Below are 55,444 nucleotides of genomic sequence, written 5' to 3'. Positions count from 1 at the left end.
GAGAGTTTGGTAGGCACGGTTAATATCACCAAGAGGCTGTTGAGACAAAAGATTGGTGCGGACAGCAGCATATAGTGAACTATCAAGCCCAATAAGAAACTGGTGAAAAATTTCTTCGTCACGGTCACGCGCTAGCTTTGCACCCAAACCACAGTCACATTTATGGCATTCACAAGCAGGTAATGGCTTCAAACGAGCCAGCTCATCATAGTATCCCATGAGTTTGGAATAGTATTCGTCCACCGTCATCGAAGTCGTCTGCTTGCACTCCGATATAGCGGTTTTAAGTTGCTGAATTCGTGGCCCGTTAGCCACGCAGAACCTTCGTTCCATATACAATCACAAGTCACGTGCGTTCTCATGCAGTGGAATAGTCCCTGCTATCTTCGTGTCCATGCTCCTTAAAATCCAGGAGATTATCATTGAGTGAACGGTATCCCAATCTAGGACTGCCATCACGTTAGTTGGTTTAGTAATGGTTCCGTCAATGAAACCATATTTACGTCGCGCTCGCAACGAAAGTGTCATGGCTCGAGCCCATGCCACATAATTATCGCCGGTAAAGGTAACGTGAGTGATCATATTTCCTGGTTGATCACCCGATCCCAAGTAAAAAGGTGAGGTAACATTCACAATCCATTCACTCTTAGTCAGTTCTTTCTTCTCGTCGCCCATGGTGTTACTGGACCTATCGCACGTCACGCGGGTGAGGCGAAGGCACGTTGTTCAGGCCACGAAAAATATTATAGTGCCGCCGGAAAAGCTGTCGGCTCTGATACCATGCTAAGGTGAGCCCGAGAGAGATAGATCGAAGAGAGAGACAACAGTTTAGGTTTAGAATATGTGTTTCCTTAATCTGAAATGAGAGAATATACAACCCTAATATACATATGCACAGTGAGTGATAAGTGGGCTTAATAATATATTAAGCTATTTACACATGTGGGCCTAAACATATTACACAGTTTCTATAATCATAGTATACGTGGTCCAACAAAATCTCATTTGCGTAGAGTTGATCTAAATGTATTTTCAAGAGGTTTTGGGAGTTAAGCATAAAGTTGAGCCCCAAGTTTTAGTATCTTTCACCAATTGGGGACTCAAGTTTTTTTTATTCACCAATTGGGTACTCTGATCGATTTTCACCACAATTAAACCATAACCACCCCTAATCAACTCTCTCCCCCGGTCCTCCCCTCACCCCTTTCTCTTGGTTTTGGTGAAAAACTTGAGTCTCTAATTGGTAAAAAAAAAAAAACTTGAGTCTCTAATTGGTGAAAAACACCAAACTTGGGGCTCAACGTGCTGCTTAACTCTAGGTTTTGGGGTCAAAAGTTTTGTTTTGGATTCATTCACAGATGCTCCTTAGTGAGCAGCAATCATTACCTGGGTTCCAAGTTGCATCTGTGATAGGTAGTTCTTCTGTTTCGAAAGCTTGCCAATCGAAGGGTTTGAAATGATGGGATTTAGCTTTTTTTTATACAGCAACAAAATTTTTGGGGGAGCTAAGATATGATAGGACTCAGTTAATAAATAAGCTTGCCAAGTCGTATTAGTTTCGGCTATTTTAGAAAAAAATTCATTAATATTGGTTGAAAATTTAGTGTTAAAGTGTCCATTCCCCCCGTTGGAGGTGTTGAGGATCCAACACGGTTACTTGAGGTACCATGAAGAATCAGGTGACATAAGAAATAAGTAGAGTATAAAATAGTTTTCAATTGGATGCACAAGATCCAACACGGGTACTTGAGGTTCAATGAAGAGTCAAGCTAACATACGAAATAATCGTTTTTAGATGCTGGCTGAAGGACTGTTAAAAAAGTTCATGTTGAAAAGTGCAATTTAAACTGAGCAATATGGATCTTTGCTCTGATAATGTTTTAACAAGTTGTATTTTGGATTTTATAGGCTTGCTTTGAGGGGAACCCATTTAAGACTATTCCAGGTCCTTTTAAGCTTTTCTGGCGATGCATGCGCTCAAAACCTGGGTAGGTTTCTCTTGATAACTTCCCGCACTAGACAGTTTTTTCATGTTCTTTAAGGGATCTCCCCGTCACAAAAATTTCAAGCAAATTGAGTTGGTCTCATGATGTTTTTTGATATTACGCAGGGAGGAGCCAAAAGAACCTTTCTACTACTTGCAACTCGATCCACCAACGCAAGAAGTACAGCTTGAGTGAAGCCCTCAGTCAATACTCAATTGCTTAGACAAAAAGGGGTCTTAGGCTGGACTTTCCTTATATATTTGGATTTAGAGTTTTAAGGGTTACGCTTACGAGCATACAAATATGCATAATAATTAGTGCTCCCTTGTTATAAATGAAGAAAGATCAGTTCATATTATTTCCTTTTTCTTTGTTACCCCATGATCTTTTTGTTCTTTGGGTGATATTGCTAATATGGATTGATTCTACTCTTTTGAAATATAAACTCGTAGATGGCTAATATGTTTGCCGCTTACCAATTAGTAACATTTATCAAATCGATAAGAATGCCCTGATTACATGTTCAGCATGGCTGCGTGGGGTTAATCTGGACCACCAACTTTAACCATTTGTAGTGAATATTGTTCGTTTGTTGCAAGTTCAATGCTTTGTATGTATAAAAGGTAAAGCTAAAGTTAGCCATCTTTGACTCGAATCGGTAATAAGATCCAAACCTAACACGACGTTACGAGAGAAATCTAAATGCAGCCTGTGCAGAATTTGAACAATTTACTTTGCTTCTGTGAAAGAGTTTCGACTCTTCAAGTCTGCGCTGTGTCTTAGTTGGTCTAAGGAAACACGCAGTAGGTAAAAAGAAATTGTATAGAGACAGATTTGCTACACCTTGCAAGAAAGGATCATCTTGAACTCTACACAAAGTTGCTCCTAGAGCAGCAGCCTTTGAGATCTTAGATTTGAGTTCACACTTTTCGTACTGATTAGGTTCAATCAAGAAGATATTTTCCCCCTTGATCTCTTCTTTCAGTGTTGAACGTAAAATGAATTCAACCAAGTTATCACATTTCGTAATTATATCAAGCTTTACGTAGCTTTGGATATGTTTTAAAGTCTTGCCAAAGATCGACCAGAAACCAAATCCAAATCTTTGGTTCTAAATGGTCAGCCTTAGGTTGGGCTTCTCGATACAGACTAAGCAAAGTATGAAACAAAAATGCATGAAACACCAAGCTAGAACAGTAATCATATATATAATCTTTAATGACCGAACTTTGCTAAATAATAACATCCACATGTTTCAAGTTTAAACATAATGAAGATTACCACTATAATTTTCTTTGTATAATAATATCGTCGACGTCAAAAAGAATAGGTGGTTAATGCAGTCAATCATAACCTCTCAACATTTTGGCAATCTTATGCAACAAGTACGTTGAGTGAACATCAGCGTTATCAGAAGTTCTGGAGAGTGGAGAGGTCCATTCCTGGTAGTTGTGAAGGCTGCCTGTGAAATCCGTGAATAAGCCATCCACTCCTATCTTGTTTATCCAGTAATCATATTCAATGTATGGATCTTGATGGAAGTCGAAGTGCAAAAATTGGTTCTCATTTCTGTAGGTATAAGGATGCACCTGGATTCACAATAACATGATCAGGTCATTATCATCTTCTGGATTAAGCAACACTAGTGAATGTTAAGTTTCAAAACAAAATTAATACAGTATGAATCTCATGGAGGAACAAAATACTATTTTAACAAAAGAAGCGGCTAATTGAAGTCTAAACGGCGTGTGTGGGAGGTGGTAACAATAACAATGGCAAAAATGAAATCTCACCGTAAATTCCTAATAGAATACACTACCATTTTAGTAGATATATTTAACGCTTATTCTCTGTCAAAAAAAAAAGGAAGAAAGAAAAATGCTCCAGTGCTCGCATTACACAATCCCAGCAATCAACCCAATTTTCTTTGTTGAGGGGGAGTGAATTACTGGCATATTTTTTCATGCTTTCTATCTAGCTCTTGGACTAATATCTCCACCAACTTTCCACTTAATTCTTAGCGACTTAGCCTAATCTAGAAGCTTTACAGATAATCAAACATTAATATATCCAGATTAGACAATGTACAGGCACCTGCAAGTCACGAGCATGCGCTCTGGCAACTAGATCTGAAGGCGCTTGCATATAGTTGTTCACCACTGGAACCAGTGTATCTTTCCATGGTCCAATACCAACAACATATTGTTTGATGTAGTCTAAATAAGAATCTGAAGTGATTTCGGCGTAAGTCTGCAGAATATCTTCACATTAGAATCAATACAAGAATATGAACAGAAAATATCGGAATGTTATTTGTGTAAGGTGTTTCTGAAAGTGAGAGAGCAGTAGCATACGTGCTACAGGCAGAGTAGTAGACTAGTAGTAATATAGAGGATAATCATGTATGGGATTAACCTGGTTAGTATCCTGAGTTAGCACAGTCACGTCATCAATCAAGAAGATTTTCGGCAGATCAGTCTGATTTGATACATGCACAAGTGAAGTTGGAGCAAATGATTGGATAAAACAAGGTTGTTTTAACCAGTCTTTTGACATGTATGAACCTTTGTAACCGTACTTTTTCAGTGTCCTTATAAAAATGTCCTCATACCTTTTGCCACCAGGCCACTTCACCTGCAGAGCACAATCATAAAAGAGGAAGATTAGGCTGGCCCAAGTTTGTACAAAAAGAATTTGAGCAAAAGCATTCAAATTTGACATTTCTGGAATTTACACAATTTGCTTTATGGCAAATAAGTTAAGGCTTCATGTCAGCAAAGATCTATGTTACCAATGATGAAGATCTTGTCTACTAACTGTTTGCAAAATGTCTTAACATGTGATAAATGATGATATGTCAAACCCATGGATGCAGGGAGAAAGCAAAACAGATCTACAATACTCATGTCAGACTCGATTGTTTAAAGATAAATTTCCACGATTTTGGTCCATGAATTTAAGGGTCATGTGTCCATACCTATGCCAGAATGTTGAGTACTCGACACAGGTACTTAGATAGAAAAGAAAGAAAGTAATATGAGCATGATTAACAGTCTCCTGGCACTAAGTTGAAGTGTTTTAAAATGCTATAGTTGGAATATGGCCTTACAAGTGTGCAGTCCGAGATATTACTTTTATGTTCAAAACTACAAGTCCAACCATGCCCTTTAAAATGGATCTTGAAATAAGACAAGACCCTGCAGAAACTGGGGACCTTTTAGTGTTGGAAATTTTCTGCCATGAAGATTCATGTGATATTAGGTTACTTCGGCAGTTGAAACATCTAAAGGTGCTCGACATGGGTGGTAAGTTTTTCCTGATGATCGTGTTACATTTGGAGTTCGAGTATTCGTGACTCCAAAGTGTGTCGGCATGTTCAAATCACGGTCATGACAGTAGAGAATGAAAATTACAACTAACAGAGATTATACAAATAGATTTACTTACATGTTTGTTGATAAACACGGGGGATTTTAACTCTGGATATATCCCAACAATTCTTGGAGCATCAAGAGCAATGGAGATGTACTCGTCAAAAGTAATAATAGGGAATTTTCCTGCAATGCAAAAGCAGATAGTGAAGAGTGAAAGAGTATATTAGAGACAAGCCAAAGAAGTGCAACTGCATTTCAAAATCAGAAATCATACTTACCATTATATTGTTGATCCCTGAATGGAAATCTTTGCTTTGTCCTCAAGGTTTGAAGTTCCTTCCATGTGAAATCAACTATACAATACACATAGTTATAGATTGCTTTAGCAAGATCTACAACCATTGCTGTCCTTTTCAGCATATCAGGAGTAAAATAAAAGGTGGAGATGTCATACCAGTGAAAAATCCAGTGATGTTGGCTCCTTCAACCTCGTAAGTTCTTTTGCGATCAGCAAACTCCTTGTGGTCCGCAATATCAGTAGTATCATCGAGATTGACATCATGATGACAAATAAGGACACCATCCTTAGTGGCTATAATGTCTGATTCTATGAAATCTGCACCTTCTTCAATAGCTCTCTGCCAAGGAGAACTTTCTTTAACAACATGATGAAGCTAAAATCCAAAATTATTGAACCAGAACAGAAACGTAATAACTCTTCAAATTCATACAGGATTTTTTAAGGATTGGAATGATTTGACATAAAAAAAACAGATAAGTTCTCCTATCAACTGAAGGAGAAACTACAAATTCATCTCTGGGATATGCAAAGATATGGTTTTCAGTGACACCAGAAAATAATGACTAAGAATGCTTAAAGCAGATTCATTAGCACAGATACACAAAGTAATACAGTACAGTATATGAGCCAACCAACATCAGCATAAAAGCATATGATATGAAAGTCTCATTGAAACAGAAATTCCTGAAAACACACACCAGGTATGCAGGAGCAGTTTCTTCTGGAAATTCTCCATTGGCACCTCGATGTGCAAGGTTATATGGACGTGAAGTTTGCAAGGGCTGCTTTCTACCTTTAATTTCTTTGCTTGGGAGCTGATATATTGGTCGAGCACTACAGCTTACAAAGAGTAGGAGAAGAGTAAAAGCGACAACGCCTGTGAATGAGGTAATTAGTGTTTCAGATCCGCCACACTAACATGGATACATTAGCCAACACAATAAAATCGTTTCCATTTACAGAAAGCAGAAGAACAACAGAAATTACCAGTTCAAGTCGTATTTTCGTAATTAACATGCTACTGATTTGCACTCGTATAAGTTATATATATATACATATATATTCGAATATACTTTAATATTCTTAAATGTATACAATCACACCAACTCCATCTAATATTCAATCATATAGTAGTTAAAAAAGGGGTGGATGGACTGTTTTTAATGCTTTTCTTTCATCTGGTTAGTACCACTAGAGAAACGCTTATTTTCTTGTAGATCCCAAAAACACTCATTAGTTTCTTCAAAAATACAATATTACAAAATTGCCGTTTGGGATTATGCAACAATTTACCTTATTATATACTCCCTCCGTTTCATTTTAATCTATACACTTTTCACGCATGCCAATGTAAAACTTTGAGGACATATATCTTTAGTTTTGTATTTGTAAAAATTATAAAAAGTACATATTAATAAAATACATACTGATACGAATCTAACAAGATCCCACATGACTATGTTTTTATTCACGTATAAATCACAAACGAGGGTCAAAGTGCAATTTGTGAATTGTGTAAAATGTCAAAGTGTGTAGATTAATATGAAACGGAGAGAGTAATAGGGAAGAACCTTTTACCATTCGAGAAGTAGAAACTATCCTATATTATATATCATATATCATATACTTCCTCCGTTTCTAAATAAGTGCAACACTTCTTGTTTTCACGTTTGCCAATGCATTATTTTAACCATTAATATCTTCAATTATCAATAAGTAAAAATTATAAAAAGTTGATATTAAAAAAATTCCCATTGAGACGAATCTAACAAGATCCCACATGACTATGTTTTTCCTAAAATATAGATCACCAAAGCTAATTAAAGTTTAAATTGTGAATAGTAAACACTATGCAAATGTTGCACTTATTTAGAAACAGAGGAAGTATTACATATCATATATATTATATATATCATACATATCGTATATTATTTATATATATATTATTATATCATATATATTATATATATTATACATATTTATATGAGATATATTATAATCCATATATATTATATATAGTATACCCTCATGTAGTAGAAACTATCCTATATCATATATCATGTGAGAATGCATTAGGTGAGAAATGAGAAAAGTTGATGCACTAATATAAAATTTTTGTGATTCCAAACCTTAATGTGACTTTTATGAGGAAGTTTGTGACCTTAAATCATTCTCATTTCTCAGGTAAGACCACGCCATAAATATATATATATATATATACTTCCTCTGTTTTTTTAGCCCTCTTTTTTTTTCCTCTCTACCTCTCTCCTACCCAAATTTTGGAGTGTAGTTGATGGAAAAAAAAGTGTTGCAAGTAAAACAAACGGAGGAGTATATATATTTCTTAATTAAAAAGCACATCCCTACTTTTTTCACGTCACTAATCTAATAAAATTGCTCTCTTAAAAAGTTCAAATTTTTCATACAGATTGCCAAATTAACCACTAAAAGGAAAAGCAAAAATTTTCATAGCAACCATTCTCAGCCACTAATCCTTAATATGACAAAATGAATCACAATGCTATTCAATAAAATAAAAAGGAATAAATAACATAGAGTACTCCTTTCTAATCTCCAATGTCCAGATTAAAGCTGATGACTTTTATTCAATATAAACATATAAATTGCAGAAGAAATCGAAATTCAACAAAGTTTCATATAAGCATTCAGTAAATTGGAGAAACAAAGATCGAAAAACAGTATTGAATAGAAACATAATGCACAGAAATCTACAAAATCAATTAAAGATGTGGGTGTTCGCAAAAATATACTTACAGAGCGAAGTCATCTTCTTCACCTGTGTCTCTCTCTCTCTTAAAATTAGAATTAGGAGTTTTTGGCTGGATTGTTTGGTATAAACAAATACTTCTACTTCATATAAGTAGAGAAAGTTTGAGGAATTTGAGTCAGATTATAAGACCATAACTATTCACTACTTAAAAAGATAATAATGTAAACTTTAGAAGTCAACTGATGATCAGACTTAACCTCGAGCATCATTAAATCATATCTCAGAATATTCTTCATCTACACTGCTAAAAAGTAAAAAATATTTATCTTATCATGTTTTTGAAAGAAATTATTAACCCCGCCTTATTATGTTAGGTTATGGACCCAGCCCCCATGACCCGACCGTCCAAATTTCCATTTTTTTATATTTTAACTCGTCAAGCAAAAAAATGACTCGTTTATTTTTTAAAAAATTGGTAAAAATAATTCTTCTGGCCTGAATGTTTGAGGTAGGAATTAAATCCTAGACGGCTAGACCTTGCTGGAGAAGCTGGGAAAAGCTCACCAATTGAGTCAACCTCAATTCCTAAAATGACTCATTTATTGACCCACTTATCTATATACATAAATTTCTTAACCCACGTCTTATATACAGATATCAAATCTAAATAAATAAAATCGAACAATTAAAGAATAAATCTTATATTCATGAAAATATTCTAATTATTTCAAAACCAACTAATAATATTGACAGTAGAATAGTAGTTAAACGGGTTGTCGTGATGGATTTGGGTTATATTAAATTGTTCAATTCTAACCCATCCCGTTTAATAAATGTGTCAAGTCGGCCAGTCGGGTTAACTTGCTTACTTAAACGGGTTGAAAAACTTAACCCAAACCCGTTATGTTCGTATTGTGTTCGCATCGGGCTATTGGGTTTTTTCTTCTTCTCGGTAAAACTTTTAAAGTGTTGAGAAACAGTGGAATGAACAATTCCACTATTTACATATGTGTGAAGTCCACTGTTCACATATGTGTGAACTGTGAAGTCCATATTTCCTGCGTGCATTCAATGCATGTCAGGTAATTTTCTTCCGTGTTGAAAACTTTACAATTGTGCATAGTAGAAACTTTGCTTATAAATACATCGATGTAAGAAATCAGTTTTACACATCAATGCAATACAATACTCTCTGATATATTTGCATAACTTCTCTCTCTATTTCTCACAACACGTTATCAGCACGAGTGTTCTACCGGAAATTTTTTTTAAGGTATCTTTAAAATTTTTACATCCATTTTGTTTTTAAGTTTAAATTTTTTTTCTCCAAGCCCAACCCTTTTACTACCCGAACATGGACCAACAAAGTAACGGGATTAACATTGTTTTACACAATGTCTCTGTCTCGGGTATTTATTTTTGGATAGAGCGAAACAATGTGCCATTCACTACCAACCCAGCGAGGGGAACTGTAATACAGCCCCGACCCAGTAACCGTAACAACGGTACAAATACTCATACCAGAGAAAACCCACAAACCCCTGTTCCCAACACCAATAATAACCCTCCTATACAACCAGCTGAAAATCAACCTCCGCCCAGTAATAAAAGAGATAGAGATGAACAGGAAGAAACTAGTAGTAAACGTCACCATACTACTAACGCAGAAAACAAATAATTTTAACGCCACTTCATGGAGGGCAAGGACATTTTATTTACGTTATTTTATTTTATCTGCTCTTAAACCGCCTATATGGACAGGTTAATTTTTTTTATTGCCACCTATATGGACGGCCTAGTGAATGATAGCATTATTATGTCTTATATGTGCAATAATGTCGTATGTATGCAGGGAACAAGCATTCAGAACATTATTATATATTATTGTCTCTAATCTTCTACTTTTTTTGCATTTATAGTTACATATATTATATTACCAATTTACTAGCATGCTCTAATATATATTTGTCAATATTAGAATTTTATTGCGTTGTATATTTTTTAACTGTATATGAACTGCACAGTTAGGGATAACCCTCTATAAAAGCGGATTACCATCCCCATTTTCACCACATATCCCTTATCTTCTTCCGATTTTTTTTCTCTAAACCCACAAATTTTTTTCCTTCTTCCTCAACCTTCCGGCCACCATGTTTAACGCCGACGACAACCGTCCTCCACCCTCATCTTCCTCTTTTGAAGAGGATTTTAGGAAAATAAAACTCTACTTATTTCTTATAGCCGGTTTCTTTTTCCTCCTCATGGCATTAATGATATATCTCCTAATACATAAATAGGAGACAAAAAAAAAAATTTCCCCCGGAAGAATGGCGAAAAATGCACATGAATATCAATTTTTTTTTTTTAAGTGCATTTTAGGAAGTTTTTTTTTATTCACTTGTTGTATTTTGTTTCTATTTTTGGTATTTTCTTGTTTTTTTTTGCTTAGCTTCATTATTGTTGTACGCTATTTTTAGTTTTTTTTGTTTGTATTATTTATCTATAATAATAATGATATAAATCAGGGGGAGATAATATATATATGTGATTTATCATCATTACTAATTTCAAATATTTACCTATTTGTAGTCAAAAGAATGGGAGATCTAGTGAAAAGACAATTTAACATACTAGATCTATCTGGGCAAAAGTTTTTAGAATGGACGGTGGACGCCCAAATGAATTTAAAGGCCCAAGGACTGGAACATACAATTAAAGATGTGACAACCCAACAAGGGGATGCAACTACAACAGCCGCATCAGTTAAAATTGCGACTGTACAAGAAAAGGCAAAAGCCTTAGTCCTCCTAAGACATCATTTACATGAAAGTTTAAAAAGTGAATATCTACTTGTGGATGATCCAAAAGAACTATGGGATAGCCTAAATGAAAGATATGGGCATCACAAAAATGTGCTTCTCCCAAAGGCACATTATGACTGGACCAATCTGAGGTTCCAGGATTTTAAAACGGTCAGTGATTACAATTCAACATTGTTTAGAATTGTATCATTGTTAAGATATTGTGATCATCCCATCACAGAAGAGCAAATGATAAACAAAACGCTCTCCACTTTCCACGCCTCTAATATCATATTGGCAGAACAATACAGGTTCAGAGCTTTCAAAAAGTACTCTGAGCTAATCTCAGTACTACTTGTGGCTGAACAAAATAATGATCTTTTGCTGAAAAATCATAATCTTAGACCTACGGGGTCTTCAGCCACTCATGAGATAAATGCAATAGAAAGCTCTAATCCACCAGAAGCAAATGCTATACATAGTGGTGGACGCGGTAATTACAACGGTCGTGGGAGAGGACGTGGTAATTACCGTGGCCGAGGGCGTGGACGTGGAAGAGGCCGATTTTCCCCAAGAAATAATAATTTTAAACATTCTGATAAAAATTGGGGACAATCATCTGGAAATCAGAGGCAGACGTCCTATAAAGGAAATGATACTTGCCATAGATGTGGCATGACTGGGCACTGGGGCCGCACATGTCGTACTGCCAAACATTTGGTAGATCTATATCAAGCTTCAATAAAAAACAAAGGAAAAAATGCTGAAGCAAACTTTGTTAATGAAGCCACTACATCCATGCCCAGCCTTGATGTTTCAGATTTTTTTTGGATGATGCTGAAGTTGAAAATAAGTTTGTTTAGATCACAATCGATTAATGTGCTTAGTTTATTTAACTGCTTCAATATCCACTTTCATGTATTTGTTCCTTATTATTAATAAAAATACGTATTTTTCTTATACTAATCATCGTATTTATTATTTATGAAGATATGAATTCATCAGAAGTTGGAACTAAAGAACAATGTCTCCTGGACAGTGGGACAACACACACCATATTGAAAAATAAAGAGTATTTTTCAAAACTTACAATATTCCAAGCAAATGTTAGTACAATTTCTGGGACAGCCAAGCTAATTGAAGGCTCTGGAAAAGCTTGCATTATATTTCCAAATGGGACAAAATTGATAATTAATGACGCATTATATTCGAGTAAATCTCGAAGGAACCTCATAAGTTTCAAAGATGTACGTCAGAATGGTTACCATTTGGAAACAATGACGGTGAACAAAGAGGAATTCATATGCCTAACGGCAGAGAAAAACGGCAAGAAATACATCTATGAAAAATTGCCAGCAATTTCCTCGGGACTATATCGCATAGATATACGTCCGATTGAAATTAATATGATATCTAACCAGAAGTTAGATAATAGAAAATCATTTACTCTATGGCATGACCGATTAGGCCATCCTGGCACAGGAATGATGCATAGAATCATTGAAAACTCAAATGGACACTCTATAAAGAATGTCAAAATTCCTCGGTCAAATGAATTAACATGCTCTGCATGCTCACTTGGCAAATTGATAATCAGACCATCTATAAATAAGATTGCCACTGAATCTCCAATGTTTTTAGAAAGAATTCAAGGAGATATTTGTGGGCCTATTCATCCTGCATGTGGACCATTTCGTTATTTCATGGTATTAATTGATGCCTCTACTCGATGGTCACATGTGAGCCTTCTGTCAAGCAGAAATGTTGCATTTGCAAAACTTTTGGCTCAAATAATTCGATTAAGAACTCAATTCCCAGATCATACAATAAAGAAAATAAGATTAGACAATGCTGGGGAATTTACATCCCAAACATTTAATGACTATTGCATGTCTATTGGGATTATTGTTGAGCACCCTGTACCTCATGTACATACACAAAATGGTCTTGCTGAATCATTAATCAAAAGACTACAATTAATTGCAAGACCATTAATAATGAGGTCAAAATTGCCATCTACTACTTGGGGTCATGCTATATTACATGCGGCAACATTGATAAGATTAAGGCCGACAGCCTATCACAAATTCTCACCATTACAATTAGTATCTGGTCGAGAACCGAATATCTCACATTTGAGAATTTTTGGGTGCGCTGTACATGTACCTATTGCTCCGCCCCAACGTACTAAAATGGGTCCACAAAGAAGGATGGGAATATATGTTGGATTTGAATCTCCATCAATTATCAAATATTTAGAGCCAACAACTGGTGATCTATTTACGGCTCGATTTGCCGACTGTCATTTTAATGAGTCGGTATTCCCATCCTTAGGGGGAGAGAAAGTGGACCCACAAAATATAAAATCGGAAATTACATGGAACGCATCGCAAATGTCGTTTCTGGACCCGAGAACAAATTCATGTGAACAAGAAGTCAAGAAAATTGTTCATCTGCAAAGTATTGCAAACCAATTGCCAGATGCATTCACAGATTCTAAGAAAGTGACAAAGTCACATGTACCTGCTGCGAATGCTCCGGAACGGATTGAAATTCCTAATGACAATAAGGCAATTGAAAATGAGTCAATAGCACGTCGAAAACGTGGCAGACCACCCGGTTCTAAAGATTTAAAACCGAGAAAAATGAAAAGGCAAGGGGAGACAACGAACGAAATTAATATAAATCTCCCAACAGAGCATGATGAAAACAAAAATGAAGAGAAACGTGTTCCAGAAGAAAAGGAACATGAAAGCGTAGACAACAATGAAACTTCAATTAATTATGTTTCTACAAAGAGACAATGGAATCGAAAAGATGTTGTCTTGAATGAAATTTTTGCTTACTCGATAGCGGTTGAAATGACATACGATGAAAATGATGTAGAGCCAAATACAGTTGATGAATGTCGCCGTAGAAAAGATTGGCCAAAATGGAAAGAGGCAATTCAAGCAGAATTGAGATCACTTGAAAAACGTGAAGTATTCGGTCAAATAACCCAAATACCAAAAGGTGTAAAACCAGTTGGGTACAAATGGGTATTCGTGAGAAAACAAATGAGAAAAATGAGGTTACTAGATATAAGGCAAGATTAGTAGCCCAAGGCTTCTCGCAAATGCCAGGGATTGATTATGATGAGACATATTCTCCAGTAGTCGATGCAACTACACTAAGATTTCTGGTAAGTTTATCAGTTTCGAAAGGATTGCAAATGAGATTGATGGATGTAGTGACCGCATATTTGTATGGCTCACTTGACACAGATATTTATATGAAAGTTCCTGAAGGACTAAAACTACCAGAAAATTGCATGCCCAAAGAGATGTTCTCAATAAAATTGAGAAAATCACTCTATGGGTTAAAACAATCTGGAAGAATGTGGTATAATCGTCTTAGTGAATACCTATTGAAAGAAGGATTCAAAAATAATCAAATCAGTCCCTGTGTTTTCATTAAGCGATCTAAATCAGGATTCGCGATCATTGCTGTATATGTCGATGATTTGAACATTATCGGAACTCCTAGAGAACTTGAAGCACTGCAAAATACTTGATGAAAGAATTTGAGATGAAAGATCTCGGGAAGACAAAATTTTGCCTTGGCCTGCAAATGGAACATCTAAGAAATGGGATTTTTGTCCATCAATCAAACTATACAGAAAAAATCCTGAAACGTTTTTTCATGGACAAAGCCCACCCAATAAGTTCTCCAATGGTAGTGCGTTCCCTGAATGAGAAAGATGATCCATTCAGACCACGAGAAGAAAACGAGGAGATTCTTGGTCCTGAAGTACCATATCTAAGGGCCTGTTCTCCCCAGCTTATTTTCAGTTCAGTTCAGTTCAGTTCAGTTCAGTTCAGCTCTAATAAGTTCAGTTCAGTTCAGTTCAGCTCCAATAAGTTCAGTTCAGTTCAGTTCAGCTCCAATAAGTTCAGTTCAGTTCAGTTCAGTTCAGATCAGTTCAGTTCAATTCAGTTCAGTTCAGTTCAGCTCTATTCTTTTATAACCATTTTGTTAAATATTATTATTATTATGTTGGTATAATTTATTTTACTAATTACTATTATTATTATTATCATTATTATTATTTAAATATATATCATTACTATTAAGTATTATTATTTTTATGATTATTATTATTATTATTATTATTATTATTATTGTTGTTGTTGTTTCTATATATTTTTTTTATTATAGCTTTATTAATTATTATTACTATTATTATTAGGAGGAACATGGTTTAGGTCAAAGCACAAATAAACCCACTTTTTTTAGCCCATAAACCAATCAAATCGCGTCAAGACGGTTTATGATGTAATTTTCGCGGTCCAACCCAATCATTATTTTTATTACTAAATATTTTTAAATTATTAAATCTAATTATTAAAATAGTAATATTAATTTACTTCTTAGATATTATTGTTATTATATATCATCGTCAAGTATTAATATATTAATACAAATAATATAATTAATTATTATTAATTATCATTATTGTCATTAATTATTATTATTATTAATTTATGATTATTAATATTATTATTTATAACTATCATTTAAAGATATTCAAAATACTACTATTATTATTATTATTCATTATTATTACTTATCATTATAATTATTGTTTAATATTAATATTATTATTGTTAAAATATTATTTATATATTTATTACATTCAATTTATTTCAATGTAATATAATTCAATTCAATTTAATTCAATTCAATTCAGTTCAGTTCAGTTCAGTTCAGTTCAGTTCAATTCAGTTCAGCTCTGATAAGTTCAGTTCAGTTCAGCTCCGATAAGTTCAGTTCAGTTCAGTTCAGCTTTGATAAGTTCAGTTCAGTTCAGTTCAGCTGTTTTATGCCGAAGAGAACAGGCCCTAAGTGCAATTGGTGCTTTAATGTACTTGGCTAACAATACTCGACCTGACATAGCTTTTTCAGTAAACTTGTTAGCTAGATACAGCAATGCACCAACCAAGAGACATTGGAATGGAGTCAGACACTTATTACGTTATCTTCGAGGAACACAAGATCTCGGATTATTCTATCAGTCAAGACCCAATGCGTCACTCATTGGATATGCAGATGCTGGCTACCTCTCAGACCCACAAAAGGCTAAGTCTCAATCCGGATATGTATTCACTTATGGAGGTACTGCAATATCTTGGAAATCCACGAAGCAGACTTTGACGGCCACATCATCAAATCATGCAGAATTAATTGCTCTTTATGAAGCTGGAAGGGAATGTGTATGGCTAAGGTCAATGATCAAGAATATCCAAGAAGAATGTGGGATGGAAACAATAACAACAAATCCAACTATCATCTACGAAGACAACACTGCATGCATCACCCAAGTAAGCGAAGGGTACATCAAAGGAGACAGAACTAAACATTTGTCACCAAAGCTCTTCTTCACTCATGACCTCCAAAAGGAAGGGACGATCAACATCCGACAAATCCAATCATGTGAGAATCTTGCAGATTTATTCACCAAATCCCTTCCGGCGAAGAAATTTGAAGAATTAGTCCGAAAAATTGGAATGCGTCATCTTCATGATATATGCTAGATTCAGGGGGACTATTATATGGAATGCACTCTTTTTCCCTTCGATCAGGTTTTTTATCCCACTGGGTTTTTCCTGACAAGGTTTTTAATGAGGCAGTTGATTTTAAGCATATAAGGATACATAATAGTTGTACTCTTTCCCTGGTTATGGATTTTTCCCACGGGATTTTTCCTAACAAAGATTCTTAATGAGACAACGTCTATTATGACTTATAAGTGGACATTCAAGGGGGAGTGTTGAGAAACAATGGAATGAACAATTCCACTGTTTACATATGTGTGAAGTCCACTGTTCACATGCATATGTGTGAAGTCCATATTTCCTGCGTGCATTCAATGCATGTCAAGTAATTTTCTTCCGTGTTGAAAACTTTACAATTGTGCACAGTAGAAAACTTTGCTTATAAATACATCGATGTAAGAAATCAGTTTACACATCAATGCAATACAATACTCTCTGATATATTTGCATAACTTCTCTCTCTATTTCTCACAACATAAAGGTTTTTTTTATCATTTTTTAGCTTAATGGTGGCCCTAAGGATATTTTTTTTATGCAAATCAGCATATGGGTAGACTCGTGTTGTTAGCAACAGTAGTGCCGAGCCAAATCTTCTTCATGTAAAATCTGTTTGATTTAGATCGGGAAAATTGTAGGATTTTATGTATCCAGAACTGTTCTAATACCACGTATTATTTTCATGTAACTTTTTGTAGTAATTATGAGATTGGATTTTTTAATTGATCTCGTGCAATGCACTAGTTTTTTTTTAGTGGAAAAGCATAGGATTTTATAATTAATCTCGTGCAATGCACTAGTTTCATAGTGACTTAATCTTTAATTTTTGAAATATTTGGTATTATATATGATGGAGACTGGAGATAATAAATCAAATAATTACGAACATATGTTAATATAAAGTGAAAGTATTGGGTCAGACCGTCTGACGAATTGTTTACCGTCAGACGGGCTGAGCCCAATACATCTTCTCTCTCGCAACAACACCACTCTCGTCTCTCTGCTTCACTTTCCTCACTCGCTTCTTGCCTTCTTCTTCTTCACACAAGTGGTCTGCAACATCTATCCAAATGTAATTGTAGGTGTTTTCCGGGACCTTTTTTTTGAGAAATTGCGAATGGACTGTCGAAATATTAAAGTAAGAGATACAGTGGAAGGTATAGAGGAAGATAATATTTTGGAGAGAATGAATAATTTTCTCATTGATAGTTTACGCATATATATACATGCTATGGAGGTTTACAAATGTTAGCTATACTTTAGGAAAAGATAAAAATACAATGCGTGAGTACAGGTTGCTATGATAAGAAAACTGCAATGAAGGCTTACCTGATCAAGAGTTGCTCGTTCTGATCGCATAGACATACCCAACACCCTTTGATCTGAATATAAGCCAATAATCAGACAAGAGTGAGATACGGTCCAATGTAGGACGTAAATAAAATGCTAACAGAAGGAACAGAGATGGAGAGAAATCAGCAATCCCGCAGGTTAGTGTTTTGTTTTTCAGTTGGACTTTGTTTTGTTTCAGTTGGACTTTGTTTTGTTTCAGTTGGACTTTCTTTTCTTTCAGTTGGACTTTCTTTTCTTTCAGTTAGACTTTCTTTTCTTTCAGTTAGACTTTCTTTTCTTTCAGTTGGACCAACTGAAAAAATAAGGGCCAACTGAAAGAAATAATGGACTAACTGAAAAAATGAAGACTACCTGAAGAAAAATGTAGACTACCTGAAAAAGAATAAAGACCAACTGAAACCCAAGTAAGTCTAACTGAAGCACAAAAACCCACTGAAAAACAAAGAAGACTAACTGAAAACAAAATAAGACTACCTGAAAAAAAATTGGAACCACCTGAAAAAAAATGAAGACTACCTGAAAAAAAATTGGAACCACCTGAAAGTCGTCCGACCAAGATTATGGTCGGACGAGTCCGACACAATACATTCTCTAATATAAAAACTACCTCCGTCCTTTTAATGTACACATTTTCTTTGCTATTTCTTTTTAATACACTTACTTTATTTATATGAGGTAAATATCCAATCAATATTCCTCATTTTTGTCCCTCATGTGGTCCTTCACCAAATAAATTAACCCATCTAAAACCTTCCATTTACCCCATTTTTCCCTTTTCTATATTTTTATTTACTTTTTGTACTTCTTACTCCCGCACAAAATTGTTGTCATCTCTTTCCTACTTTTCCACTTTTCCTTGGTTATACCCAAAACAAACCGTGTTGATTAAATACGAATGGATGTAGTATATAATAGGAGTATGGATTATGCATACTAAGGCTATGTTCAGTTCACCTTATTTTTGCTTATTTTAAATGTAATCAGATCGGATCAAATCATATTAGAAAAAATAAGTTCAGATCACATCAGATAAGTTCAGATCAAAAAATTTCAGGTGAACTTAACATAGCCTAAGGGCGTTTGAAAGAGGAAAACTAATCATAGGAGAAATCATGTCAAGATTTTGAGTAAATTAGTTAAGGGGATATTTGGTTGGGGGTCTCAATAAAGGATAAGGGACAAAGCATTAATAATTTCCTTGTATGTTATTTGTTTCACCACTTTAATAGAATATTTTACCAATTTTTTCTATTAGCTAACCCCAAAATCCTCTAATTTGATTACCCCACCCCCCAAGGGTCTTGGAAATCCTTACCCCCTTTATGACCCACCTGCCCATCCAACCACCACCACTTGCCTACCCAGCATCCAAAGTAAAAACCACCATACCACCACCCTTCCCACCCTGCCGCCTCTATCACCCCTTCCTCGATTCCATTTCTTTTATCCTATGGCAACCAAACGACCTCTAAGAGGAAACACGTCAAGATTCTAAACATAAACTATCATTATAATTTTAGTGAATGCAACAACCAATGAATTTAAAGGTAGAATGGTAAAACACCTAAATTGTAAATATCTAACATTATATGACTTTTTAACTATTCACATACTCTCTCTTAATGTCGTTTTTTTTCCTACATAAGAAAAAATATAATCACGTGAGAACTTTTAGATTTTATCTCTATATATTTTATAAAATATAAATATTATTACAATTTTTATCTATTAATATATCATATATAAATTATTAAAAATATTCATTGACATATGTGAAAAGAAAGTAAAAGAAAACTCATCAAGTACTTTGAAACAAAAGAAAATTGATGAAGTAATATTTTCTCGGAAAGCTTATTTAGAAGTCATTCCAAAACCGCACAAGTACAGTGCCAAGTCAAGCCCATAAGTCACGACATGGAAAAGGAAAAGATAAAGAAGTAGAACTAGTTGCGTTGCGTTGCGTTGCGTTAAAAGTTGAACCCATGACTGAGGTTATTGACTTGATCGAAGCATCTACTAGCAACTAGCAAGTCAATGAATTTGTGATAAGGCACAAATTTATTGACTGTGATATTGTAAAGGTAAACAGAGCAGAGGTAGAACCAGCTCATGAGCTTGCTAGAGCAGCAAGACAAGGTAACTAGGGAGTTAGTCTAGTCGTGATGTTTGTTCTTGTCGTCAAAAATAAAAAAAACTGGCACGGCCCATATTGTACGCACATATTTATTTTCCTGCTATGCCTTCAATTTTCCATATAACAAGAATGTGGCTTGAATTTATTAAAAATGGGTCATTTCTACCCCTTTAGAGTTTCCGCATGGGTTACTAAAATCAATTCCACTCTACTAAACGCAACTTTCAAAGCTCTTATATCCATATTCTCTCGAAAAAACTTCTCTCTAATTTGTTTTCTCCTCATGTTCCATACTTATAGATACATGCATATCAACTTAGCAAGAGATTAATTGACAAAAATTGAATTTGATCTTCAATGGACAATGATTTTGACCCACATGAACTTGAATAGGACGTACGTCACTCGTCTTTTTCAGAAATATATCAATTAAATCGTTGGTACTATTCTGTGCAATATACAAAAAAATTAAATACTGTTATGTCCAATTTGTATGGAACGGTATACAATGTTTTGTGTAAATTGCAACAAATAGCTCTTGACTTCTTATAGTGATATCAAGTGTTTAAATCAAATGTAAGTATACGCTGTTAATTCAACAACTGCATTCCCACAAATTTTTGCATCTGTCAAACCAAACGAAGTCATTTTATTTTCTTGTTCCATGAACATAGAGGATCATATATTGAGTAATATTTCCGAAGTCCACACTTTAGAGGAAATCTATTTATATGGCTAGACCTACTACATAGAAAGGCTACTGTTCTTAAACCTTGACCAACCTACTTTCTTTCACAATATATTGAGAGGAAGAGGGAGAAAAGAGGGGTACTTCAGGTTTTTTTGAAGGGTTATGTTTCATAAAATGAGATTGTATTTACCAACCATGTTATAATTATGTAAGCTCGTATAAAAAAATACTTTCTATGTTGCTTATTTAATAATTTTAACTTTTACACTATTCATGTTAACTATCTTTGTGCATCTTTATCACTAACATATATCATTGGATCAGTTTGGTGTATGTTTTTATAATATCAACTTTCTATAATTTTCTTTAGTGACATATTAGAAATAGTGAAAGTATTGGGTCAGACCGTCTGACCCAATAGCTTCCGTCGGACGGGCTTAGCCATCAAAAACGCGCGGGCTTTCTTTTTTTTTCATATTTGTTTTGTTGATCAGCAGTTTTGTTTATTTTTAGAAAAAACATATAACGGTTATTAGGTCATTATCTTTTTTCGATTTTGAAACAGTTTTTTGGATTTCTACTTGATTCTCGCTAGTTTTAAAACTGATTCTTCTTCATTTCAAAGAAACCGATATATTATTTACTGATTATTTCTAGAATTTTTCTGCTTCTCTGCTTCTCTGCTGTTGAAACTTAGCGTGTTTTTTTGTTCGTAATTCATTACGTTTGCATCGCAAATATGGTGAAGAGGATTAGAGATGATGATTCTAGGTATAATTTCGTTTGTTTTTGCTGCAAATTTTTTTTTGTTTTCAAAATTTGAGCGTTTTTGTTGTTGTAATTGTAATGTAGCCCGAAGTCGAAGAAGGTGAAGAGTCTCGCATCTTCAGGAAATTTTTTGGCACTGTCTACTGCTGGGAAGAAGAAAGAGAAAGATGGTGATTATGATCCAAGGTAGATTTCAAGTTCTTAGAGTAGTTTAGATATTTTTTTTTCTATTTTTGAATGTTTTCAGTTTATCAGAGTATTTATTTCATGTTTTTAGGGTTTGTGTTTCAGTTTTTGTTGTTTTATACACATGTTTTCAGTTGTTGTTGTTTTCAGTTGATATTTATATTCTTTCAGTTGATTATAGTATTCTTTCAGTTGCTACTTGTATTCTTTTAGTTGATGTTGTTTTCAGTTGATATTTATATTCCTTCAGTTGATTCTTGTATTGTTTCAGTTGATTCTAGTATTGTTTTAGTTGCTTCTTATATTCTTTCAGTTGATTTTGTTTAGTTTCATTTAGACATTTCTACCTTTCTTTTGTTGTTTTTTATTTGTTTTTCTTTACTTTTTTTTAAAAAATAAAGATGTAACTGAAAAATGAAGTAGTGTAACTGAAAAATGAAGTAGTGTAACTTAAAAATGAAGTAGTGTAACTGAAACAATGTAAATTTTAACTGAATATTTTTAGTCTAGTTGGAAAACAATGAAATAAAGAGTCATTATACTAAATGAAGTAGTAAGAAGACCAACTGAAAAATAAAGAAGTCTAGCTGACAACTAAATAAGTCTAACTGAAAACTAAATAAGTCTATCTGAAGCACTATATAGACTAGCTGACAAACGGAGAAGTCTATCTGAAAAACAAACAAGTCTATCTGAAGCACTATATAGACTAGCTGAAAAACGAACAAGTCTATCTGAAGCAGTTTATATACTAGCTGAAAAACGAACAAGTCTATTTGAAGCACTTTATATACTAGCTGAAAAACGAACAAGTCTATCTGAAGCACTATATTGACTAGCTGAAAAACAAACATGTTTAACTGAAGCACTATATAGACTAGCTGATAAAAGAAAAGTCTAACTGAAGCAATGTAAATTTTCAATGAAAATTTTAAGTGTAATTGGAATAGAATGAAATGAAAGAATAATTATACTAAATGAAATAATAAGGACTAGCTGATAAACAAACAAGTTTAAGTGAAGCACAATAAAGAAGTTACTTTGAATGACTGTAGAGACTAGCGGAGAAACAAACAAGTCTAACTGAAGCACTATATAGACTATCTGAAAAACAAACAAGTCTAACTGAAGCACTATATAGACTAGCTGAAAAATAAACAAGTCTAACTGAAGCACTATATAGACTATCTGAAAAATAAACAAGTCTAACTGAAGCACTATGTAGACTAGCTGAAAAATAAACAAGGCTACTTGAAGCACAACAAATACTAGCTGAAAAATAAAGAAGTTACTTTGAAGGACTGTAAAGACTAACTGAAAAATAAACTAGTCTAACTGAAGCACAATTTATATAAGCTGAAATGCAAACAAGTCTAACTGAAGCACTATATAGACTACCTGAAACACAAAGAAGTCTAACTGAAGCACTATATAGACTACCTTAAAAATAATCAAGGCTATTGTTTCAGTTGATGGTGGTCTGCTTTTAGTTGATGTTGGTATTCTTTCAGTTGAACTTTGTATTCTTTCAGTTGATCTTTGTATTTTTTCAGTTGATGCTATTTTTTTTTTCCAGTTAGTTTTATTGTTTGATTAAACTTTCTTTCTTTCAGATGTGATAAATCCTTGTCTAAGAAGAAAGGCAAATCTGATTTATCACCAATCAAGTTTTCATTTTCAAGATCTAATCCCGATCAACAGAAAGACACATTTGATAGATCGTATGTTTTTTTCATTATTCTCCTTTTATATTATATGATTGTGTTTTTTTTTTATGTTTTAAAGTTATTTTTGTTCACTTTTGTTAGGAATTTCACTGAGCAAGAAATAAAGTCAATTAGTCTACAAGTATTGTCAGACTATTCTCATTTAAATGAAGTGGTTAGTAATTTGAGTGATGAGCAAAAAAGAGACATTAGGGATATTGGGTTTGGGAGTCTCTTAGATATTAGGATAAAGAAGTTTTGTCCTAATCTGAATTTGGAGGTGTTGTTGAATTACAATGCATCTGGAATGATGTTTTCAACAAAGAATGGTAAACTGATTTTTAATAAGTTTATCATTAGTGATGTTTTGGGGTTACCTGTGTCAGATAAACCAGTAGAGGTTATAGATGATGACGCCTTTAGGAGGAAAGGTAGTCAGATAGAGGCTGGAAGTGCCAGGAAGGATTGGCATAGGTTTCTTGGTATTTCTGATCCCAAGAAGGTATATATTGGTAGAAAAAATTGGGATGATTAGTTTAAGAAATATCAATCCGGGGATGATTTCAAGAAGTTATTTGTTATCTTTTCGTTGTCCAAGCTTCTATGTCCTATAGCTGATTTAGGGCCTGTGCTGAAATGTGCCAAGAGTTTAGAAGATGCATCTACAATTTCAAGTTATGACTGGTGTGGATATATATTGAGAAGTCTTTGTGCTGCTGTTTTGGACTGTCATCAGTCTATTATGATGAAGAAGAATGAGCTTGGACAGAAGAAAGTATCATTCAAGCTTCGGGGATGCGTTAGCGCTTTGACTCTTGCTGTTATTCACAACTTCAAGTGTCGTAATCTGGATTATTCAAATGTCAGTAAGCCATTTATCAGTTATTGGCAGGAAGAGAAGGATTTGAGTGATGTTGTGAAGCAGTTTGAGATCAACATGGATTTTATTCTGCCGGTGAAGCGTGAAAAACAGAAGGTTGAGTTTAAAACTCCCAGTGTTAGTGTTGCTAGTAGGAAGTCTGGTTCTCCTATAATTAAGGTGGTTGAGGGTCCATCACCTTCAACTAGGCAGCTTATCATGGATCTTCCTCATAGTTTGATGACTGATGAGGAAATAGATGCTCTTGATGTTCCTGTGAGTTTCATTTATCTTATGTTTTTATTTTTTTTACTCTTGAACTCTAAGTGAAGACTGTTAACCTCTAACTGAAATAATGTCAGTTCTAGCTGAAGAGCAAATAAGTCTAACTGAAAAGTAAAGAAGTGTAACTTAGAAATAAAGAAGTCTAACTGAAACCATGTAACTGAAGAGTAAATAAGTCTAACTGAAAATTATATTAGTCTAACTGAAAACTAAATAAGTCTAACTTAGAAGTAAATAAGTCTAGCAGAAAACTAAATAAGTCTAACTGAAAATTAAAGAAGTCTAACTGAAGAGTACATAAGTGTAACTCAAAACTAAAAAAGTCTAGCTAACTGAAGAGTACATAAGTCTAACTGAAGAGTACATAAGTTTAACTGAAAACTAAATAAGTCTAACTGAAAACTAAATAAGTCTATCTGGAAACTAAATTAGTGTAACTGAAAACTAAATAAGTTTATTTATATTTCATTTAAGTTTTCATTTGATAGTTTGATTCTTTCAGATGGTCCTTATATTTTTGTTTATGTTGTTTCTGTGATCATCATATTGATTTGTTTGTTTATTTTATTTTGCTCTTTTAATTGAAGGAATATGTGAAGAACATGCACAAGTTGAAGAGGAATGCGCTTGCATTCTGTCAAGTGAATTTGGAGATTGCCCAGAATATTCGGGAGGAAGGCGAGAAGCTGTCTCAAGACAGTATTTCTCTGGATGATAGTGAAGTATTTAACCCAGATTTTCTGAGTCAAATTGACGACATATGCAAGCGTCATTTGGAAGCGAAAGACAGTGCAAACAAAGTTGATCCTACAATTTCACTATTGGTGAAGCGGCCTGTTGAATTGGAGTTTGGAAGAAATGAAAATGTTCCTGATTTGGATTCTGGTGTTCATGGAGTTGATTTGAAAGAAGGAAGTAAGTTCCTTTCATTATATTATTTTCATGTTGTAGTTTTGTAATCTGGTTGGAATAAAAATTTTAGACTCTAACTGAAAGAAATGTTTAACTGAAGAAGTGAAATAGCTAACTTTGAGACTCTAACTGAAAGAATAAAAAGACCAACTGAAAACTTTGACAGTCTAACTGAAATAATATGAACACCAGCTGAAAATGAGATGAATACTAAATGAATTTTTTCAATTCACTTAAGTTTTCATTTGATTGCTGGATTTTTTCAGTTTATTTTTTTTTTCATCTGTTGGAAACATTGTTTCAGTTTATGTGTATTTAGTTGTTTTTTTATGTTTTGAATGAAGATGATGAAAAAGAAGGAGAGGAGGATGAGAAGAAGAGGAATGCTGATGATGATCAGCATAAAGATGATGATGATGATGATGATGATGGTGATGATAAGGATCACCAGAATTATAATGAGACAAAGGATGATGATGCTGATGATAATGGTGATCCTGGTCTTCAAGGAGATGAAGACAAAGGAGAGATAAGGATGCTGGTCTTCATGGAGATGAAGACAAAGGAGGAGATAATGGTGATCCTGGTCTTCAAGGAGATGAAGACAAAGTAGGAGATAAGGATGCTGGTCTTCATGGAGATGGAGAGGAAGGTGGAAGTAAGTTCTTCTTATTGTATTGTTTCAGTTTGCTTAAATGAAAAAGTTAAATAGCTAACTGAAAGAATAAAAAGACCAACTGAAAAGTCTGATATTCTAACTGAAATAATATTAATACTAGCTGAATATCATATAAATACCAAATGAAACTTTTGGTATTTGTTTTTATTTAATCTGGTGGAAAAATAGTTTTAGTTTGTCAATGAATTTATTCATTTCTGATTTTGTGTTTTTCAGTTATTGTGTATTTATTTATTTTTTTTATTGTTTTTGTTTTTGAATGAAGATAATGAGAAAGAACCAAAGGAAGATGATAATAAGAAGACTGGCAATGCTGATGATGATTGTGGTCTTCAAGGAGATAAAGAGGAAGGAGGAAATAAAGAGTTGGATGCTGGGGTTCATGCAGAAGGAGAGAAAGGAGGAAGTAAGTTTCTTTCATTTTATACCTAATTGAAAGAATTCAAAGACCAACTGAAAAATGTGATGCTCTAAAGGAAATAATATCTTATAAATAGCAACTGAAATACTGTTTTAGTTTGTAACAATATGAAAACGAACTGAAAAATAAATAGGAAGTAAGCACTATAAAGATTACCTGAACAATAACTGATGAAGTATTATAAAGTGTAGCTGAAAATGATTGTAATAGTATCAAATAAAAGAATAATTATACTAAATGAAATAAATTAAGGACAACTGAAAAGAAAATAAGTCTAACTGAAAACTAAATAAGTCTAACTGAAAAGTATATAACTGAAAACTAAATTAGTCTAACTGAATCAGTCTAACTGAAGAGCAAATAAGTCTAACTGAAAGCAAATACGTCTAACTGAAGAGTTAATAAGTCTATTGAAAACTAAATAAGTCTAACTGAAAACTAAATTAGTCTAACTGAAGAGTAAATAAGTCTAACTGAAGAGAAAATAAGTCTAACTGAAGTGTAAATAAGTCTAACTGAAGAGTTAATAAGTCTAACTGAAAACTAAATTACTCTAACTGAACACTTAATAAGTCTAACTAAATCAGTGTAACTGAAGAGTAAATAAGTCTAACGGAAGAGTAAATAAGTCTAACTGAAGTATTATAAAGACTAGCTGAAAAAATAAACAAGTCTAACTGAAGGACTATAAAGACTACCTGAACAATAAACAAGTCAAACTGAAAGAATATTCAGACCAACTGAAAATTTTGATACTCTAACTGAAATAGTATTAATACCAACTGAATATCATATAAATATCAAATGGTACTTTTTATATTTATTTTTTATTGTTTTTTGTTTTTGAATTAAGATGTTGAGAAAGAACAACCAAAGGAAGCTGATAGGAAGAGGAGGAATGCTGATGATGATCAAGTTAAAGGGCTAAGGATAAGGATAAGTGTAAAATTCTACACACGTCCCTACTCGCACCGCTGCTGGTATTGATATTGTTGATCTTCGTACTCCAACTCCTCCTCCTCCTGTTGTTGAAGCTGTTGAGAATGTATATAGCAGAAAGTCTTGGAGAGTTGATTCTTCTGCTAAAAGGAAAAACATTGCTGATTTCGATGGCCCTTCATTCCAACTATTAACTCCTATCCTGTTGTTGAGGATCTTGCAGACAGTGCAGAGAGTGGTGAGGGTGTTGGAAGTTCAATTCAATCATCACTCCAGTAAATGTAAAATATCCTCGAGTAAGTATAGTTTTAGTTTCTGTTTTAATTTGTTTATTTTTCTGTTTCAGTTAGTGTATGTTTCTTGTCATTTAGTATATCTTTTATTTCAGTTAGTGTATGTTTGTTGTCAGTTAGTATTAGTTTATGTTTGAGTTAGTGTAAGTTTCATGTCAGTTAGTGTTTGTTTCTTGTCAGTTAGTATTATTTTATGTTTCAGTTAGTGTATCTTTCTTGTCAGTTAGTAATAGTTTATTTTTCATTTGGTTTATGTTTCTTGTCAGTTAGTATCTGTTTCTATTTTCAGTTAGTGTATGTTTATCTTTCAGTTAGTATATCTGTCATTTTTTTTGATATTTTAATTGAATGCAGGGTGATGGCTCTTATTCTGATCAATCATCATACAAATCCTACAAACCTCAGAAACAATCAAAGTCAGAAATCCCTTCAACACCTGAATTATTGAAGGGGTGGGACTATGACCCTACTTCAGAGAAAGTTGGGAAAGTTGTGAGAGTTAAGGAACCAGGTGATGATTATGACGATGAAGGTTTGGAGGACCTGATTGATAGGATTGTTGATCATGGAGTTGATTCATTTCTGACAAGGCTAAAAAAGAAGAGGATGAGAAGGAAGCTGGTGTTGTTTCATCTTCTACCCCTGGATTGCATGCTGTTCCTGTCAACAACCATGGCATAATATTGTGTCGAAGTTTGCAGCATTATAATAGATATTTGAGTGATCTGTCTCCTGACCAGAGGTTGCTGGTTGATTATCTATTTTACAATGAGTATGAAGATGTTGCATATATGTCATTGGATACAGATTCTGAGGAAGTGAAGATGAAAAATGACATTATGCAAAGTGAACTAACAAGTGATCTCATTGTGGATTTTGATAATCCTCATAGCAACTATGCGGTTCAGTTGTACAAATTCGACTTAATTAGCATGCCTCGTCAAGGTTGGCTGACAAGTGGAGTTATTGACGGATGCGCCTTCATGTTCAATAGGCAAGAAGAGGAATCACCTTCTGCAACAAGGAGATTCTGGTTTAATATTATGCCTTTTGTAAGTGTTGTTATTGCTTAGTTTTATATGTTTGTTTTCATTTGGTCATAGTATTTTGTCAGTTGGTCATCTTCTGTTTTCAGTTTGTCATGTTATGTTTTTCAGTTGGTCATATTATGTTTTCAGTCTAATAAAAAGTAAATAAGTGTAACTGACAACTAAATAAGTCTAACTGAAAACTTAATAAGTCTAGCTGAATAATAAATAAGTGTAACTGAAAAATAAAGAAGTCTAACTGAAAACTAAATGAGTCTAACTGAAAAGTAAATTACTCTAACTGAGAAGTAAATAAGTCTAACTGAAAACTTAATGAGTCTAACTGAAAACTTAATGAGTCTAACTGAAAACTTAATGAGTCTAACTGAAAACTAAATAAGTCTAACTGAAAACTAAATGAGTCTAACTGAAAAGTAAATTAGTCTAACTGAGAAGTAAATAAGTCTAACTGAAAACTTAATGAGTCTCACTGAGAACTTAATGAGTCTAACTGAAAACTTAATGAGTCTAACTGAAAACTTAATGAGTCTAACTGAAAACTAAATAAGTCTAACTGAAAAGTAAATAAATCTAACTGACATTTTAAAAAGTCTAACTGAAAACTAAATTTATTTTTTCAGTTGGTTATCTTCTGTGTTTCAGTTTGTCATAATATCTATTTTCTTTTGTTGTAGAACTATATCAATTGGTTGTGTGCTGAGAAGGTAAAAAAGGTTCAGTTTGAGAGTGAGATTGCTGAAAATGAGATTATTTTGAAGAAGCTGGAGGGCACTAGTCAGTATGATCAGAAGTTGAAGGAATGGAAGAAAACAAGAAAAAGCTTATTACAAAAGATGATGATTTATTCAACAAGAAATGTAAGGAAGCTATTTCTTCATGGGTGAAATCATTTCCAGGGAATGATATTCGAGAAGCTGAACTGGTTAGTTGTATTATTGTTAACCATTTTTTTTTTGTTTTGATTTCACTTAGTATTATTTTATGTTTTATTTAGTGTTTGTTTGTTTCAGTTAGTGTATTTTCTCTTTCAGTTAGTGTATGTTACTTGTCAGTTAGTCCTAGTTTATGTTTTCAGTTAGTGTATGTTTTTAGTTCAGCTAGTGTTTTTAGTATTTCATTTTGTTTTTTGTTCTCTGTCAGGTAGACTTATTGCTTTTGCATCTTATGTTTATCTTCCAGATTTTTGTTCCTGTTCACAAGGATGATCATTATACTGTCTTGGTGCTGAACAAGAAAGCAAAAAGGATTGAAAATATTGACAATCGTACAGACATGAAGGACATTGATAGATATAAGCATGAGGAATTTAACGGTCTTACATACTTTGTACGTACCTTTTTATGAGCATTTGTATTTTTTTTTTTGTTCCATTTTATTACTTGTTTTTTAATTGTTGTTTACTTTTTGATCTTCAAATGCAGTGTCGTGCTTTTGATTCTTTTATGCAAGAGACTATGAGATGTCGTGATTTTGATCGTCTCCACCATTGGCAAACATCAACTCTTTACTTCCCTTGGAGAAGCAAGGACAACAATTTTGATTGTGGTGTCTATGCAATCAAAACCATGGAGCTGTATGACGGTCAAAATACTAACCATGGTGCACTTGTTGACCTGAAAAGGGTATGATTACTTTATTGTTTTTAGGGAGTATTTTGCTTGTTACATTTCTGTTTTTGAAAGTTTTTTAATAGAAAAAGGTATGATAGCCAGTTAGTGAAGGACTTGAAAGACTAGCTGAAAAACAAAGATGTCTAACTGAAGCACTATAAAGACTAGCTGAGAAATAATGAAGTCTAACTGAAGCACTGTAAAGACTAGCTTAGAAATAAACAAGTCTAACTGAAACACAATAAATACTAGCTGAAAAACAATCAAGTCTAACTGAAACACAATCATTACTAGCTGAAAGCATTATAAGGACTACCTGAAAAACAATGAAGCACTATAAAGACTAGTTGATGTTGTTGTTTATTTTCAGTTAGTTTTATTTTGTAATTGTTACATTTTTGAAACTTTTTTAATAGTTTTGATTTTTTTATTTTTTAGGCAGCCACCAAAAACCTTGAGCGGTGTAGGCTTGCTCTTCGTCTTGTGGACCATCCTTTAAACAAACTGAGAGAGAAAGTGAAGCATGACTGTTATGTTTGGTCTGCAAAGAAACCTGAACTGATGGCAAGACAGAAGATAAGGAAGGATAAAGAGGCTGTTCTAGATAAATTAGCATTTAATCGATCAAAGAAGACGAATAGAAAAGAAGCACACATTTTACGGCGAAGGAGGGATCATGAGGCGAAAGTAGAAGATGTGTTGAATAATAATTTTGGAGACAAAGTGAAAATAGAGCAACTGTTGAAATTTCATTATTCTTAGGTGCCAAACTTTTTTTTATTATTATTATAATGTACAGTAGAAATAGCACACCATTAAATTTTGCAATGTACAGTAGAAATAGCACAGAACTCATTTTACATTTTATATCTGTGTTCTTTAATGAATTGTACATTTACACTTACTTTGAATGGAATACATTTGTGTAAATGAAGTTGTTTGAAAATTAATTGGAAAAATACAATCACCAACTGAAAAATGAAAAATCTAACTCATAATAATAAGTGTATGACATATATTTGTAAATATAAATTTTAAGTCTAACTGAAACACTGTAAATAGTAGCTGAAAAACAAACAAGTCTAACTGAAGAGTTAATAAGTCTAACTGAAAAATAAACAAGTCTAACTGAAGCTCTATAAACACTAGCTGAAAAATAAAGAAGTCTAGCTGAAGCACAATTAATACTAGCTGAAAAATAAATAAGTCTGACTGAAGGAAAATTAACACTAGCTGAAAATACACAAGTCTAACTGAAGCGTAATTAATAGAAGCTGAAAATCAAATAAGTCTAACTGAAGCAGAAAAATACACAAGTCTAACTGAAGCACAATTAATACAAGCTGAAAAATAAATAAGTCTAACTGAAGCATAATTAAGACTAGCTGAAAAATACACAAGTCTAACTGAAGCAGTATAAAGATTAGCTGAGAAATAAATAAGTCTAACTGAAGCAGAATTAACATTAGCTGAAAAATACACAAGTCTAACTGAAACTCAATTAATATAAGCTGAAAAGTAAACACGTCTAACTGAAGCACTAGAAACACTAGCTGAAAAATAAACAAGTCTAACTGAAGGACAATAAATACTAATATTACTGAATTTCGAGTAGCTTAGAAATAAACAAGTGTAAATTTAATACAATTACTGACTGGAATACAATTGAAAACTAATATTATTTGAACACTATTCAACTTGAGGTACATTTGGGGTTTTTGTTCCATATTCGTTCGGATGCCTTGTCTTCATTTTACGCTTCTCAAAATGTCCTTTTACTCTCTTGTTTCCCTTTGGGGTCTTCCTTTTGTCTTTATCACCTCAGGATTTTCAACTGTTTGTCTTCGTAGTTCTTCATCTTCGATTTCTTGTTGTTTTTGTTGATCGTCTTGAAAACTTCTTTCACTGATTTGTATAATTCCTTCAACGACTTGTCACATAATGTTCTTGCATCCTCATTTGATTGACATATTGACACTAGGTTGTAGAAATTCTTGGTTATTGCATGTCTCCATGGTGTCCACAACAGTGCATTTTGGCTTTGGTCCTTGTCTGCTTTAATAAATGTTTCTTAGTCAATTATTTCATTTGACTAACTAAATTTTTCAGATAGCTTATAAATTCTTTCAGGTGGTGTGTTAATTGTTTCAGTTAGTTAAGTGTTAAACCCCACACCCCCCAAAACCCCCCTCCCACACACAAACAAAACCCCCAATTAATGTTCTGGTAGTAACATTAATGGATCAGTTAGTTATACTAATGTTTCAGCTGGAGCCTTTTTTTTTCAGTTCACTAATTAAATCTTTCAGGTGATCAGTTAATTGTTTCAGTTGGAGTCTTCAGTTTTTCAGTTAGTTGCTTTCATTTGTCAGTTAGTCATATTGATTTATTTCACTAACCTTGAACATTCTCCCATACTGCTGACTTTGCAAGTCTTGTCCATCTCTTAAGGATATATTGTTGTGGTATTTGAAATATGCTGAACATGTGCATGACCCTTATTATGTGAAAGCAAAGCATCCCCGTCTCTGTGAAGCATTGACATGAGCACACTAATTCTGTTGTAGCCTCATCGTATGCTACTGTATGTGAATTGGTGAAATCTTCTTCTGGTGAGACTTCAAACAACTTCAGCTGTGAGTTTTCTGTTGCAAATGCTCGTAAAAATGATGCCATTGCCCACTCATACTCTGTTTCAAAGTCATTATACAGTGCTAGTGTGTATACATCAGCTGCATGTTTCAGAAGCTTTGATTTGGATTTGACGGCTTTGGGACGTTCAGTTCTGTTCCGGAAGTTGTCACTAGTTTCATTGCTTCTCCATCTTTTCACTGTTTGCTCAAATATATGATAGAATTCAAACAGGTTTGTTGTTGCTTTTCATTGAATGATATTGCCTTATTTGTGACTTCACTTCTTTGTGATGATAAGATTCCAGCTGAAAACATATCCCTATTTAATGCGGTGCACCACTTGTGTCTCTGATCATATACTTGCTCGAACCATTCCTTTTTCTCGTGTCCATACAATTCCATCATTTTCGCCCACAATTCTTCAAAGCCTGATTCATTTTGACACCCCATCAAACAGTTCTTGAACATGTTCTTGAAGTCTTCATTGGTCTTGAGGGATCCGAAGTGGCTTACAAAGTTCTTCTCTATATGCCAAAGGCAAAGCCTATGTCTTGTATTTGGGAAAACCTGTTTTAAGATAGTACATATTATGCTAGAAATCACTTTCATTTGAATGCTTGTGAATCTAATTGAAAAGGTAAAGAAATAATATGAAGACCAACTGAAATTTAAGAAGTCTAACTGAAAACAGTGTAAATGCTAACTGAAAATTTCATTAGACAAAAAGAAGTAATATGAAGCCCAAATGAAAACTAAATGAGTCTAACTGAAAACTAAATAAGTCTAACTGAAAAGTAAATTTGTCTAACTGAAAAGTAAATAAGTGTAACTGACAACTAAATAAGTCTAACTGAAAATTAACTAAGTCTACCTGAATAATCAATAAGTCTAACCGAAAAAGAAAGAAGTCTAACTGAAATAGTGGAAATAAATGAGTCTAACTGAAAACTAAATAAGTCTAATGAAAACTCAATGAGTCTAACTGACAACTAAATGAGTCTAACTGAAAACTAAATAAAGTCTAACTGAAAACTCAATGAGTCTAACTGACAACTAAAGAGTCTAACTGAAAACTAAATAAGTCTAACTGAAAACTCAAATGAGTCTAACTGAAAAGTCTAAAAATTAGTCTAACTGAGAAAGTAAATTAGTCTAACTAAAAAGTAAATAAAGGCTAACTGAAAAATTAATGAGTCTAAATGAAAACTAAATAGGTCTAACTGAATTATAAATAAGTCTAACTAATTAATAATTAACTCAAACTGAAGACTAAATAATTCTAACTGAAAACTAAATAATTCTAACTGAAAAATACCTTTTCAATTGCATTGCCCATTGCCTTATCTTGATCAGTGAAAATTGTCTTTGGCTCTTGTTGGCACATTGCTCTCTTGAATGTTTCTAGTAGCCATTCAAAGCTCTCTTCCTTTTCATTAGTTATGAAAGCACATGCAAACATTGTTGTTTTCCAATGGCAATTTATGCCAACAAATGGTGCACATATCAGTCCATATTTGTTTGTCCTATATGTTGTGTCAAATATCATAACATCTCCATATGCTTTGAAGTCCTCCAACATCATTGAATCTCGCCAAAAGTAGCTGACAATGTTGTTATGTTCCCCAAATTTCAGCCTGTAGAAGAATGCAGGATCATCATCCGCTCTTTGCTGAAGTAAGTCCAACACCTCTGCATATCCTTTCCTTCAACCAATCTTGTTCTGTACTGTGTGATATAGTTTAGATGGTCCCTTTTTGTGTGGCCCACTACTTCTTCTGATCCAGCCTCATGACACAAAAAGTTGTATGCATGCATTGGCTTTATGCCAGATTCAACCATTGTTTGTATTAGTTGTCCTTTTTGTTCAGTTATCTTCCTTTCTGATTTCAGATGATGTATTTCTTGTTGTATTACCAACTCATGGTTGTGCTGCAACTCATGAGCTACTACAACAAAGTCTTACCAGGTTTTTCTTGCTTAAATCTGACCATGGCTTTGCATGCTGTTCTTGTTTCATTGACTACTCTTTCCTTTCTTTTGGTTGGCTGCTCAACATCTGGTATCTGAACAGTTTTTCTTGTTGTGTGTCTTTTTCTTTTGGTTCTGTTATTTTGTTTGTTGATTTTGAGCCTCCTTCCTTTGAGCAAACCAAGTAGAATTCGTATATTGAATTATCAATTCTCCTCCTCCTTAGAGTTTGTTTCCTAATACTAAATCCTAATGCTCTTGAGTGTGCTTGATACAAGTTGTAACCATCTTTGTGATCTGTAACATGTCTCCCTATTAAACTGCTACTGATATTTTCGTCATTGATGTACTTGAGATATTCATGTTCAGCTGTTGAGTTCATTCAAAAAATAGGACACTAACTTAAAGAACAAAAGCACTAACTGAAAACTAAACAAGTGTAGCTGAGAATGATTGTAATAGTATCAAATGAAAGAATAATTATACTAAATGAAATAAATTAAGGACCAACTGAAAAGAAAATAAGTCTAACTGAAAACTAAATAAGTCTAACTGAAAACTGAATCAGTCTAACTGAAAACTAAATTAGTCTAACTGAATCTGTCTAACTGAAGAGCAAATAAGTCTAACTGAAACAAATAAGTCTAACTGAAGAGTTAATAAGTCTAACTGAAAACTAAATAAGTCTAACTGAAAACTAAATTAGTCTAACTGAATCAGTCTAACTGAAGAGTAAATAAGTCTAACTGAAGAGAAAATAAGTCCAACTGAAGTGTAAATAAGTCTAACTGAAGAGTTAATAAGTCTAACTGAAGAGTTAATAAGTCTAACTGAAAACTAAATTACTCTAACTGAACACTTAATAAATCTAACTGAATCAGTCTAACTAAAGAGTAAATAAGTCTAACGGAAGAGTAAATAAGTCTAACTGAAGCGTAAATAAGTCTAACTGAAGAGTTAATAAGTCCAACTGAAAACTAAATTACTCTAACTGAACACTTAATAAGTCTAACTGAAAACTAAATAAGTCTAACTGAAAACTAAATAAGTCTAACTGAAAAGTATATTAACTGAAAACTAAAGTACTCTAACTGAACACTTAATAAGTCTAACTGAAAACTAAATAAGTCTAACTGAAAACTATATTAACTGAAAACTAAATTACTCTAACTGAACACTTAATAAGTCTAACTGAAAACTAAATAAGTCTAACTGAAAAAGAAGTTAATGAGTGAAAAATAGACTTTTGTTGCAATGTAAATGCTAATTTTATACATACTAACTGATACAATCAAAATTCTAACTGAAAATGAGTAAATGCAATTGAAAATTAATTTTAGACATACACCTGTTGCTTTGTCTTGTATTCCAGCTGATTCTTCATGTAATTTCTTTTTTTTTTTTCTGATGTGATATCTGTGTTACGGTTTTCATTGTTTAGTTCAATTTGTAATGTGAGATCTCTGTGAGTATTCTCATTGCTCAGATCAATTTGTAACGAACTTGCGATTTGTGAATTCGAATCTTCGGTTGACATTCTTGTTCAATTTGTAACGAACTAGATTTCAGTAGTAGAACGGGCTTAGCCATCAAAAACGCGCGGGCTTTCTTTTTTTTTCATATTTGTTTTGTTGATCAGCAGTTTTGTTTATTTTTAGAAAAAACATATAACGGTTATTAGGTCATTATCTTTTTTCGATTTTGAAACAGTTGTTTGGATTTCTACTTGATTCTCGCTAGTTTTAAAACTGATTCTTCTTCATTTCAAAGAAACCGATATATTATTTACTGATTATTTCTAGAATTTTTCTGCTTCTCTGCTTCTCTGCTGTTGAAACTTAGCGTGTTTTTTTGTTCGTAATTCATTACGTTTGCATCGCAAATATGGTGAAGAGGATTAGAGATGATGATTCTAGGTATAATTTCGTTTGTTTTTGCTGCAAATTTTTTTTTTTTTCAAAATTTGAGTGTTTTTGTTGTTGTAATTGTAATGTAGCTCGAAGTCGAAGAAGGTGAAGAGTCTCGCATCTTCAGGAAATTTTTTGGCACTGTCTACTGCTGGGAAAGAAAGAAGAGAAAGATGGTGATTATGATCCAAGGTAGATTTCAAGTTCTTAGAGTAGTTTAGATATTTTTTTTTCTATTTTTGAATGTTTTCAGTTTATCAGAGTATTTATTTCATGTTTTTAGGGTTTGTGTTTCAGTTTTTGTTGTTTTATACACATGTTTTCAGTTGTTGTTGTTTTTCAGTTGATATTTATATTCTTTCAGTTGATTATAGTATTCTTTCAGTTGCTACTTGTATTCTTTTAGTTGATGTTGTTTTCAGTTGATATTTATATTCCTTCAGTTGATTCTTCTATTGTTTCAGTTGATTCTAGTATTGTTTTAGTTGCTTCTTATATTCTTTCAGTTGATTTTGTTTAGTTTCATTTAGACATTTCTACCTTTCTTTTGTTGTTTTTTATTTGTTTTTCTTTACTTTTTTTAAAAAATAAAGATGTAACTGAAAAATGAAGTAGTGTAACTGAAAAATGAAGTAGTATAACTTAAAAATGAAGTAGTGTAACTGAAACAATGTAAATTTTAACTGAATATTTTTAGTCTAATTGGAAAACAATGAAATAAAGAGTCATTATACTAAATGAAGTAGTAAGAAGACCAACTGAAAAATAAAGAAGTCTAGCTGACAACTAAATAAGTCTAACTGAAAATTAAATAAGTCTATCTGAAGCACTATATAGACTAGCTGACAAACGGAGAAGTCTATCTGAAAAACAAACAAGTCTATCTGAAGCACTATATAGACTAGCTGAAAAACGAACAAGTCTATCTGAAGCAGTTTATATACTAGCTGAAAAACGAACAAGTCTATTTGAAGCACTTTATATACTAGCTGAAAAACGAACAAGTCTATCTGAAGCACTATATTGACTAGCTGAAAAACAAACATGTTTAACTGAAGCACTATATAGACTAGCTGATAAAAAAAAACAAGTCTAACTGAAGCAATGTAAATTTTCAATGAAAATTTTAAGTGTAATTGGAATAGAATGAAATGAAAGAATAATATTATTAAATGAAATAATAAGGACTAGCTGATAAACAAACAAGTTTAAGTGAAGCACAATAAAGAAGTTCTTTGAAGACTGTAGAGACTAGCTGAGAAACAAACAAGTCTAACTGAAGCACTATATAGACTATCTGAAAAACAAACAAGTCTAACTGAAGCACTATATAGACTAGCTGAAAAATAAACAAGTCTAACTGAAGCACTATATAGACTATCTGAAAAACAAACAAGTCTAACTGAAGCACTATGTAGACTAGCTGAAAAATAAACAAGGCTACTTGAAGCACAACAAATACTAGCTGAAAAATAAAGAAGTTACTTTGAAGGACTGTAAAGACTAACTGAAAAATAAACTAGTCTAACTGAAAACTAAATAAGTCTAACTGAAAAGTATATTAACTGAAAACTAAAGTACTCTGACTGAACACTTAATAAGTCTAACTGAAAACTAAATAAGTCTAACTGAAAACTATATTAACTGAAAACTAAATTACTCTAACTGAACACTTAATAAGTCTAACTGAAAACTAAATAAGTCTAACTGAAAAAGAAGTTAATGAGTGAAAAATAGACTTTTGTTGCAATGTAAATGCTAATTTTATACATACTAACTGATACAATCAAAATTCTAACTGAAAATGAGTAAATGCAATTGAAAATTAATTTTAGACATACACCTGTTGCTTTGTCTTGTATTCCAGCTGATTCTTCATGTAATTTCTTTCTTTTTTTTTTCTGATGTGATATCTGTGTTACGGTTTTCATTGTTTAGTTCAATTTGTAATGTGAGATCTCTGTGAGTATTCTCATTGCTCAGATCAATTTGTAACGAACTTGCGATTTGTGAATTCGAATCTTCGGTTGACATTCTTGTTCAATTTGTAACGAACTAGATTTCAGTAGTGGAACTAGGTTTGTAGTGAGAAAGTGGATCTGTTGGATATGTTTCGGTTGTTTTTGTTCTTGAACAATGGCGGATGAAGCGGATGAAGGGGATGAAAGTGTTTTTTTTGTTTTTATTTTTATTTTTTCGGTCTTTAATAAGTCGCGCGCGTTGCGTTGCTCGTCCGATGAGAGTGTTGTGTCGGACGAGTCCGACACAATACGTTCTCTTAGAAATATTAATAGTCAAAGAAATATATTAACATGCATGAAATTCAAAGCATGACAATCCTTAAATAATAGTTAAAGTCTATAATTAGAACTATTATTCAAAGGACGTTTCTTTCTAACCATTTCAAAATACTACTACCAAACAATATGTGGCCCAGTAGTAAATTTGACTTCATGATTTCAAGGTCATGAGATCAACCCTACTAAAGGTTCTTTGGGAGGTAGAAATTTCCTTTACCATCCTCCTACCTCCCAAGGGTTCTGAACTACAAACCTTGATATTATCAGTTTAATATAATCCTTCATCTTACGTACCTTAAAAAAAAAATCCAAAATATTAATTAAAAAAATATATGTACTATTAATGTGAGTCAAAATAGTTATTTTTCCAAGTCAACAATGTCGGGTCCCCATGGAATCATTAAGCTACAAAATTGCTTCTCATTCTATAGCAATAGTCACAATTACTGACTTCAAAGTCAACGTGATGCTCCCCCCTTGGAAAAGGAAAAAATGAAAGAAACTCATAGCGATGCCAACTTGCTGCTAATCACTCTAGAACCAAAATCAGGTGCACCATTTGTATTCTCTACAATTTACAATAATCTCTGGGGATTCTGCATGACTGCATGTTTTAATTCTAAACACCCCTCCTCTGCATCTTAAATCTCGAAACTGGCTTTGATGCTTGAGAATTAGAAGGCTGCAAAGTATTAAGTTAATCTCTTAGAAAAATGAATGCATATATAAGATATAACCATCATGATTATGTAAGAGAAGGGCAGTAGCTGCATAGTTACCTGATTAATTGTTTCTTTATCCGGGGAGATTTGCAAATTATCTGTCCGCTCTACGATAGAGCCAGTGAAAGCCTGCAATGAATGATAGATTAGTGCTTCTGTATGCCATTAAGGATATATGAACTTCACAAAAACTGAAAAACGTCTAAAACCCCGTATTATTCCTTTTATTTTGTGGGAAGGGTGTCGAAAGGGAAGGGGGAGCAATGGTACGACAACAAGGAGAAGACATGCCTTAAGACTATCTGTAACGGGTCTAGACAATCGATTCCCAGCATCTGGGTTAAGCATTGGAACACAAACCTGAAGAAAAAAAAAATACAAGTGAGGGGATATCAGTTCAGGAACAAAAATTTAGTCACTGTTTTAGCATGAACTACGACAAATGAGAGCGCAAACAAACGCATTTGCCACTTTTTAGCATAAACTACGACAAATGAGAATGCAAACAAAAGCATTTGCCACTTTTTAGCAGTCAATAGACTATGGTTTAGTGTCAAAGCAAGTAATTTTTAGTCCTGACACTAAACTACGACAAATGAGAGTGCAAACAAAAGCATTTGCCACTTTTTAGCAATTAATCGACTAGGATTTAGTCTCAAAGCAAGTAACTTTTAGTCCTGACACTAACACTACTTTGAAGTTCTAATCACTTTATCACCAAATCTACTTTATATCATAAATTTAGAACCTGAAATCAAGAGCTGAGAAATCGTGCTAATCATGCAGCCACAAGCCAAGCACAGGACATGACTGATTGTGCTCGTCATGGCGAACACTAACTATCCAATCATGGAAAATCCAACGGGATTCACCTTTCACATCTACACTGATCACAAAATAAGATTCACATTTCACAGTAACTAACATCTTCACCTTGGTCACAGTTTTTCTTTCCAGGAGGCACAAATAAATTAGGTCAGAGTTCCAAGTTACTACATCAGCTACATGGAACTTCTCTGATTTTGTTCGATTACTTGAGTACTGGACGCGTCATCCAATAATTGAAGGGGATAACTAAATCTTCTTAAATCAATCTTAGGCCCTCTTTTACCAGTCTCTTCAGGGGCTATTTGGTTCAAGGTAAAAATAAATGCGCACAAGAAATGGGAATTAAATGAAAATGCAAGGTACGCAATTACCCTAGCACTCAGTATGGAAGTACCCTTCCTTGATTCTGTTCTGTTATCATTGTTGGTTTGATAAGGTACGCAATTACCCTAGCACTCAGTACGGCCTACGCAATCTCCTGATGCTGTGATGCACCCATAACTGCATAAGTGAGAAGTCCGTACCACATGTCCACCTGAAACCCCAAAAAGACCTACTCAATCTCCCCTCCCACTATAGCAGTTATGACACCTCATCCTCCCCTCGTTGAACTCCCTGCACAACCACGTCATGCCTCATCATCCACCAGCACCACCACTTGATCTCCCTCTGCACACAACCATCAACTAATCCTCTCTTTGTCTGGCTAGAAACAGGCCACAAAGTCAAAGCATAATTTCTGTTTGGCCGCTCAACACGACCAGCATAGGTGACAAAGTCCAACCACCAAAGAGGCATAGATCGGGAAAAGGCCGAAAAAACAGGAGCCAAGATAGAAGAGACACGCTATAAATACTTTTTCTAAAAAGCAAATTTCAAATATGAAGTTTTCATGTGTTCTATTGTTGAACCTAATCAAGTGTCAACACAGCCAGCATGGTTATTTATCATCACTGTGCTATGAATTGACATAGCTGTGCTGTGATAGATTAGTGAAGATGACTAAGACGAAAATGACGGACCTTTGACTGATAAACTGGAAATTACAGAAATTAAGATAGATTATAGCAACTCTTCCTGATTTTCCTCAACCTAATCTCCTCTACTTACTGAAACTCTTCTCTAATTAACTTCCTTTCTTCTTCTTCTTCTTTTTCTTCTTCTTCAAGCTACTAATAACTTAGAAAACTAATGCCTAAAGTGCCACACTGCCGCCCCCCTTACATCAGTTCATTGCACACTATTCCAATGTCAAGGGGGTGAATATGGTGGTACAGCAATGGTCATGAAGTCCAAAAAGTGATGATAGCTGAGGGGGTTAGGCAGATAGGTAGCAGAAGCACTGGTCAAGTTGACAGACGAGGTAGGAGTCTGTGAGTGGGGTGCTCATTAGGAATTTCAAACCCTAAGGAGGAAAATATGCTATGAGGAGATCAGGGAAAAGAGTAAACCTCTAGATTTCAATTTTTCAAATTTCAATTTTTCAATATATTTGCATTGGGCAAATACAATTGTCGAAATTCAACCAATACCCAACACAAGGAAACAAGAGCATCAATTTATTTCCTCCAATGGCATTCCTTTCAGGCAGGCATGGTCACTTTTCAGGATAGCTGCTAGCAGTCCTGATATGAAGCTTTTGCTTTAACTTTTTCCAGGGAACTTCTGATAAATTTTTGTTAGTTTGTTTGTTTGCTCTGGGAGTACTTAGCTTCTAAGGAAGTAAACTACAGTATAAAATACATCAATCGAACCTTAAAATTAAAAAATATTTGATTATATAAGACATACAGCAGAAAGATGCGTATCAACCATAACAAAATGCCACAAGTACCTCAGAGTTTGACTTGGACTCAGATGGAAAACTGGTCTTTCCAACAGAAGGAACATAATCTTCCTCAGTTGTTCTTTCAACAAAGTTTCGCGATATATCTTTGCCATGAGAGGATTTATCTGATCATAATAAAGCGTGTAAGAAAACCAACCCTCAAATACAGTGTCTAGAAATGATGCTGACAGTCAGTGAACCCTTTCAGTACAAGACCAAACAGTCAAATTTCCATGCTGGATACTCAAATTCAGAAAAAAACATACCTTTATGACTAGGTTGTGAACTCCAATTTCCATGCTGCATACAAGAAATTCACAGAATATGTAAGCAGCTAGCAAAAAGAGTGAACATACAAAAAGGAAAAATAAAAAAAAGCCTTTCAAGAACGCAAAAAAAAGTCATACATGTAATTTATTAGCATCAGTTGGCTTAGATGTACTATCCTCTAAATGCTGTCGGTCCTGATTGGTCAACAGTTGAAACAGGTGTAATTCAGTCAGCAAAGGTTGAACAGTAGAAGCTATCTTGATATATGAATTTTACCAGATTCCTCTGCATCTTTTCTTAAAATAGTGAATATAGGTATTACTGTTTGGTGAGTTACCAAGTTCTGGAAATCCTCATCACGTGTATCATCTTCATGCTCTTCGGTATCTTCTTCTTCAAGTTCTTCTTTCTCAAGTTCGTCCAACCTGGCCATGATACGAGAATATTCTTCATCATCAACTATCCCGGCACTACTACCATTACCAACTTCAGATACCATTGGTGCATCTGCCTTTTCCGGGCCTGAAATTCCAAACATATCAACCTTAGTGATCCCTGTATTCATTAATGTTGATGCAAATTACATCCATTTTTCTTAGGCTAACAGCACAAAAAGCAACGGGACAGAGATACTAAAAGAATATTATTTTGTTAAGTAGTGCAATGTACAAAACTTTCTATGGCTGCAGATTCAGTAGTCAGTTGTTCACAATGTCACATATAAACATGTCTGTCCGGCTTTTAATTCGGGAACATAGACAAGGATCCTCAAGCAATTCTCATGTTGACGTACTCATTGATGAGTTAAACAAAATATTAGCCTTCTAACTACTGTATCTGGCCCTAGTGTGCAAGAAAAGTTTTGGCAATTAGCAGATGACTAAGGAAGCATTGAAGTCAGGAGATCACAAGACAATGCCACCATCAAAGAAGATTTGATTGCCGATTTGCCTAATTTAAACATACTTCCTCCAGAATCTTCATCGTCAGTAAGTTCTTCCCTAATCTCCACAAGACCTTCCTGCAATAACCACAAAAAAGCTAAACTGAGAAGATACATACACATCTGAAACAAATGATAAACAACAAGCAATATAAAATCAACAGACGTCGAAAACTCACCACAGATTCTGCAGCGGTTCTGTCAAAAAACGACGCCTCGGCCTTAAGATCTTTAATCACAGCCTTAAGGGAATCAACTTGAGACTTCAATGCCTGCCCTCTTCTATTAAGAATATCAACAGTTTGTTTGGCTGTTCTATCGGCGAAATAACCCTCTCCTAGGAAAACCTGATACCCACTCAAACAGGCTTCTCTTAGTTCAACAACACAATTCTTACAAACAAACATATACTAGGAATTTTTTTGACCAAGTCAGCAAAATTTTGTAATTACAAAACTAGGAAAAACAAATTAGCATTCCACAAAACAGCAATTCATGAACACAAATATACCTTAATCTTCAAGCTTAATTTGAATTAGTCTATCAAATGCAAATTTCAACCAAACAATCCCACAATCAATAACCAAGATAAACAAATTTCCAAATTGACCCATTATCAATACAATCAGAAAATTAAACCCTCAAACTTCAATTCATACAAATTAAGCAATAAAAAGGGTATTTACCAAAATAACCAATTTTTCAAATTGACCCATTATTCAATAAAATCAGAAAATTAATTACTCAAACTTCAATTCATACAAAAAAAGCAAAACAAAAAAAAGTTACTTACCAGGAACTCATTAGTATGAACCAATCGTCCTGGAAAAAATGCTCCCTTTCCAAAAGGAACCTGAAAAATCATCCAAAATGTTATAAATTTCTTTTCATTTTAGGACTAAGGCTTTGTCGTAGTTGTTATTGTTATATTGTCACACAACCCAACAAGAAAGGAACAAAAAGAATACCATGATGTTGTGGTGGAGTTCATCGGGGAGACGTTGAACAAGACTGATTAGGTTAGTATTATCAGTAACGAAGTGATTGAGGTTGTCGAGTTCTTCACGCTTTTCGAGGATAGTGTCGTTCACGCGCTGTGAAGCTTTTCGAGCTTCTTCTGCTGGGAACATTGATGCGAGTGAAGTTACTGTTCCTTTCCCACGCGCCGTCGCCGCCATTTTTGGAGAGAGAAAGTGGGTTTTTTTGGGTTGAGAGTGAAGAATTGAAGTGGAAAAAGAGAGAAATGGAGTTTAAATTTGGTGAGTGGGAGGAAGAAAGAAAATAGAGGGGGATTGGAAAAAAAAAGAAGTTCCGTTGCCGGGACTTGAACCCGGGTCTCTCGGGTGAGAGCCGAGTATCCTGACCAACTAGACTACAACGGATGTTGATTGTTATATTTGTTGTTTTTGCTTAGAATAGTCATTGGACTGCAAGAAAGCAAAAACTACTATGAAGTATGAATGGCTTAATGCAAATATTGGTGAAATGAATTAAAAGCAGTGGAAATTATACGAACATGTAAGCAAACTAATTAGATTATCATATCATATTACATAAATGCTTTATTGGTCCAAATAGTTTGTGGGTTACAAAACAGGTCTTGTGTCTTCTCTAAAATGTGTCCAACTATTATATCTATTACAAGCTCTATATCATGCCTAGCAGCAAAAGAGAGTAGTTTATATTAGGCATTCGTTAAATTGAGAGGACAGATTTTGTTGAATTACAAAATCAATAAGGGTTTTTGCTAGGAACAAGGAGTCATGTGAGCCTTTATGTGTCCTCTAAAACGCCCTTGGGTCACTGTTATATAAAAGTATTAACTATTGTATAGTAACAAAAGATGCTAGGCTGATCGTGAGTGAAGGTTCTTTCCATCCGACTATGAAAATGGTTGCAGAACTTTTATTTGAAGATCAACTCGATTCTACCATCGTCAATATAGTTGTGGATGGATTATTCTCCGAGGCCCCAACTGCTGCTTCAACTTCAATTTTCCTCGCAAAATAAGAAAAGTTAGGGCTTGCATTGTACGATAAAAGCAATCCTACAGAAAAGCGTGAATAAAGTATCATCACCAATAATATCATTGAAAAAAGCAACTTTCATCAATTCTACCTCCATTCTACGTTCTTTTCTTGCGTTCCTTTTTCTTTCTCCTCATATTTTTCTTTTCCGCATATAACTTTCCCCCAAAAAAACCTGCTCCCATTGAGCTAAAGCAAAGCCACAAAAAAAAACAAAGCCTTGAAAAGAAATAGACTCCTCCTCCAACCCCAAGCTGGAACAAAAATAATAAAAAATGGAAGGCGATAGGGCAACTTTCTCGCCCTCTTAGCTTCCATCCACAACCATGGCAATAAACTTGCCCTCTTATGTATAAAACAAAGAGGGCAACTACACTACTCAAGGCTTATATCATAGACAATGAAGGCAAATCCTAGTTAATTACCTTCATTGCTTTCCTTTATAGAGAATCATTTATTAGAAAATAAAGACAATTTTGCATTGGTCGTCCTCCTTGCTCCTTTGTCCACTTCTTTTTTGAAACATTTAGATTCAACTTGCACTATGTAAGTTTCAAAAATATAAATGAAATATTTGCAGAAATATAAAATTATTATATAAATTAACAAAATCTTGTTTTAAAGGTTACATGTCAACTTGACCTGCTGTAGGAATTTTGGTGTGAAGTTTGTATTATTTAAAAATAACCAAAAGTTTGTATTGTTACGAGAGAATGGACAAAAGTTTGTATTATTCTAGTTAAAAATTCTTAAAAAACAATTGTCTTATTCAATATTCATGCATGATGTATAATCTATCATTCCACGAAAACAGGTAAGTGGCAGATGGATCTCAACCTAGTATTCATAGACGTAAGCATCACCTATTGACTATGTGAAAAAAATCCAATATCGTACCTGATTTTAAATTCCAACACACCCAATGTTGTCAAAATCGAGATTCTAGTTTGAATCGAAAACAACCTTTAGAATCGAATCGTAAAATCGAATCGTAGAATCGTAAGATTCTACAAACATGTATAATCAAGATATTGCACTGATTCTTCATTGAATATGCTAAAATTATAAGTTAAAAGACCTAAAAATTGGAAAAAATAGTTGTTTACCCACTATATTGGCAATAACTAACAATATATCTCTTATTTTCTTTGTTAGCATGATTGAAACTTGCGAGGTTTTCGCTAGTCAACAGAAATGTATAGAATCGTCTGGAATCGCGAATCAAATCGTCTACCATATTTTGAATCGTAAGATTTTAAGATTTGAATCGCGATTTTAATAACTTTGAACACACCAAAGTAATTGTTGTTTTTATCATGAGAAGGGGGTACAACCTCAATGAACAACTTTTAGGTAAAAAAGTTCCAAAACTTAATGTGAGATGAGGCAAAATTATGTCTCTCGCGGTGATTTGCAGCACAAAGTTTAATCAAGTTTCATAAAATTGGGTGAACAAAATGATGCATATGTACAACAATGTTAATGAAAAGGATTAAAGGAATATAGTAATGAAAAAATAAAGATTGAACAATAGCTAGTCATATAACCTCGAGAAAGAGTCTACATTTACAAAGTATTCCTCAGCCAAAAGCACAAAATAAAGGATATATTCAAAACAACATTCCGCAAGTTATATTATGACATGCACACACCCTAACAGCAAGTACCTAGCCTTGTGAATTTAGATATTTTCTAAAGAATAACTTCCTAGTTCTTTAAGCAGTTCGTCTTATACCCAAAAGATTGACACAAACAAACTTTCATATAAATGTTATGTAGTACTTGCAAACAAATAATGTACTAATGTGTAAAACAATTCAGCAAAGCAATTACCCTATACTCATTGGCATTTGAAGCCTCAACGCGTGCCCCATTTTGCAACAACAAGCCCGCAACCACGGTAGAACCACTAATAACAGCCCGGTGCAACGAGCTCTGCTGACTAAGGTCTGTAGCATTCACATCTCTCCACCATGCTTCCATCACATCAAAAAAGAGTGGTAAAAAACTAAACATTAAACAATAATAAACATATAGGCACCCCATTAGCAGTAGACAATTAAACAAGCTCATCTCCTAGTTATAGTCTCATATATAAGAATATGTCCACCACTTGTGTCGTTGCTTCCGCACCACCATCACGCCCTTCATCACGCCATACCACCATCGGCGTCGCCACCAACATACCACCACGATCCGAACCCTGGAACCCTTTTTTTATTAAAAAAAATAGAGAGGCATCCATCATGGACGCCTCCACCAGTGATGGGGCGTCCATGGTGGGCACCTCCTTCTTATTGAATTTTTTTTAAAAAAAAAACATTGGAGAGGCATCCACCATGGACGCCCCACCACCGGCGGAAGTGTCCATGGCAAGCGTCTAACCACATGGTGAGGCGCCTGCCATGGACGCCTCCTTCGGTGGTGCAGCGTCCATGGTGGACGCCTCTCCAACTTTTTTTTTTGAATTTTTTCTGTAAATTGAAATGGGGAAATAGAGGAGAGAAGAAGGGTGGTGGTGGTGGTGTGCGGGCGGCTATGGTGGTGGTGGTGTGCCGACGCTGGTGGGGGTGTGCTGTGCTGGAGGCAGTGGTGATGTGGAAGATGATAGGGATAAGTGAAGAAGGAAGGGATGAAATATACCCATACCATATTTTTATGCACGTATTTAGGGCGTAAATAAGAAATTTAAGGGCGTCGTTTAGCAAATGAGATTGAATATAGAAGAACAAAACGATAGAAGAAACATTAACATTTGCAAAAAACAATTGAAAGCAATATGAATTCACGATCATCAAGCGAGTAAAATTCAATCAATTATAAAAAAAACTGACAAAATCAAGTGAGAACCTGCTCTTTGATCTTGGTTGCCTCGGTTGAAGACATGCGATTCATCTGCTCCTACGCAATTTAAAACAACTCAGGATCCATTATTTCGTTAAACATTTTTCACAAAGTTTGATTAATTAGGGTTTCCAATTCAAGAAAATTGCAATTGAGATCAAATTGAAATAACAAGTAAATAATTCTAGGGTAAATTGCGACGAACAGAAAGTTAACAAGCGAAAAAAAGCAAAGAAAAAAGAAAAATGGGTGATTTGAGAAAGATTGTGACGAATAGAAAAAAAAAAGAGAGAGATGAAGAAGACTAAGAAAGTGAAAAACAGGAGGAAAAAAAATGCACATGGCAAAGGAAGGGCATGGGATGGGGTTTTGTGAACTATGAAGGGAAAAATTATCAAATCACTATTTCTAAGGAATAGTAACTTGAACTCCTCGCTTTTTAATGGGTATAGATATAAGTGGCTCCATTTTAAGAGCATCGCCGCTCATGTTAATTTTTTGACATAAAATTGAGTTACAAACCTTGCTAAAAAAACATGGGCTGCATTCATGAATTTTTTGATGTTTTAATTTGAGTCATGGTATGACAAAATTTATGTTAGATCATAGGATGACCTAGTCATGGAAAGAGTCATGAAAAAAATATGGCGGGCCTCATTAGGAAGCTAGCTTTCTTTTGGCCGAGTAAGAGTTGCCATGTGGGATTTTGATGGGAAAAAAAAAACAAAACTACCCTATCACTTGTAGCCACACGTGAGCTTAACAAAAAATAAAGAAAGGGCATATCACGCGTCAGCCTGTTACAAAATTGCTTGCCAATCGTTTCTCAACATGTGTAAAATGATGACTGGTTTATTCAAATTTTGTAATTTGAATAGCTTTTAAAATACAAATTTTCTAAAAAAAATTCACCAATGGTCATTTTTTTATCTATAAATAGACATTCACTAGTTTTGAAGCCCGTGCGTTATACGGGTTATTGTTTTTGAACCTTGATTTCCCAATTAGTTTTAGTATAATTAAGTTCATTGAGAAAAGAATAGATCTGACATATAGGTATATGAAAAACAAAAACATAAATAATTATTTATACAACAAATATTCTAGGAATAAAATAATTAGTGAATTGCATAATATCTCTACAATGTCGCTGACAAACTTTCATTTGATTCTTCATGTAATGTCATCATGGTATGCTATAGGTTCAAAACTACTTCCTCCGTTTTTCTTAGGGTAAGTTTATCCCTAGGCTTGAGATGAGTCTTAACTTGAGACTCTCTAAGGTCTTAAGGGATAATATTGTATAAGACATACTAGAGTCTCAAGGTGAGTTTTGAAACTCAAAACTCAACTCAAGACTCATGTTGGACATATGTCCAAATTCTATTTGGTCTTTTCTTTTTTTCTTTTTTGTACAATTTAAAGATATATCTTTTTTTAAAGAATCTGGATTGGAGTCTTGGGATAAAGTGTAAAAATATAGATAGTCTGTTGTGAGTCTGGAAAGTAAAAAGTTAGTGAAAAGATAATGTGCCAGAGTCTGAAGCAAAGCCTTAGAGTCTGGGGACTTACCCTTACTTGCAACACTTTCCTAAAAGAAAAATACCTAATTACTTGCAGCACTTTCTACTTTTGTTTTTCCTTACTTTCTATCTCTCTACAATCACATGGAGCCCTCTCTTTTTAACTCTCTACCTCTCTCCTACCCAAATTTTGTATTGGAGTTGAGGAAAAAGAAAGTCTTGGAAGTAAAAAAATAACGGAGGAAGTATATGTTTGTAGTTTTTATCTTTATATCAATTTTTAAAAGTATGATTTTGAAAAACATAATTGTTATTATTACATATAATACACTATTTTTATAGTTAATTTTATATGTATTTAAAACAAATAATAAATAATGCGTTATTGTTCATATAAATAAATATATTTACATAAGTTGTAAAATTATATTATATATGTGGTACTTATTTTGAAACATATTTCAAACACTCTCGATGGTAAAAAAAATATAATATTGCGGATTATTCCCTCTCTTGTTTTTATCTTTCTCATTTTCCTGTGCGCATCTCCTGATGTACATCTTTGAACTTAAATATCTTTCATTATATATTAGTAAAAATTATAATGATTGAATATTAATAATGCACTAATTGAGACGAATCAAACAAGACCCTACATGACTTAATTTTTCTTATAAATTGAAAAAATTGAGAAGATTCTTTCTAAGTATGAATAGTGTCAAGATTCTAAGTAAGAACGATAAAAAACAAAGGGAGTATGTAGCAAAAGCTATATTCAATTAACATAATTGGATAATTTAGGTTGTTTATTCAAAATTAGAGTGTAATATTCACTTATTAAAAACACCTTATTTATATTTATATCTATGTTAAACACTATTTTTTAAAAAAAAATAAAAAATCGAAAAGAATGACATGTCATGCTTAGATGGATCCCTCTATGATATTCGAAGGTTGTTTTTATAAAATCGTACTCTAATTTTTTTCATCACATCGCAATATATTTTAATTTTTGTTGCAACAGCAAAATTTCCTTAACAATTTTTGTTGGAATACTAAATTGTTTTGGTTCAATCGAGTAAGGTTGGTGTTTGGATCCTCTAGAGTTCTAAAAGAACTCTATAAATGTAGAATTCGAGCAATATCAACCATTGAATAAATAATCAATAGCTCATATATTATCTTTTCAAAAGCCACTCTATTTTTTTCTCATCAAAATCCACCCCCTTATTTCCCCCCTTTCACCAATACACGCTCTTAATTTTTAAATTTATGGTCATATACAACTCTACCTTGTAGAATTTTATTAAAACTCTAGAGGATTCGGACTTGTAAAATTGAGGTTTTGAAAGATAATATGTTTAATTATGTAAGTTGAACCTATGATAAAATGCTAGTCACATACAGTACACTATAGTTATAACTATTATTATACTTATCTAAAAGAAAGCCTAAATATTGTCTTATCATTCATCTAGTTAAATATATTTTTATGAGTTGTAAAACTATATTGTAAATTGGTCTTATTTTGAAGTATATTTCAAGCACTATTAAATGATGAAAATTATAATGTTTTGAATTAGGTAGCAGAAATTATATCAATTTATATAATATAATAATTTAGGTTGTTTATTCAAAATGAAACTCTAATTTCTTGTTATCCATATCTCCTTTTATGTATTTAAATATATGTACGACTCTATTTTTTAAAATATTTAATATAAAAATTAATGACATGACAATCCTATGTGGCGCTCTCTATTTCATAAGTTCTAGAACTATATTGTAAATGGATCTTATTTCGGAGCATATTTCGAGCACCATCCAATGGAACAAGAAATATAATATTCTAAATTACGTAGCAAAAGTTATACACAATTTACATAATATAATAATTAAGGTTGTTCGTGCAAAATCAAACTCTAATTTTAGCTTATCTAGAACTTCTTATGTGTCTATGTAGAACTCTATTTTTAAAAATATTTAAAATAAAAATTAATGACATGATAATCCTACGTGGTGCTTTCTATTTCATAAGTTGTAGAACTATATTGTAAATGGATCTTATTTCAGAGCTTATTTCGAGCACTATCCAATTGAACAAAAATCATAATATTCCAAATTACGTAGGAAAAGTTATACACAATTTACATAATATTATAATTTAGGTTGTTCATGCAAAATCAAACTCTAATTTAAGCTTATCTAGAACTCCTGTGTATTTAAATCCATGTAGAACTCTATTTGTAAAAGATTAAAATAAAATTTGATGACATTGCAATCCTACGTGGCGCGCTCTATGCTTCTGAATAGTTCCTCCTATATATATATACTAGCCTTCATATGCACGCGATGCGTGCGTTAATTTCAAAATTTGTTATTCTATTAGATACTCCATTCGTACTTTATTTATGATTAAACTTAAATGTGAAAAATTCATCAGTTAGATGAATTTAGATATATTAATTCTCTAATGTAAAAAAATAAAAAGATTGTGAGTGATTGTTAACATTATTTTTTTGTGAATGAATATTGAACAAAAAGAACAAAAAATAATGAGTTGGTTTAACTAAATTAAAGAGTATCAAAGGTAGTGAATGTTCAGACTTTTCATGTGCACGTTATGTATGCCATCTTTTTTATAGGGTATAAATATTTTGTCCATTTAATTTTTGATTGAAGTATTTGATGCATATACCATTTTAAACTTGTTTGAAATGGCAAGTTGGAATGAGAATTTTTAAATGATTTGCTTTTATAATTTTTTTCATTCCATTAATTAGATCATTAAGGGTATTTTAGGCACTTCAAAAGAGGACACCACACCTCCTCCCTTGGCTTATATAATAGATATATATATATATATATATATATATATATATATATATATATATATTATTATATATATATATATAGAGAGAGAGAGAGAGAGAGAGAGAGAGAGAGAGAGAGAGAGAGAGAGAATTTTACTATGTTTTGACACACTTCTAAAATTAATTTTTAAAAACTGTTCTTATTTTTGGATTATGATTAGGGTGCATTTGTCAAAATAAGTCATAAGGCATGCTAACTTTTGTAAGACGAGAGAAGAAGTTGATGATAGAGGGGGATAACATGTTTTTTTGTGGCATGAGTGACCATGCTCTAAGAGTACTCAAAATGGTGGAGCTTGCATGCCTCGCAGGTATTATATGTATCAGTAGCATAATTTATACACGTTTAAGGATGACTTGACTTATTTTGAGCAAGATTTGTCAATATAAAATTTCATAAATCTAAATTATAGCTAGTGAAGATAGATTAAGTAACGTGATTTAACCTGCAATATAAATACTCGAATAATGGCTATTGAAAATGGATAAAGTCAAGATCTATTGGTTGAGTCATGGTTAACATAAGTGAAAAGCGATGAATAGATAATTAATAAATAATTCTATCTTTTTTAGGGATGTAAGTTGTTCAAATAGATCCAAATCAAATCACTATTTCGAGTTGGATTCTATTTCAAACCGAATTAAATTTTGACTTACATTTTTTTGATGATTGAATTTTCAAAATGGATTAAGGTCAAAGGTGTTGAATCCAAGAAAAATCAAATAAATTGAAATATTATATAAACCTTTTCTTTAAGGTTACAATGTTTTTGAAGCTGAGATTTGAAATTTTTATCCTCCGTACCATTACTAAATATTTAATCAACATAAATTTTTATACTATTATTGATGCCAAGTGTCAAATTCTTCTAAGTTTATTTATTTTATGGTAATGTTAACATAGAACATCTTATTATTTGTATTATAGTTATGTTAACTTTTTAGAGATTTGAAAGAATTTTGAAATGATTTGATGAAAACTTTTTATCGAGATTTGCATGTTAGTGTTTGAGTTTATAAAGTTTACTTCTAAGTTAGAACACAAGTTATTTTAGCTATATGTTCCCCCATAAAAGAATTATAATATAGACTTTGAACTTGAATCCAAACCATCAAGCTGTAATACAGATTGAATTGGATTAGACATGATGAACATTTGGGTTGGTTTGTCATATACAGGCCGAAAATCAAACTCACAGTACTCCTTAATCTTCATATTGTAAAATGACATCTCCCCTCACCGCCGTTACTTTTTACATTTTCTATTTATATTTGTCCTAAGCTACTTCTTACACTTCTACATTTTTGTACATAACACAATATTTTTTAGTGAAAGTATTGGGTCAGACCGTCTGACGCAATATTCTCGTCAGACGGGTTGAGTCCAGTACTATAATATACAGCAACGACGGCGGTCGAAGGATTCTCCATCATTCCCACATAAAACCCACCACCACGACCACAACCACCACCACCACATTACAAAGCCTCATCCATCTCCACCGCCACCACCTCAGTTCTCGATGCGACACTACAGGAGAACTTCTCCTCGACAAGGTACTATTTGACGGAGGAGAAATTCTCCGTGTAGCGAGGAGTCACTCGAGGCTGCAATGACTGGTCTATCATTACTGCCATCTTCTAATGATGGAAGAAATGAGGATAGGAAAATTGTTGCTAGGAAAAATGGTAACCACAACAACAATGGGAATAATAATAATGCTGCTAATGGGAATTGTTCGAGTTCGGGTTCCAGTTCAAGTGCAAGTGCTAAACAACAACAAACGACAACGAAGGTGAAGCCATGGAGAGGGAAACACAAAAATTCTGATCCCAGGTTTCTGATAAAAGAAGATGCAATTGTAGAAGCTAATGATAATGAGCTAACGGGGCCTGTGCGGAAGAGTATTTATAAGGAATGAAGAAGAAGGAGAAATTGAGAGAAAGCAGAGGTTAGTTTTCTTTTCAGTTGGACTTTGTTTTCTTTCAGTTGGACTTTTTTTCTTTCAGTTGGACTTTTTTTTCTTTCAGTTGGACTTTGTTTTCTTTCAGTTGGATTTTGTTTTCTTTCAGTTGAAGTTTGTTTTCTTTCAGTTGGACTTTGTTTTCT

The 55,444-nt window shown here is 33.5% G+C and overlaps 5 protein-coding genes and 1 non-coding gene across 6 annotated transcripts; 2 read left to right on the top strand and 4 right to left on the bottom strand.

Moving 5' to 3' along the window:
• Positions 1 to 3,174: 3,174 nt before the first annotated feature.
• Positions 3,175 to 8,683, bottom strand: LOC104907901 (glycerophosphodiester phosphodiesterase GDPD6). Its single transcript, XM_010696926.3, has 8 exons — positions 8,436 to 8,683; positions 6,359 to 6,537; positions 5,814 to 5,997; positions 5,638 to 5,712; positions 5,433 to 5,542; positions 4,401 to 4,619; positions 4,080 to 4,235; positions 3,175 to 3,574 (listed from the first exon to the last, which is right to left on the bottom strand). The coding sequence occupies exons 1-8, from the start codon at positions 8,446 to 8,448 to the stop codon at positions 3,329 to 3,331; spliced, it is 1,182 nt and encodes a 393-aa protein (XP_010695228.1). The 5' UTR covers positions 8,449 to 8,683; the 3' UTR covers positions 3,175 to 3,328.
• A 12,671-nt stretch (positions 8,684 to 21,354) lies between these two features.
• On the top strand, positions 21,355 to 25,980 carry LOC130591631 (uncharacterized). Its single transcript, XM_057395180.1, has 3 exons — positions 21,355 to 21,915; positions 23,529 to 24,756; positions 25,353 to 25,980. The coding sequence occupies exons 2-3, from the start codon at positions 24,364 to 24,366 to the stop codon at positions 25,722 to 25,724; spliced, it is 765 nt and encodes a 254-aa protein (XP_057251163.1). The 5' UTR covers positions 21,355 to 21,915; positions 23,529 to 24,363; the 3' UTR covers positions 25,725 to 25,980.
• A 2,623-nt stretch (positions 25,981 to 28,603) lies between these two features.
• On the top strand, positions 28,604 to 31,729 carry LOC130591630 (uncharacterized). The gene is made up of 5 exons (XM_057395179.1): positions 28,604 to 29,061; positions 29,733 to 29,980; positions 30,238 to 30,384; positions 30,480 to 30,680; positions 31,107 to 31,729. The coding sequence occupies exons 2-5, from the start codon at positions 29,858 to 29,860 to the stop codon at positions 31,428 to 31,430; spliced, it is 795 nt and encodes a 264-aa protein (XP_057251162.1). The 5' UTR covers positions 28,604 to 29,061; positions 29,733 to 29,857; the 3' UTR covers positions 31,431 to 31,729.
• An 831-nt stretch (positions 31,730 to 32,560) lies between these two features.
• LOC130591536 (protein FAR1-RELATED SEQUENCE 5-like) lies at positions 32,561 to 34,986 on the bottom strand. The gene is made up of 3 exons (XM_057394886.1): positions 34,617 to 34,986; positions 33,068 to 33,868; positions 32,561 to 32,720 (listed from the first exon to the last, which is right to left on the bottom strand). The coding sequence occupies exons 1-2, from the start codon at positions 34,881 to 34,883 to the stop codon at positions 33,497 to 33,499; spliced, it is 639 nt and encodes a 212-aa protein (XP_057250869.1). The 5' UTR covers positions 34,884 to 34,986; the 3' UTR covers positions 32,561 to 32,720; positions 33,068 to 33,496.
• A 4,806-nt stretch (positions 34,987 to 39,792) lies between these two features.
• LOC104907902 (uncharacterized) lies at positions 39,793 to 45,344 on the bottom strand. Its single transcript, XM_010696927.4, has 11 exons — positions 45,036 to 45,344; positions 44,861 to 44,920; positions 44,247 to 44,414; positions 44,091 to 44,145; positions 43,462 to 43,646; positions 43,262 to 43,318; positions 43,121 to 43,154; positions 42,861 to 42,979; positions 40,490 to 40,558; positions 40,256 to 40,327; positions 39,793 to 40,158 (listed from the first exon to the last, which is right to left on the bottom strand). Exons 1-11 carry the CDS (start codon positions 45,243 to 45,245, stop codon positions 40,096 to 40,098), a joined length of 1,092 nt encoding a protein of 363 aa, XP_010695229.2. The 5' UTR covers positions 45,246 to 45,344; the 3' UTR covers positions 39,793 to 40,095.
• A 32-nt stretch (positions 45,345 to 45,376) lies between these two features.
• Positions 45,377 to 45,449, bottom strand: TRNAE-CUC (transfer RNA glutamic acid (anticodon CUC)). The gene has a single exon. It is a non-coding gene; the product is annotated as a tRNA-Glu (tRNA).
• Positions 45,450 to 55,444: the final 9,995 nt, after the last annotated feature.

This window comes from Beta vulgaris, chromosome 5 (assembly GCF_026745355.1).
Source record: "Beta vulgaris subsp. vulgaris cultivar EL10 chromosome 5, EL10.2, whole genome shotgun sequence".
In the NCBI taxonomy this organism is placed as follows: domain Eukaryota; kingdom Viridiplantae; phylum Streptophyta; class Magnoliopsida; order Caryophyllales; family Amaranthaceae; genus Beta; species Beta vulgaris.
Note: the sequence above shows the minus strand (reverse complement) of the source record. Positions and strands in the feature narration are given on the sequence as shown.

Coding starts and splice junctions, on each gene's coding strand:
- LOC130591631 (XM_057395180.1), top strand. CDS start 24,364: ATGATGAAGAAGAATGAGCTTGGACAGAAGAAAGTATCATTCAAGCTT. Junction 24,757..25,352: donor TAGATGCTCTTGATGTTCCT/GTGAGTTTCATT, acceptor TTTTAATTGAAG/GAATATGTGAAGAACATGCA.
- LOC130591630 (XM_057395179.1), top strand. CDS start 29,858: ATGGAAGAAAACAAGAAAAAGCTTATTACAAAAGATGATGATTTATTC. Junction 29,981..30,237: donor ATATTCGAGAAGCTGAACTG/GTTAGTTGTATT, acceptor TTTATCTTCCAG/ATTTTTGTTCCTGTTCACAA. Junction 30,385..30,479: donor TTAACGGTCTTACATACTTT/GTACGTACCTTT, acceptor CTTCAAATGCAG/TGTCGTGCTTTTGATTCTTT.
- LOC104907902 (XM_010696927.4), bottom strand. CDS start 45,245: ATGGCGGCGACGGCGCGTGGGAAAGGAACAGTAACTTCACTCGCATCA. Junction 43,647..44,090: donor CGATGAAGATTCTGGAGGAA/GTATGTTTAAAT, acceptor TTGGAATTTCAG/GCCCGGAAAAGGCAGATGCA. Junction 40,559..42,860: donor AGTCCAAGTCAAACTCTGAG/GTACTTGTGGCA, acceptor TTTTTTCTTCAG/GTTTGTGTTCCAATGCTTAA.
- LOC104907901 (XM_010696926.3), bottom strand. Junction 5,998..6,358: donor AAACTGCTCCTGCATACCTG/GTGTGTGTTTTC, acceptor TCTCCTTGGCAG/AGAGCTATTGAAGAAGGTGC. Junction 5,713..5,813: donor CATCACTGGATTTTTCACTG/GTATGACATCTC, acceptor TGTATTGTATAG/TTGATTTCACATGGAAGGAA.
- LOC130591536 (XM_057394886.1), bottom strand. CDS start 34,883: ATGATGTTGGAGGACTTCAAAGCATATGGAGATGTTATGATATTTGAC. Junction 33,869..34,616: donor TGGGCAATGCAATTGAAAAG/GTATTTTTCAGT, acceptor ATCTTAAAACAG/GTTTTCCCAAATACAAGACA.